Consider the following 60,948-nt stretch of genomic DNA (forward strand, 5'->3'; position numbering starts at 1 on the left):
CTGTCCAAGCACAGGATGGGCACTGCACAGCTGCGGGACTAAGCTTCTCCGGTGGAAAAGCAGATGCGATCACACCGGCCGGCATCCGTCACGGGGCCCTTAAAGACCTCCTGCATGAATCACAGAAAGGGTAACAACGGGAATTTCAGTGTTTAAAGGAGCAAAGCAGCGGTGCAGGGGCTGCTGGGGGTGAGGAGGGGAGCAGGACCCCACACTCCGGCACATGCCAAAGCATAAGCTGCTTCCTCCACCTCGTGGAGACTCGTGAAACTGATTTGAGAAAATACAGAAATTTTAAATCCAGAGAAATATCCCTTCCCCAGCCCAGAAAGCTCCAGGATTTTTGGAAATACAGCTGACCTATCATAAGTGGTTAAAAACTCTGCTTTTCTTTTATTAGTATACAACATCATCAAACTTACAAGAGATTCAGAGAAGCAATCTAGAGACTGCTGCTGAGAAGCGGTCAGATCCTAAAACACCTTGAAATTGTAACTCTTGCAAATCGTTTTCTCACTAAAAAGTGCAGTCTCCTCAACCAGGGTGGGTTTTTACATCTCACTGTGCTGTAATTTTGAAAGCCTTGTATCACTAAATTCCATTGCTGTTACACAAGGCAGTAATTACTATTCTGTTAGTACTCTGGAACAGTTCTATTCTTAATATAAGGTTTTTTACCTCACTTGATGCTTATCTTTGTTTCATTAGCTGTCCTGTTCTCCTGTATTTCAAGTTTACATGGAGGTATAAAATTCACCTTCTCTGCATCAGCCATTATTTTGTCAGGTTCCTTTTTACTTGATTTCCTACATTTTTTAATTTCCTCTCAACTCCCTGTCTTTTTACCCTGGCTTTTTGGGGGCATAACAGAAATTAACACTTTATTCAATTTAATTTTTATTGAATTACAATATGACCAGCTTTTCCTGGTTTATTCCTGCTTCCATAGCCTCTGTTTCTGTTTGCTTTTTGACTACTCATCGTAAACAAATATTTTCATTAACATGTCCATATTGACACCCACCCCAACACAAAGTGTGGTACCACATAGCTGAACTAACCAAATGTATTAACTGGGTGTTAATTGCATAGCAAGCAGCAGTGAAATTCCGTTCTAAAATCAACACTCCATTAAGACAGCTGGGAGAAATTCACACTTTGCAGTACTATTGTGTCTGTCCGCTTACAGAATCTGTACATGCTATTTCTTCCTGAAAAGCAGGCAAAAATACAAACAAAAATGGGTCTGCAAAATTTAGCTTTTCCCCAGATTCTAGTGTTTACTTGCCCCCAATTCCTTCTTCATTCTCTTGGGAAAATAAAAATTAATAAAAAACACTCCCAAATACTAATTATAGAATCATTTTGGTTGGAAGAGATTTTTAATATCATCGAGTCCAACCATTAACCTAACATTGACACTAAACCATGTCCCTAAGAACTTCATCTATATATCATTTAAACCCTTCCAGGGATGATGACTCAACCACCTCCCTGGGCAGCCTGTTCCAGTGCTTGAAAATCCTTTCCGTGAAGAAATTTTTCCTAATACCCAATCTAATCATCCAGAGGTACAAGTGATTTAAGCCTAAACCCCCCCACTCAGCTGAGGGTGGAGGAGGCCAGAGCACTGCAGTGGGGGCTCAGGGCAGCCGGGCCTGCTCAAGGGGAAAGAGGAGTGCACAGTCTTAATACCATTTTTTGCAAGAATCTGCACCAAAGCTACACGCAGCTGTAAATAGCTGTTAACACTTAGCAGGGCTCGCTAACGAGTTTTCAACCAGCTTTACAGGCAGCACTTCCCTGATTGGATTTACCCTTTTCCCTGCTGTGGCTGTGAAGTGCTCAGCCAGCTGGATGGCAGATTGCTCTTTGGCCAGAGTCATTACAGCACAAAGGCGCTAAATAAATAATAATCTTTTAATCAGAAAGACTGATTCCAAGGTGCAGAAAAAAAAGCAGAGGCTCAAACGCCTGAACAAGGATCTTCTACGTTTGCTCTCTGTGCTCAGAAAGAAGGTGCCAGCGCCGCTTTCACCATCAGCTGAAGGAAGAGATCAAGACAGCTCTGGAGGGGGAAGCTGGCAGCTACCGCAGGAGCAGATGGTACACCAGATAACTGGCAGAGACCATGGGTGAGGATGGACATCCAGTGCTTTTAACAGGAAAACAGGCAAGGCCTGTTAAAATGAAGAGCATTTACCCCATCTAGCGAGCACTTTATGACTGCCTGGAGTCAGGAGCCATAGCACACATCCTAGAGGTCGGTGCTGTCTTCCCAGTGGAGTCAATGGGAGGACAGAGCTTGATTCCTGGAGGAGGCCGAGGAAGCGGGAACGGATGCTCAGCATTCTGCTGGGGACAGACTCTCACCTAGGAACTGGAGATGCTGCTCGCATGGGGCTTTGGCCTCATTAGGCGTGGTGTAACTTTCACATAGCATGTAGACGAGCTTTTAGATAGACCCGACTACAGCAGAAGGTACCTGAGCTGTCCTGTGCAATGAGAAAGGCATCCTCAGAACAAGAGCATGCGTCACGTAATTAATAAGCTGTCTGACAGCCAAGGATAATTGCAGGTCCAAAAGGTTAGAATGTGGTGAGTGTGTGCAAGCACGTGAATGCACTGTACAACACTTGCACAGTGCTAATATGTTCCCAGCACTTATCTATGAGAACACAAAAATTAAAAATATGCTCCCTTGAAGCAGGATAAATAGTCTTACAGGCACCTATAATTCTGGTGTTTTTTTCTAAAATACTAAGCATTTGACCAGTAACAATCTTTTAACATGCTTCTGATTATGTATTCTCTGTCTAGGTCATGAAGAACTGAAAGCAATGTATTTTTCAATATCATCACCTGTGTGACCCCAAAAAGTTAAATTCAAAACCGCAGTCAGTGAAACTAAAGTTACATTTAGTACTGTACACTATTATACTTTCTTCAAAATTTTTGCTAAATATTATTGGTGCAGAATCACAGAATGGTTGAGGTTGCAAGGGACTATTGTAGGTCATCTTGTCAAACACCCCTGCCCAAGCAGGGTCACCTAGAGACAGTTGCCCAGAACAATGTCCAAATGACAGAACATTGCAAGATTTCTAAGGCCATGCTCAACACCTACTCAATCAATCACTGCATCAGACATTTCTTCAATTGCCTTGTTTTCTCATTACAGGCCTGTATTTTGTAGTTGATGCTTTTGGTGGAGGAAAGGCATGCAAACATTATTTCAATGCCCTCAGAGACATTAGGCTGTGTCACTACAGAGAGAGGAAAAAATAGCCTGCCTATAAAGATTAAAAAGAAAATTACAGGAATAGAAAAAATGTGCATGCAAAGGACCAACTGACCTGATCTTGCATAAGGGAAAATAATATCTGGACAAAAAATGTACTCAGAATGAGATATGGTTACAACTGTATAACTTTAAAACTTACTCAAAGCCCACCAGAACCATTCCATTATGCACAATTATTTAAGCCTCTCTACAACTGACCAAACCCTTTACAAACTTGCCAAACAGGCAAAGCCAATTCACAAATTGACACAAATTCACCTCCCCACTGAGGCCACGAATCACCACACATATAAAACTAAAGAGAGATACTGATATGACTGAGGATAAACACATTCTTTGCATTTTTTTTCCAGTTGGAAATGGACTCACGTTTGGTTTGAATTAAAGATTCATCACACTGAAACAAATAACTAAATGGAAAGATATGAGTCCCTTTGAAGCGTGTGCAAATCAAATTTGGGTGATAATTAGCAGCAGACAATTGAAACCTACTGCTTATTTGCACAGAACCTGATGTTACTGAACTACCCCTGGAATGGACACACACAGCTGAGTATTGTCCTTTCCACCCTATATTTTCTTTTTTTAAACCTTTTACAGAAGACTAAGGCAACTCACCAATGCCAAAGTTCCTGCAGCCTTGTTAAGTAAAGGAGGGGAAGCAAAATGTAAGCAAAAATCCTCATTTTTCTGCTGTTCTGAAAAGCAACTGACCTTTAACAATTTATGTCTGTTCCTTCTCCTCTTCCTCTCTACACACAAAACTAGATTTCAAGTCAGTTATTGCCTTTGGATTGCAGTACAGACAAACAGAACCATATCTGCCTATAACATTTTGAGGCTCCTTTAACTTGGTCTCACCATTAGTGGCATGGTTAACTCCAACCTTCAGTCTCACATTCTTTTCGTGCCTGGACCCTGGTACCAGAGTTGTAGTCATAAAGCTGCTATTAGCACCTTCTGCTCTGAAAGAGTGTGGCAGAATTTAAAAAAAATATAATAATAATTTAAAAAATCAAATTTCTAGTTTTCACTGTCACCAATAATCTTGTCCTGGTATCTGGATTAGTAGCTAGCTAGCAAGGTCAGAAAGAAAATCCCTTCACCCTGCTTGGGGCGGATGCTAAAAACACCTGCAGGCAAATGGCAAAGGGAGTCTCTCAGCTGTAGAGTTTACAAATTAAAGACATAAATTCCCCAGAAGTTATTACATCTCACTGAAGGAAAATGGGAGTATAGATAAAACAGTTACAATTATTTGTAGGATCCTGGCTGATCACAACAGCTATGAAATAAATCGGGCGGTCTCTGACATAACACTGCTGCAGAAACAGGTCAAAGTGACTTAAGGCTGGAAGTATCTGAGAATGCTGATTTGCTTCGGGGCTTCAGATTTGATTGACAAAGGATAAAACAACAAAAACCAGAGCTGGGTGGCACCTCTCTTCTGGCTTTGACAAACTCAGCTGTGGTGGAATTCAACTTACACAAAATGCAGGCCTGCAAATCCTTGGGAAACCTTAATGCTCACTCAGGCTGGTTGTCACAATTAAAACTGCCCTCCTTAATAGGCAAGACTAACATAATGTGTTCTCATAAATTGAATACTAATTATTACAGATGTCATAAGGTCATGTAAGTTTTCATTAAAAACTCAAGCTCTAAGTGGGGAAAATTTAACCCCAGAAAAAAAAGCAGCATAGTAGCAAATAGATTCCACATCTTCCTTAGCTCTTGGTAAGGATTACATTGCCAATGATGCTCATTCAGTATCATGAAAACACTTTCCCAATTCCATATTATTTTGGAGTTCACTCACCATTCTTAGTCATGTTCTTGCTCAATTTAAAACCAGACCTTGTGCATTATCCATGTTCTTTCACAATCAGCACTCAAACTGTGTTGAGCTCATCTTTGCACAAGATACACAAATCTACATCCTAGTAGAATATTCACTACATTGTTAATTCATTCTTCAACCACAGTCATCCAGACATTTTCAGAGATGCAAGGGGAGGGAAAAAAGACAACGTGTTTAATAATTTTTTAAAATGTTAATTACGTGATCTAATACAGAAATGGATGTATTCCAATCTCCTGTGTGTGGAATACATCCTGCGTTTCTAAAATCAAGGGTAGCCATTCAAATCTCAAAGGTCCCCACAAAATCCAACCCCACACACACACACTTACCTGCCTTCCTGCTCATCTTTTCCAGACTGTGAAGCCTCATCTTCTCCAGCTTCACCTGCATTTCCCTCCCTGCACACACAAGTTCCTGGGCACTGCGTATCCAGCCCTTGGCAGGCACTGCAGACTGGTCTGGTACTGGTCCCTGTTAATACGGGCCTCCCAAATCCCCTATTTCGCAATTAATTTTACCTTGAAAGCAAGGTGCAATTGAATTGTTCGACCCCTGTAATTTGAACCACATATATTTTTATTCCGTTTGCATTTTCCAGGCTCAGGTACACCTACCAACATCAGGCTGTGCAATGAAGGACAGGAGGTTTCCAATAGCGCCGCTCTCTGCTGCTGCTCACGCCAAGGATGCGCACCACACGTGCATCAAACACAGCACGGCTGGAAAAAACAAGAGCCTAAAACATCTATTACATCATTGAAATATAGTTTCAGTGTATGATTGTATTTTGGAGTAACATTTTGGAAGAAGTTCTAATCTGAGATGAAACCAGCTTCAAACTGGATTTTTAAAGTTATTCAAGTTCAATATTAGTGCAGAAATATTCTTGTTCACATCACTTAAAAATACTCTAAAGAGAACAAAAACAACATTTATATACGTATTTTCTCTTTGCTGGCCCAGTGGCTGAATGTGCAGTGTAAGAAAAGCATCTAAATTCCCATATTTATACCCTTGACTTCCAATAATAATCACTGAAGCCAAACTGGGCCAAACTGGCTTTTTCTGTACACAAACACATGCTGCACGCAGCTCTCCTGAAGCTGATAGCTGCCTGTTTGCAAACGGAATTCACCCACAAAAACAAGAGCATAATTTGTGATCACACAGCTTTAGAAATTACATGAAAAGTTTACAAAACAAAGACCTTTTCCCAGAGTCTTTATGTGCCACCTGAAAAAAAAAGTTGTCAATTTTTAATATCTCTGAAGTAATTCCCAGAGCTTGAAGTTGATGAGGATCCAGTTGTTGAGACACAGCTCGGGAACTACATGCATTAATGATTTCAATCTTGTACTTCTCCAATTAAACTTCACAATTTGCAATTTCTGAATTTAACGTCAGCTGCTGAACTTCTGTTTTGACCACAACAATACAGACACGATTTTGCCTCACTTTTGTAATTCCAGTCACTGTACCACTTACTTGCCGTTTACTATTTGCAGTAATTTCTCCCCATGGCTTGCGCACGGTTTCACATCTTAGTAGGAACATCTGGAGTCAAAGCTCACAGGAGAGAGCAAAGTCTTGTATTTTCAGAACTGTGCAGCAATTGTTAAGTGTTTAACATTTAGAGGAAAAAATTAGCAGCCTGCTTATTTGAAAACATTAATTCACCACCCTAAATGACACCATTAGTTATATAATGCTACCTACCCAAGTGCTGAGATGGGCATCGCTGTAGAATCTGAGAGTCCTTGCATTGCCTTCCACCCAAGGGTATTGTATCAATTAAATCTGATGCCTTTTTAATTTTTACTTTTTAAAAGAGAAGTACTACCACCACAATCCTCAATTGAAAATCATCTTTCCACTGAGTCGACACACTGTGGATCAGGCCCTACGTACCAGGTGTCTAGAGAAGAATGTCAGAGGTAGGTCTATGTTACCACCACCTCAGTGGTGTGCAGAGAGAGTGGAGCTCTATCAGAACTAGCCTGTCTTGGTAAAAAAACTAGAATGAAATATTATCTTCACAAGGTGTTAATAAAAATTTGAGAGTAAGGAGTTCGTATAGCCAAAACGTCAGGATGATTTCGAAAATGTGGCCTCTGGTATGACTACACCATGTAGTGAAAAGCTACATAGACATAAAAGCTAACTGAAACATTAAAAGCTGTTGAGATGTATCAGCATGGACTAAGCTTGCTTCCCCTTCAAAGCACTGAACTCTAAAGCTGCTGTCCTTTCATTAATATGGTTGAAACAATTTACTTCAAATGAGAACACTTCATTTGACTTGGCAGTGTCAACAATTGGACTCGATGATTTTAAGGGTTTCTTCAGATCTAAATGATTCTATTTCTTTTCTTTAAGAAATTCCTCCAAAACATCCCACGGTGCAAAAGCAGCAATGAAGACCGAGCATGACATTCCAGGCCAGTCATGGGCAGAAACAAGGGCACCCACCTAAACAGAAGCCAGAGTTAGAGGCCAAGCAAAGCGTATACTACAGCAGAGCATCAGGTTCAGATTTAACTTCTTCCTCCGCTTGTAAAATGTTTGTCCCCACAAAACTGCATGATATCAAACTCAGGAAAAAATAAAGCAGAGTTTTATGCTCAGAACACAACAGGACAACTTCAAAGGTTTTTGCTTTCACACCAAAAATATTGGTTCAGCAGGACACTGTGTCATTGTAATTCCCTAACAGAGCGAGCTTGCTCAAGATTGCTTCTTTACCTACTGCAACTAGTTACTATGAATACATTTTTTTCAATTTCCTATACAACAATTCGTTGCAAGACTAGTAGCAAAGACCAGTGTCAATCCATACATTATAAACAACTACTTCGAGTATACCCACCACTAGCACAGTGTGAAACCTGTGTATCGCATGTTGTATCTGCGCACCAGAGCTGCTGCTGTTCAGGTCTCCACCGATTTTCTGCAAGGACCTTTTCTAATCGAAGTGACCCCCAAGTCATGAAGACAATTTCTTAAAGATGTCTGACAAACACATTCTTGTGAAAACTCCAAGTGTGTAGAATTCTAAAGGGAAAATCCGAAGGCTTATAAAGAGAACACTTCCTGAAGAAGAAAGGACACACCCAAAATCTTCAGAAATTCTGCCTTGAACGTTGGAATAAACGTCATGAATCCCACCATAAAAAATGCTATCAAAAGGCAATTAAAAAAATACACCATGTTCTTGTAACAAAGATATTCTAAAGTGAAGACAGCTGCATGGTTAACGGGTACATCAAATGTTTCTCAACCCAGAAAGTTTGCCTGGTAATTCTACAGGGATATGATAAAGAGAAAAAAAAAATCCAAGATGCTTAGCTATCCTAATCCAGAGATAAAAATAATATATAACTGATTTTGCTCATGCTGTTGCTGCCTGAATCCATGTGAAAAGCATTCAAAATGCATGTTTACTTTGTCTCATTGACAAAATGATAAATACTAACCAGAAAGACTTCTACCTTTCAACACAGCAGGCCCTACTCCAAGTTGAGAGGCAGAGCGCCTCACCAATCCTTCACTTTCACAGCCTCCAAAAATAAAGTGTTGAAGTTCCAAATACAAGAGCTTTTACTAGATCAGAATCTCGGCACACCTTGTGAAAAATTCAACCACAGCAAAAAAAGTTCATCGCTCCTCTGGAAGTGGGAAGAAGCATTAACATCACCAGCAACTGTAGCATCTTCTCACAGCCAAAAGGCAGGAATGGGAAGTCTGCAAACACAGGCATCACAGTATCACAGTATCACAGTATGTTTGGGATTGGAAGGGACCTCAAAAGATCATCTAGTCCAATCCCCCTGCTGGAGCAGGAACACCTAAGTGAGATCGCACAGGAACATGTCCAGGCGGGTTTTGAATGTCTCCAGAGAAGGAGACTCCACAACCCCCCTGGGCAGCCTGTTCCAGTGTTCTGGCACCCTCACTGAGAAGAAGTTTCTTCTCATATAAGTGGAACCTCCTGTGTTCCAGTTTGTACCCATTGCCCCTTGTCCTATCATTGGTTGTCACCGAGAAGAGCCTGGCTCCATCCTCATGGCACTCACCCTTTATATATTTATAAACATTAATAAGGTCCCCCCTTAGTCTCCTCTTCTCCGAACTAAAGAGCCCCAGCTCCCTCAGCCTTTCCTCATAAGGGAGATGCTCCACTCCCTTAATCATCTTCGTTGCCCTACGCTGGACCCTCTCCAGCAGTTCCCTGTCCTTCTGGAACTGAGGGGCCCAGGTATCTATAACCAAATACAACTGGCACAACGCAGAAACCCGTGGCATGGGTGAGGCACCAGCTGAGCAACAAAATCCCTCACTTTTCTTCCACCTCCCCGATGTATCAGGAAGATGATGCCTCTATATTGTGGAAACATGCTGGAGAAGGAGAACACGTCTCATCAACCTCACAATGGCAAGATTCCTAATGGCAACAGACAAGAACCACTGGCAACCTTGTTATCTGGAGATCAACATTATATATGTAGTTATAACACCACATAAACTAAGTCCTAATAGCGTATGTTCAGAAAGATTTGTAAAGAGTGTGGAAAGTTGGTGTACTAAGCACTTTATAACAGGGCTGCATTATAAAAAGGAGTAAGAATATTTTGCAACCATATTACCTAAAACTGAGAACAATCCTCTTTTGGAAACGTAAATATTCAACTTGGTTAAATCAAGACAATCACAGATAGACATTTTTTCCCAAATCTTTGGCTGTATTGCAATGGTTGTTTCAATTTGTAATCTCCAACTAAACATTTCCTATCCATGGATTAACAATATATTTACTGACTTGTGTCTTTTAACAGTATTTATCCAACATAACAAAATAAACTGCAATTTGTTATACTTTTTTTTTACAAAACATTTTATAAATATTTTTACAAAATGTATACAAAGCAATTTCAAGTGAGACATACTTTACAAATGAAGGTATTTAAGCAAATAAAGTCCATACCACACTGACAATAAGTGACACATCCTCTTTAAGTGAAGTCAGTCTGTAAGGCCTCCCTAATCTAACAGATAAATTATACTAATATCTTCAAAACGAACATAGTTTTCTCAATTGCCAGTTTAAAATTTGTTTTAATATTAGGCAGTATTAAATAACATTGAAATCACAACGCCGATCCAGCAAAATAATGAAGACATGTTTCAAGTCATGCACATTCACAATACTTTGCTGGACTTGAGCCCATATGATTAATAAATTCAGACTTTGTTTAAGCACAACAAAAATACAATTCTTTCATTTACTGCTCCACCACGTACCAGAATTCCTTTAGAACTGAATTCAAAGGAGTGAACAACAGAACATTAATAGTCTAAGATTAATCTTGCTAAGATTGTTCCATGGGTTCCCCTCATAAGTATTTCAGAGAAATGTGTCTGACCAAATAGACCATGATTACTTTTTGTAATTTGCCTTTTTTTTTACGCCATTGTCCCCATCCCTAAATGAGATCCAATAGAAGACACATAGCCTGATACTTCAACTATGTATTTGTTGTAGAGAGGCTGGAAACCCCGTACCCATTTTGAGGTGGTACAAAAAGCAAATGGATCAATGAATGTGCAACTTCACTTTTTTCCCCCATAAGAGAAAAATTGAACTAGTTAATGTACAGCTGTGTAACTTGCTGTTTTCCTTCCAAGATAGTTTAGAATGGTTAAATTTCCAAAACGACAAAGTAAAATACGCATCACAATACACAGCCATAAGTATATTATTAAACCTAAGAAGGCAATAGGTGAAGACTATATTGTCAGTTTTGCCAATAAGAAAACAACTAACCACCTGAGAGTCTATTCTATAGACATCTAACTAAAAATTTAAAACTGGCAATACTTATTATTACCTTGAATATTTTATACAATACTTGGGAATGTTGGGTTTTTACAAACACGTACTTTGAAATTGGCACGATTTTTTTAAATGGCAATTAGTAACATACAAAACCAGTATTTCCATTCACGTTGAAGGGGAAATTAATTTTAAGTTCATCTTTCTCACATTGCTTCTAGATTTGGTTTCCTTTAGTGGTCAGACAGTGGACTGTAGCTCAACACACAGGTTCACTGTCATCTTCTACTGTCATAAGGACCTAATTCTGCTTTCTTTTGTGCTGTTCAGATGGACTGAATTACGTGACAGCAAAACCAACTGTTTTCTTTCCTGGCGATCTGACTGACAACCACAGCTTGTCACAAAGAGCCTCTCTATTATGGAAACTGCAACCAGCAAGTCCGGAAAATGGCTGCTGATTTGTCTGAGAAATTGTGGAGGTTTGGGGAGAACATGAGCATACCTCAGAAATCACCAAAGCGATACCCTCCTGAGCAGACATATGTACTACATGCACGTGACAAATCTCAGCGCACTTATGTGCACAAAAGCACTCATGACCAAAGTAAACTAGGAAAAAGCAGCATGGGCAGCAAAAAAAAATAAGTCATAGATTAAAATAAATAAATAAAATAATAAGATTCTATCTTAACATGAGAGCAAGCCAAATACAAACCATGCAATGGTTTCACTTGGCTCTACAATATGAATTAATAATTATACACTTTTTGATATGTTTAAACAATGGGATTGCTGATCGACTTTGGTCTGTACATATCTTGATAATAATGACTGCTACAGTGGATGATTTAACATTCTCTGACAGCAAAAACAAAAAAAAATAAACACTGGCCTTTAATCAGAGTAAGGCTAATGTCTTCTTAAAATATAAGCTACAAATATCATAAGAGTTTTCAAATAAAAGTGCTTTTGACACTTGGTCGAAAAAAAAAAATAAAAAAATAAAACAAAAAACACCACCATTTATACCACTTCAGAAAGACTCAAGGCTGACTACATCCAATTATAAAATGCAAAATCTTTTCCTCAAGAGTTAACATATATATGCATTATATATATAAATTCATGGCTCTATCTTGGCCTCAACCTGTACACTTTGCCATTTACCGGCTTCCATTCTACCTTCCTTAGTCAAGCATTTATTACTTCATATCATGCCACTGTGACTAAGATCATATAATATCATCCCACAGACTAAAGTTACCCACTACAAATATATCATCAAGTACTAGTTTCTGCTCAGAAAGCAATAGAAAAGCACTTTAAGTTTAAATTATGAAGCCTTGTAAACACACTGATTATATCCTTCCAACTTAAGAATCCTAGAACACATAATCATTAACAAAGCAAATAATCACTTCTGAATAGAGGTACAGTGGGTTTTCCAGAAAAACTAAATATCTGATGATTCATGTAAGAGAAGGGCAGGGGAGAATTGTTGCTTCCATCACTTTTTAAAAACATTTTCTTAATAAATATATCGTTTCAAATGACTGTGATTGTCAGTATATTACCGTATTACGTAGGGCCTAACAACCTGCAACCTTGTTAGGGTCGCAGTACTGCGCAATTATCAAAAGCACTATTGGAGTAATACTTGAAGTAGTAAGGCCCTAACAGACTGCATTCTAACAAGGATTAACTTTACTTGGATATCTCACTGTAACCACAATGAGTATTGCTCTCAAACACAGAACAGAATCTAGTTCAGAAAGGTTAACCTTAAATGCATGTCAGGCTGTACTTGTGGTGTCATTCACATTTGCTTCTGCTAAGAGAAACATAACTTGTCCATGGTACTGTAACTATTAACACTCTAAGATACTATTTACAGCTGCTTCTAAAATAGAGTCAGTTTCTACACCACCTTCACTGTGGTCTGGAATAAATTTTTCCAGGCAGTTTTCCTGTGAAGCGATAGGTGAAAAATTAGGAAATTCTAATTCAACTGAGCCGCTACTTGTTGTCTCGTTTTGCGACTGCCTCCCAGCTTTTTTAAGTTCCAAGATGTTTTTAAATGTAGTTTCTAAACTCTTACTGAGCAGTAAGTCTTGCTGGGGTTCGCCAGAGCTTTTCCTGTTATCAGGATGCAAAACCTCATTCTTTGGAGAGCTCCTCAGAGATTTGTCTTGGAGGGAATTATTACACGTTACCTTTGAGAAAGACTGAACTGTGTTCCTTGATATTTTGTTGTGTGTTCCATGACTGCCTCTTGACACAGTTTTTGCCAAGTCTTCAGGACTCGAAGAATTCTCAGTGGACTTGGCAAGATCTTTCCCAGCCATCTTTTCTTCAGAAAGAGCCGCATACTGGCTCTCAGAAGAACAATTAGCTTTGTCAAACTTTAAAGCTTTAGTGAGGCTCTCCGATTTTTTAGTGGAAGCTACTCCTTCTTGTGGTGTCAGAATGTTGTTAGGCACTAGAGGAAGTTTACTGTGATTTGTGGACTCTGCTGAGCTGGATTTTGGTCGGTCTCTGGCTTGGCTTTTGGTAGTCTGACTTCGAGAAGGTAATGTTTTGCTAGACTGATGGTCACTTTTGCTGGGCTGTGCTTCTTCCGTTGTTTTATCAAATTGTTTGGCAGAACAACAAAAATCAGCCTGATAACCATCTGAAAATTAAGTAACAACATTTTACTTAAATTACCTATACATCAAAATAAGACACTCCAACATAGTTTCTAAGTATTAAAATTCTAATAACATCCACAGCCAATGGATTCACATCTTTAAGAAATGTGCACGTGCTTAAGTGTAGGAGAGTATCATCAAATTAATCACCACACTACTCACATATGTGCACTGTAAAACCAGACTAAGGGCATTTACTAGCATTCTAAATATGCAATTACGGTATCTGGAAAACTAATACCTTCTTCAATACATCCTCTTAATATCTTTTAAAATATGGGCAACACTGAAACAAATAGTAAGTGTTATCTTACACAAATAATGTGTTTCTAGTTGCTAATGGTCAACAACAGTCTGGTTAAAAATGCTGCTGTTCAAGTGGCCATGACATTCTAAAAGGTACACTTTGTTAAGTCGAACAAGAATACTCGTGCTTCATACAGCAGTGTCCTTTCTGACTGCCAGCAAACTCACATATTCTTCCCTACTAGAACTGAGATCATGCAGGACTCGTGACTATTATCAAAAGAAACTTAGAAATGTTTCCCTGCCAAACAGGCCAAATACATTTTTTTCCCAAATAACTGCCTTCAACCTTGCAGCGTCTCTGGATTGTTTAATCTGGGAGCTATTAAAATCTAACTTGCAAGTGCTTATGCAGTATTTTGATTACTGGAATCCCTAGCAAACAGTGCCTCACTGCGGCCACAGCTATTTTCAAACACTCCATACTAATGTTGCTTTTGTAAGATTCAGAAGTTAATCATCACTTACCAGGATCCACTAGTGCAAGACGCTTATCCCGGGTGAGAGATGCCCTTTCTTCCTGGTTAAACATTCTATCAATCATAACCATTTCTGCAGAGGGATTTATCCGCTGCAGGAAAAGGAAAAAAAGAACAACCACCTATGTAGTCACTCATATGTTGGTACCAAATCAAAACATTTATAGACTAGTTACTCTTGAGAGAAAAAGAACGTCTTTGATTAGATATTTGTGCAGAACGTTCACAACTACACAGCATCTTCAACAGTCTTGACAGTTACCCCAACCACTACTAAAACTCAGCCAAAAAATATTATTCACATTTTATGGTACATTTGTTAAAGAATTTAAAACAAGGAACTACTGTACCTTTTTAGGACTGAGTATGTTTACCTCCGTACCCCGCAATTTTTTCTACCATACAGTATCTTCTGCTTTTAGAGAGAGAAACAGCAAAAATCTTGCAATGGGACCACCCTATCACCTTGTTTCTTCCCTGCATTTCTCTCCCATCTGTCTAACTAGTTGGTGCTGAGCTTCATTTTGCTGGCCATGCCTTCAAGCCAGGTGGATTCATCCATCACAGAAGAAAGATCACTGTCTACCAAGCCACAAAACAGGCAACTACTTCCAAACCTGAATACTATGTTAAATAACCTCTTCAAAATGAGTGAATGGGATTTACCATACAATGTATCAAAAGTTGAAAGAACAGATTATAACCTCCATTTCCCTTTTGCACCTGCAATCACTTGCAAACATTTCATGGTTATTTTCTTTTTTAATGAGACTGCTAGAGTCCAAAACCATATTAACTCTAAAACTTATAATACGTATTCCTGTCCCTAAAGCAGAGTTATTTAAGTGTCTATTACACTCAAATTCAAAACTTTTCCAAGGCTTGAAAGCCAGCATGTCTCAAGCCACAATGACACTTCCTGATCCTTGGTAATAGATTCTTAAAGTAACTTTGTTAATTTTCTTTTTACCTCACACGTGAGATTGTGAAAGCACTTAATTGCGAAGTATTTCTGATGGAAATGTGAGGCTACAACTAGCTTCTAAGGAGAAGTAATGATGTCGCGAATTGTAATATGAGTTTACTCCAATTATAATATAGCTGGAGGCCTCTGAATGGAGCTTTTCAACATTATTTCAGGCTCTATCACCCACAGAGATACAGAGAAATCACCTTCCTACCACAGCCTGTGCAACACAAGTGCAAAGTATAAGCAGCGATACGAAGTTCCTGTGTCTTGAACATCTATGGAACTTGTATATAACAGCACCCTTACTTAAGTGGCATGTGAAATACAAAAGCAGCCCATTTCACTGATTTTAAGATGGGTGCAAACACTTAAAAATGCAGGTTGGCCACCAAGATTGCTGGTGCAATAGCAAGTGCCCTGGCTATATGTAAGTATTTCTAAAACCTTAATGTATATATGTATTTATCACCTTTATAAGGTGGTAAATACTATCAACAAAATGAATTGTAATGCTAGCTGTCACCTTGCTGTAGATGTATTTTTTTAACAAACTGAATCACATCCTATGAATATAAAATGTACCTGGGTCATACACCTTACCATTGCATCTTCTATAAGCAAACATCTGTACTTGTTCAGCATAGCCTGTGTCCTCTTCAGAAGCTGGGTAGCTACAGATTCAAATTCACTGTCCACTAAAAAGACAAGAGTATACGGTCAAATTCTGTTGTTTAGTAACCAGAAAGTTCAATAACCTGCACAAATTTAAAAACGTTCTCTTTTTAATTGCTCCAACTTAATACAGAATTCTCTCAATACATTGATTACAAATATATTGCCAATTTTTGAAAAGAAAATTACCTTTTCTTAAGTCTTCCTCTGTTGGCAGTGCTCCCTGGCACACGTGGTATGAAAGGAGTCTCTGAACTGCATCATTTAATGATCTGAACTGACTTTTATCTGGTGTCACAGAGTGCACTTGATCCTTCTGTAATTGCTGCAGAATACTACAAGGAAAATAAATTATATATAATTAACACATACGCTAACCGAAGTTTATACATTGACCAAAAAAAGAAGAAAAAAGATAAAAGATCTGCAACAAAAATTACAAAAGAAGAATGACTTACAAAGCTCCTTTAGTTAACTGTTTAGCAGCAGGTCTTTTCTGCCCAACTAAATGACCATCCACCTAAATTCAAAGTAAAAGACAAATTACAATATAGCCCTTCCTTTGCAAAGCCTAAGTTTCAACATTTATTTCTGCCAATTAAGTATATCACCAATACATAAACACTTTCAACTATCTCCTGTTTTCACCCAGCACAGTATCAATGAGACAGGGAGCTCACTTGTCTTACATAAACCAAAGGTCTGAAATGTTATTCTTAGGAAAATGCCACTGTAGTGTATATACATGCTTCACTAGGAGCAAGGTTGGTTATCAAATTTACCAGGTGAAAAGAAGAAAAGATACAACTAAAAACTTTTCTAAACAAATCTGCTCTCAAGAACTGCCTCTGCACTTCTCGGCTGATGTTATCTTGCCTGCAGTGCACTGATGATAACTTCCTGATGCAAATGGTGGATGAGCCAACTAGAACAGGAGAGCTGCTGGATCTCATCCTGACAAGGAGGGTCTGGTTGAAGCAGTAAAAGTTGAGGGCTGCCTTGGCTGCAGCGACCGTGAGATGGTGGAGTGCAGGATCTCGTGTAGCAGGAACAGAATACCAAGCAGAATCACAACCCTGGACTTCAGTAGGGCGAACTCTGGCCTTTTCAAGCAATTGCTAAGGGAAATCCCATGGGAAAGGGTACTTGAAAGTAAAGGGGCCCAAGACAGTTGGTTAGCATTCAGGGACTGCTTCTACCAAGCTCAAGATCAGAGCATGCCGACATGTAGGAAGTCACAGAAGGCAGCCAGGAGACCTGCGTGGTTAAATAGGGAACTGCTGGGTAAGCTCCAGTGGAAGAGAAGAGCTTACAGATCATGAAAAGTGGGACTGGCCATGTGGGAAGAATATAAGGCTGTTGTCAGAGGATGTAGGGAGGCAATGAGGAAAGCTAAGGCCTCCTTAGAAATAAACCTTGCAAGAGGGGTCAAGGACAGCAAAAAGAGCTTCTTCAAATACATGGCAGATAAAACTAACACCAGAGGCAATGTAGGCCCGCTGATGAATGGGGTGGGTGCCCTGGTGACAGAAGATACAGAGAAGACAGAGTTACTGAATGCCTTCCTTGTCTCTGTCTACTCTGCCGGAAGCTGTCCTGAGGAGCCCTGTACTGCTGAGGCCCCAGAAGAAGTCAGGACAATGAAGGAGTTTGCCTTAGTTGATGAGGACTGGGTTAGGGAGCAATTAGGCAATCTGGACATCCATAAATCCATGGGTCTGGATGGGATGCACCCCAGGGGGCTGAGAAAGCTGGCTGAGGTCATTGCTAGGCCACTGTCCACCATCTTTGCTATGTCTTGGGAAAGGGGAGAGGTGCCTAAGGATTGGAGGAAAGCAAATGTCACTCCAGTCTTCAAAAAGGGTAAGAAGGAGGACCCAGGTAACTACAGACTGGTCAGCCTCACCTCCACCCCTGGGAAACAGAGGGAATGACTTATCCTTGGTGCCATCTCAAGGTATATCAGGGATAAGAGGGTCATTAGGCACAGTCAACATGGCTTCACCAAGGGGAAGTCGTGCTTGACCAACCTCATTGACTTTCATGAGGACATAACGAGGTGGATAGATGATGGCAGGGTGGTGGATGTGGTCTACCTTGACCTCAGTAAGGCATCTGACACAGTCTCCCACAGCATCCTCACTGCTAAACTGAGGGAATGCGGTCTGGACGATCAGGTAGTAAGGTGGGCTGTGAACTGGCTGAAGGGAAGAAGCCATAGAGTCATGGTCAATGGGGAAGAGTCTAGTTGGAGGCCTGTATCTAGTGGAGTGCCTCAAAGGTCAGTACTGGGGCCTATATTATTCAATATATTCATCAATGATTTGGACAAGGGAATAGAGTGTACTATCAGCAAGTCTGCTGATGACACCAAGCTGGGAGGAGTGGCTGGCACGCCAGAAGGCTGTGCTGCCATCCAGAGACATGGACAGGCTGGAGAGTTGGGCAGGGAAAAATTTAATGAAATATAACAAGGGCAAGTGTAGAGTCTTGCATCTGGGCAGGAACAACCCCAGGTTCCAGTACAGGTTGGGGAATGACCTATTATAGAGCAGTGTAGGGGAAATGGACCTGGGGTCCTGGTGGACAGCAGGATGACCATAAGCCAGCACTGTGCCCTTGTGGCCAGGTAGGCCAATGGCATCCTCGGGTGTATTAGAAGAGGGGTGGTTAGTAGGTCAAAAAAGGTTCTCCTCCCTACTCTGTCCTGGTGAGACCAAATCTGGAATATTGTGTCCAGTTTTGGGCCCCTCAGTTCCAGAAGGACAGGGAACTGCTGGAGAGAGTCCAGTGCAGGGCAACGAAGATGATGAAGGGAGTGGAGCATCTCCCTTATGAGGAAAGGCTGAGGAAGCTGGGGCTCTTTAGCCTGGAGGAGACTGAGGGGTGACCTTATTAATGTTTACAAATATATAAAGGGTGAGTGTCATGAGGATGGAGCCAGGCTCTTCTTAGTGACAAACAATGACAGGACAAGGGGCAATGGGTACAAACTGGAACACAGGAGGTTCCACTTAAATATGAGAAGAAACTTCTTCACAGTGAGAGTGACAGACACTGGAACAGGCTGCCCAGGGGTGTTGTGGAGTCTCCTACTCTGGAGACATTCAAAACCTGCCTGGACAAATTTCTGTGTAACCTCATCTGGGTGTTCCTGCGCCAGCCGGGGATTGGACAAGATGATCTTTCGAGGTCACTTCCAAACTCTAACATTCTGTGATTCTGTGATTTTGAGGGATTAGAGTATTTGTCAGGAAAGCAGGCTAAGACTGCATACTTATATTCCCAAAAGCCACAGTGACTTGATGGGGGCTGAAAGCAGTTCTAAGAATTCTGTTTCAGTGTCAATGCTATAGATATACCCATTAGGTAAACCTACATCATCATCTCCTTTCCTTAGACATTTATGAAGCCAAGGTTTTTCACGGGAACACTGCAGTAAGATCGGAAGTTCTCCGAGATGGTAAAAGCTCATGTTCCTACTGTGTGAGAGGCATTACTACAACCCAAGAATTCTCCCAAAGAAGCCACTGTGGATCACAGAAGCACAGAATCATAGAATAGTTTGGGTTGGAAGGGACCTTCAAAGCTCATCTAGTCCAACCCCCTGCAATGAGCAGGACCATCTCCAACTAGATCAGGTTGCTCAGAGCCCCATCCAGCCCAGCCTTGAACATTTCCAGGGATGGAGCACCCACCACCTCTATGGATCAAAGACTCTTTGTTTAATACCAAGTTGTTGGGTTTTTTTAGTCAACTAAGCTTACTAATTAGTCACAGAGCAAAAGTTACTGACAATTTTAAAAAACCTTGCATGAAAGGTCTTTTGAATTACAACATGGTTAGAAGTAACAAAAAAGCATGTAGTTCAGAGCATTCTTCTTAGCAAAGTACAAGCAGCACAAAGCCGGCACACTGTGAGGGTATTTGATGGCCAAAACACCTCTAGATTCAGAGCATGAAAGCATTCACCACCATGGGAGAACAAACATCTGACCAACAATCACAAAACCAGGCTGAACTGATAACAGCACTATTCTGAATGTCTTCTGCTCTACATGTATGTTGGTAAGACAGGAAAAAGAATTCCTGACAAAAGAAAACAAACAACAACAAAAACATTTCTTCCATGACTGTGTAATTTAATTCCATCCACAATGAGCCCACACTTGCAAACTTATGTCAAATCCTCACTTCTTGCCCTCAGCTACTCAGTACATGAATGTAACAACTGCTTCCTCTCTCCAGAAGTTATCGTATTCCCCCTCCAAAAAGCTGGCCTTCCCTTCCAGCTCCAAGCCCTAGACATAGTGCTATATTTTTGTATATAGTTGCTGTATCTAGGAGAACTTTTGGTGGTTTAAAAAAAAAAAAACAGACACTAGGGAAAGAAGATAATGCCGATGATGCAGTAAAGAATAAAACAGAAAAGACCAGATGGGTATTTTCTGCTACTTTTCACAAACCATCCCCTCCCAATCTGCTAGAGAACATCTGAGTTTCTAGGAAGTAATGCTAAGAGTTAGTCTAACTTACATCCAACTCTATGAAGAATTGCTATGTCATAAGCAATTATCTTCAGGGAAAAGTACAGACTCCACTTCCTGAACTAAATCTCAAAACAGCATTCAGAATATCAATTTGCAAAATACTCAATGTTTATCACATCAAGGTAGAATTTGACAAGCTTGAGTGACTTCATATACTCTAAAACAAACAAACAAAAAAAAACCCCACACACCAAACCAGCAAGGACTCCTAGGTTATCAATACAGAGTTGAAACATCCCTGACTTCACTAAAATTTTAAGGAAAAGGGAAACATAAATAAAAGTATTCTCTACCTGTATACTCTGTTGAACTGATGATGATCCTATTACTTTTTCTTGTGGCTGTGCTGTTCCTAGAGATTGCTGTATGATTTTTCCTCCAGAGTCCTGTCCTATAAAAAACATGTTAAAAAGACTCTGTCACCCTAAGCAAGACCAGAGTAACTTCATGTACCTATTCTGACCATTTTACTTGAGCTTTTAGCTTGGAGGAGAAAGATAAATATCTCACATGCTTAAAAGCATTAGTACAACTACCCTGTGGAGAAACTGGTTGATAAAAATTAAAACAGGACTTTTATTTTATGCTGCAAACTACAAAAATCCTCAGATATAAATCATCTCCTACCATAGCACTGCAATGCAAGAAATTCAAGTACCATAAGTACTGTAACCCAACAATTTACTGAAAATTATACAGTCCGTTTTATGAAGCTTTTCAATACTAACCCTTCCGGAAGCACATAAACCTGGTTTTATCTAGAGCTCCTGAAAGTATTTAGATAGCAGGCATCATATTTTTTTCTGGATTTTCCAGATGTGCAGACTTCCTTCAACTGCCTTGCTCAGGAATTCAAACAGCATCTTATCAGCCATGCTACAGTAAAACCAACACAAGTAAGAATTCCCTCCCCCCCCAAAAAACTATACTGTGCTGATTGTACGAGGATTGCCTGGACAGGTTGTACATAACAGCACACACGGGAAAACAAAAAAAAATGGCAGGTAGATTATGGGACCTTATTCAAAACAGTTACTTATATACAAAGAGAACATGAAGGTTACTGCATTTTTCTGCTTGCTTTGAATATACTGGGTTTGTTCTTTTAGTAGCATGGTGCTGCTTGAAAAGCCCAATATTCTGCCATGAATAACGCATTAACTATTCCAACTGAAAGTAACACATTCAAAAATAAATCAAGTGATGACACCCTGCACAAAAGCTTGTAATTACTATTCTTCTTTCCTCTGTATCTAAAGCAGCCATCACAAGACAGGGTCTAGAAGTTTCAAAGAATTTCAGCAGATATCCATATTTTGAAAATCACTTATTTCTATTTTCCTAAACTAAAAAAAAAATAAGAAAAATGAAAGGTGGCACTATTTTGCATTTATAGAGGGGAGAAATAATTGCTTATTGTGGAGATTCAACTTTTCCCTCTACCAAATGAAGTGCCATCACTGGGAAAAATAAAAGCATACATTCAATACTGAAAAATTTAATTTGCATTTTTGTAAAATTCTGATAACCTCTAGGACCCTATCAGCATAATCCATCAATGCAAGTATGATACATCGAAGAACCACCAATTTCTGTTGCTGGAGAAAATTAAGAAAATGAGTTTAAAAAGACCTTAGTTGACCTGATAGTGTGTTGCTCAGAAGACTTGTCAGCTGAGGCTGTCTCAAATTATCCTGTGTCTTCAATGCAGAAACGGGTGATGTCTGGTTCATACCTTTTTTCTGTGCCACGTACATTAAAAAACAAACAAATAAACAAAACACTACAGTCAAATATTTAGGGAAAGCTTTTAACAGAGGAAAAAAGCAAAGCTGGTAACAAAAATTCAGCTCTACACGTCCCTTTTTCAAACTCAAACTCATAAATGGGGAAATTTCAGACATATCAAGTACTTCTGAGTTCAAGAATTTTATAAAGTAAATCAGAGAGGAATAGAAATTACATTAACAGTACAAATATACACCACTAACATTCTAGAAGACCCCTGACTTATCACTAGAAGTGGCCCTCAGAAAGCTCAGTATTTGAGAGTCTCAAAACTGCAAGATTACTAAATAAGCTGTCTCCACAACAAAAATAATACACAGTGGAACAAACTGTCCAGTGTTTAGCGACTAAATGATACATGGTTTATGATAGAGTACAACATCTAAAATGCAAGTGCAAACAAACTGAAAAGATTCTGGTAAACAGCAGAATTTGTTCTCTGTAGTTCCCATTTTCAGCTCTGAAATTTCAGCACAAAAACAAAGTGATCTTTTACAGTAATAATATTATACTTTGGTAACTGCTGAAATTCACTGACCCAGCACACATCCTATAAATAGAGGGATGTAAACACACGAAGCAGAAGTCAAGCAGGCCTCAAATTACTCACCTGCAAAAAAAAAACGTTACAACCTGTGCTAGCAGTTTTGGCAAAGATTAAAAATGTGTTTCTACAACATGTTCACCCTCGTTTTCTAAATACACATTATGTTCCAAGACGCATTATTTCACTTCCATTCTGGTCTTGGTTAAAAAAAATCCATTTAACCTCTGGAAAAAGAGAAAGGTCTCAGATAATTAGTGCAAATGCATTCTGAGACAGTGATTTTATAATGTCCAATGGAGAAAAAAAAAAAAAGGAGAAAAGTGGAATAATATTTAGTTGCTAATCGTGTGACAAGTCACTGAGTTAAATACTGGCAGAGACTGGAAATTCACTCAGGTAAACAGACAAACCTGAGTTGAATATATACTGCAGCTGCATCAACTGGATTAAAAAGACCAGTTCTCACCTTAAAAGTAAATTCAGAAATTTGTTTCTAATTATTACTAAGTAGACTAAGAGAAAATATGTTTAAATGTTATACTTTTACAAACTGCTTTAAAAGGTATTTCCTCTTAAGGATTCTAAGAAACCTCTCTTGCCTTGTCTTTGCTTCAAGTTTGAAAGCTTCTAACTGCTCTAAACACACAGAACTACAGGCAGCAAAATGCCGAAAAAGGTTAAATTTCAACAGATTAATCCCGTATGGTAAATAACAAAGAGAAACCCACAAAACCTTTTCATCTCTAATTTGAATAGGTCAGATCTTGAAAACACATGCATAGTTTTCAGTGAGGTCAAAAAACTTTTGAGTGCTAGGAGCACTTCACATGGTAAGATTTCCAGGAGAGCTCAAGGTTGTTTAATGTTACAATGTCCATTCCTTTACATCAGAGCAAAAATACATCAGTGCTAAGCAGTTCTGAAAATATTACTGTAAATCCTGAATAAAACCATCTAAATTAATGAAAGTGATAAGACTCATTCACTCGGTGATAGACTTTAGAAAATACAGAGTGAAATCCTGTCTCTGGGTTACAGTTATTTTCAGCAGTTCCACAGTATTCATAACACCATAAACTAGCAAAATTAATATTCTTTGTATTAACACCAACTTTAATACTTTGATAAGCAGATTTTAGCACAGCTTAGCAGCACTTCTTTGGCTACATTCTCAGTTTTCATACCTGACCAAAGGAGAACTGTTGTTGCGTTACTCCAACTGATGTGTGACTAAAGGTGCTGACAGATTTGGAAGAGGATGCTGGAAGACGATGCGATGCACTGACGGGAACTTGAGTTCTGTTCTGCGTGAGCTGATCTCCAGTGAAGTTTCCTCCTGATGCGACAGACTGAACTGATGGTCCCAAGCCAGGATGTACTGAACCAGAAGAACTTGCAACAGCGAATCGATTAGAAGCTGACATATTTGAGACTGCAGACTGACCAGGTGACATCGAAGTAAAACTCGATCTACCTTGAGAAACATTAGCTTGACTGGGTGACAAATGCAACACCGTTGGTGATGCCTGCTGCAGTGGCACCTGTCCACCAACAATTTGTGAAGTTCCGTGATTTACTATAACTTGGTTTCCAGGAGCTGTGAACGTCTGGCCGGAAACAAGCTGAACAGCTGTGTTCTGATTATTCAACATCTGTCCTGAATACGACTGGTTGGCTCTTAGCATGTTTGTAGAGTTCCTGTTGAGCATTACATGATCAGCAGACACTTGGCTAGAAACCAGCTGGGAAGGCTGAGTCTGAAGAATCTGTCCATTTATGGCCTGGACATGATGAACTGAATTAGAATTAACAGACAAACTTGTAGGTATGAGAAACTGGTTTTGAGGTGCGTGAGTCTGTCCCATAGGTGAATGGATAACAATACTACCTCCAGCGTTGCTAACTGTCTGAGGTGTAACTGATTTTCTTGTATTTTGTTGATTAACAATATTAACAGACATATGAGGACCAACTACTGAACTCTGAGGTGAGTTTGAAGAAGCAAACGGAATCCCTTGCTGTACGTGATGTTGCTGTATTCCCAAGTTATTCACATTATAAGCAGTCTGCTGACCCATCTGGACAGGCTTTGGTTGGATATTAACGGGAACTTTGTTTGAGTTTGGTGCCAAACCCCTTTGAATGATGATATTATGGACAGGCAACGATGTCTGAAAATTTGTGCTGTTAAATGGAACGGTTACAGGTTGTGCTACTGGGCTTGAATTTGAGTTACCAAATAGTGAGTTACCATTTGGAGTCTGCCTATGAACCAAGAGGCCACTGCTCATGTTCGCAGGTGTTTGCTGACCATTGCCTTTCAGTATAATCTGAGATCCATCAAGGTTATTAATGGTCATCATGGAAGGCTGATTACTAAACGAACCAATTAGCTGTATCTGCCCAGAACCACTAATCTGGCTGCTATTAGACAAATGCTGGCTGGGAACACTAATTCCGACATGTTGCATAAAGCCATGTTGCACACCGACTGTATTGCTTGCAAAAGATGCTCCAACAGGTTGCTGTACCACTTGAGTAACTCCTATAGGTTGCAACGTCTGACCTGAGTAATTAGAAACATTAGAAGCCTGAGTAAAGGATGCTGATGAAGAAGGATGAAGCTGAGCTTGTGCAAACTGTTGGCTGGAACCTACACTGGCATCCAAATATGCCTCTTCTGCCAAAGTCTGTTCAGTAATATTTGCCTCCTGCAAGGACTTCTGAAGAATATCAAAAGGCTGATCCTCAGTAAGATCAGGTAAAGGAGAAGATACAAGTTCATCTTCAAGAAACTGAAGGCTACTGGACAGCTGCAGTCCATCACTAGGCCCCTCTCCAAGCTGACCGCTTACACCTTTGACAGACGACTTAGGATCAGTGTTCTGAAATGCAAAATGAGAAATAAATCCTTTTCAGAAATTCCAGGCTCTGCCTCATTTCTCCATCAAGCTTTATTTCATGCAAACTTTCTTCACAAAACTATATTCTTTGCGTAGTATCCATGTAAGGTGACACTCATCCCTTATAGTGGGCCCGCATAAACGTGCATCACTTACACCCCACTTGCCCCCATAACAGGCTGCTGGAGACACTACTCTCCTTTCCCTGCTCCAGTCTCCCAAATCCACAGCACTCAGCTCCACAGCTGCACTGTTTCAAGAGGATGTGACACGCTCTTTAAGTACCATTTTCCCTTCATCAAGCTGAGCACTGTGTGGACAAAATGAAAAGAGAAAGGAGGGGTGAAAAGACCTCCACTGAGACTCAATTTGGAGCGAAGTTGCAGTAGCAACAGTAGTACCACGGAAAAGGCAGGAGAAAGCTGCTTTCACTGACTTCTTCTATCAAATGAGATCCATCTCCAAAATCTTACCAATATTTCTGTAATCACACAGTGTATACTAGTGATCATTTCGTAGTTAAGGAATTACAGTAATTCTTTGTTTAGAAAAATTTTAGAAACAAAGCATTAAGAGAATTTATGTTACAGACTTTGTGGTTTATGCTAGTAAAAAGATTACAGGAAACTATAAACATTGAAACTACAGCAAACATTAACTGGCATCTTAAACGAAAAAAAATCATCAAATCTACATCCATAAATACTGTGATAAGGAAAATCAGAACCTGCTTTACTCTGGCCTGCTGTCAATAAAATTTTCCTAACATAAAACTATGTCTAGAAACTCTAGACAATACAAGTATCAGGTTTCTACACGTGGAATGACAATTTTAAATGCATAATAATACCTGCAATAGCTTTATGTTGAACAGAGTACACCTTCCTAAATCACAAAATCACATCTCAACTACTAAAAAACAACATCCTGTTTCTTTCTAGGACAGGATAAATGCAAAATGTGGGTGTGAAATTGTCAGTCACCTTCATACTCTGAGCGTTCACCCCCTGAAGGTCACAGATGCTTGTTTTCACCTCATATAAACAGCGTGAACATGCTGCAAGCCATCATTATCACGTGCAGTAAATAATGCCCCCACCCTAACTTCAGTTCCCCAAGCATATTTATTCAGAATTTTACTCCAATCTATTTTTAAATCAGCCTGTGCAGTTTATGAAACTTTTGTCAGGTTTTACATATTAAGAGATTGTTCTTAAAAATCAGTAAAATATTTCTAAATACAACTGCAACATTACAATAAACTTTCTTTGCATTTAATGTTAACAGAAGGAACTAAAATAGTACTTCAATGTTTTGATTTCTTCATCTCATTAACACCCAAAACTACAAATCAGGTCCTCAACTGTACCAAGCTACCATCAGGCAGCACAAAAATGAGCCACTAACTAGGGCATTATTACGACTCACAACTGTCAGGTTCTTGTGGAGAATTCCCTATTATATCTGTGAGTTGTCTCCACCAACAATGACCAATCTGAAATCTTCCACAACTGTGTAACTTAGAGGGCTCCAGCTAATGCTATTCCAGTTAGTACTAACAACTATTACTACCAATGATAACAGCAATAGTAATAATAAATAGTACTACATGCAATCGAGATCAATAGCTTGAAATTCTCCCACTGGAATGAACAATCCTAAGTTTCGTTCCCTGCTCCCAGGACTCATTAACATCAAAAACAATTTAATGTGCATAAACTGGAACCTGGGACCTGTCAAGTTAACACATGAATCCCTGCTGCCCAGATGCAGAACAGCCACACAGACCACCACACTAATTTCAACAGGAAATCAGTGCCCCTGCAGCTCTGGGAATCTGCTCACCGACAAGAGCCTTATTCTTGCTGGCTCCATGAATATTCTGCTCCCTTAAGCTGTTCTGCTATACTGTAATAGGAATGTGGAAGCAGTTGCTAAGAACAACCCAGGTAACAGGGCAACAGCTCAGGAACTCTCTTATGAGGGTTATAACAGAGACTGCTGACCACGCAAGGAAACCAACCTGCAATCAGCAGAGGTGGTATGCAATCATTCAGTTTGGGGAAGGGGGGGCTGGGAGGGAAAGAACAGACACTGCCACTGCTTTCTTGTCCGTCTGTCAGCAGGGACTTAATCTTGTTTGTGTTAGGTGTTGGCTGAGCATGCTTACCAGCTGAGGCACTGAACCCGTGCCACTGAATTTGTAAACTCTGCCACTGAAAGGCATGAGACGGGCATCAAGACAGTCAGTCCTACTTCATGGTAGCAATTCTGAATACATACAAAGACAGAACTTGCAGTATCTGCGAAAATTTCAATGACAAAAAACTCAGAAGCCTTTAACTTTTTAGGTATCTTACATTATAAGCAGGGACTGTGAAATCATCTATTAATATTTTAGATACCACTTGTTCCTTCACAACGCACTGTAAGAATCTATCTTTGCAGTCAAGTCATTCTTCACTCAGGTCAGCACAGGGTTCTCACACAAGGGAGGGAGAGAACATGGCACTGGCACTCATTATGAAGACACAAAAGGATGAGAACAGAGCATGAGAGGAACAAGTGCTGGCGAACAAAAATAGAGTAAGCCACCACAGGAACACACATGAAATCCCTGCTCCTCTGATCACCTGTCTTCTAAATTACCTACCCCCCCAATCTCATATACCAGAAAGCTCTTTTGTCTTCCATCAAATATTTTTGTTTCTCCCAACTGCTATTCCCTGTGCAACAATCCCACCAGAAATACACCCCTGACTACTGCCCACCTACTCATTCTTATCAAAAGAATTTCTACAAACAACAGCTAGGCAGTCTAGGCTATAACAACTGCCTGTCATATATCAGCCTTTTTTCCCTATGAACTCATTTTTCTTCGTATGAGTCCTCAAAACCCACCTCTGCCCTGCTGCATATGGACAGCTGCTGTCTGATAACGACCAGCCTGGTACCAAGCCGGTTTCACTGTTCCTCATTAGCTGAAAATGAGGCACACCCCATTACTGCTGTACCCCGCTCCCCCACATTATCTCAACCAGCTTATCTAGAGAAAGAACTGTCACTCAACATATGCTTCTTCTACAATACTTAATAATGAAATTGAAAAGGGAAGGACAGGGGAAACACTTCACATCGCACTACTGTGGCTACAGAAAAGTCACTAGTTCTCTAGGCACAGACAAACAGTTTTCATTATTTATTTATTTATGCCAATTATTTAAGGTCCCTACACACCTACAAGCACACATAGATATCTCTTAGAAACATGGGACAAAACAGATACAGTCAAGACCACAGCGCAACAGCAATAGGAACTGCCAAGGAGACCCTACTCTATGCATTCAAACAATTGAACTGTGGGATGAACAATTATGTTTCAAAACACACCAATGAAATCAAAGAAACATGGGTCAGAAGGGACCTCTAGAAGTCATCTAGTCCAACCTTATACTGAAAGCAGGACTATAGCCAGCACTAGAGCAGATCAGCCTTGGCTTTATCTCCAAGGATGGGGATTCCACAACCTCACTGGGTAAACCTTGGTCCAAGGCTGCAATACACTCCTGGCAAAGAAAGAATACTGAAGACTACTTGCAACACTTAATGATTTTTTCTGGGTTCCTTAACACTGAAGTCACAGAAAGGGAACATCCCAAGGTAGCTATTGGGTCTAAAGAACAAAAATTCCCATTCATTAATTGAAAAAAAAAAAAAAAATGCTAGCTCAGATGCTACTTAGAAATAAGAAAGAAAACCATCCTAACATACACAGGAAACGTATGAATAATTAACTTCTGAGGTCTACATTTGAGCACTACTGTACCTACTGTCACTAAAACTACAAGTCTAGTTTACCGGAGAGAGTTACACCAGAGAATATTTTCACTGCTCAGCACGTTGTTTCACATATTTATGAAACACAGCCCAATAGTGCAGTATCTTTCAACTAATTCCCCAATGAAAACTCAATTCAATACTTAAAACATTAACAGCACAGAGTGGTTCTATGCTAGCATTCAGAATTTCATATTTTTCACACCTACTTCATTCAGTTTTATAAAAGCCAACTGAAGCCACAATAGAAGCATGCAATCTCAATACAAATATGATTTATCTCCCGACTACTTACATTGGAGTTGGCAAAAATTGAATTTGAGTTGGCTACAGAATATTCTGCATTAGTCAAGTCTTCATTGCTCTGGGAAAAGACAAAAATCATGTTTAGAAATAATACACTCAATGAAGCTTATGTATGTCTAATACACAGGAATGCCACTTACAGATTTACTACTAGGTCCATGTAGAAAATAATTCAGCGCCTGTGGGTCCCTTAAGGGGAGAAAAAAAAAAGTTACCAATTTTAGGAAGCTGTTTCTCCTAATGAGGCTAATTTACCTAAGCCAGATACTGTATCCATATAAATCAAGGTTATAACAAAAACACATTTCTTTCACAATGCAGAGCTCAAAGTTTATACAATCTGAGTATCTGTGTTTCTGTATCAGCACAATTTTCAGATGTTGGCCAGATAGTTGCTGGCCTTGTACCAAGGCATTTCAAGCAAGAAATTATGTTAATCACAAAATTTCAGTGGCACTCTACTTTAAGTCTCTCTACGAGGGTACTAGTCATATTCTCTTAAAGCACACAGTTTTTTATGACAGCAGATAGTACAAAACCTAAGGAAAATACTAGCACTAAATAACAAGAGAACCACAACAGGCATCATCTCTCATACAGAAATGAAGTCTAATGTCAGGTTAGCTAGTGTCCAGGTCAACAGGGTATTTACAAACCTGAATCTATAACATGTTTTCTGCCACCCTTAACGTAAATTAACACAAACTTATGCTTGTCATGTAACACCCCTTCACTTGGAGAAAAAGCAGCACCTTTTCCAAGTGAAAACAACCACAGAAATAACTGACTAAAATATTACAAAATACAATTTCAGTATCTTTCATTAACTTTGAATTATCACTAAATAAAACTCAGATTAAAAACGTGGTCTGATAGAACAAGTGGCGGAAATTCAAGCAAAACAAATATACATCAATATAAGTGCACGCATGATGTAAAAAAAAATTAAAGGTTGTGTTACATTGGATTATTTTAATACAACAATTATACAGCACTTCCCAATATGTCTATCAGCACGAGGAAAAAATGACAGAGTTTTTTTATTTTAAACATCTTTATTGATTAACAAGTAATTAAAAAAAAAAACCACCACATTTTTGAGACACAGGAGGTTTTCATGTAAAAAAATATTAATTCAAAAATCCTTCTCTCTTGATCATCCTAGAAAATAAAGAGGAAAGAAGTTAAAGATCTTTCAGGTTTACAAACAGTCTTCTAAAAGCACTAATACACCTCTATTCTTATTTTTTTCATTTAAAATCCAAACTGCATTCATGTGCTTACAAAAGACATGTTAAAGAGACAGTACTCAGCAGGGACCTTAAGGTACAACTATGTGTACAACACAGAAGTGGTTACATGTACTTTCAAACAAAAACGTCATTTCATAGTGGATTACACTAAATTTCAATAATTAAGGGTAACAGAACTCATGACCTGATACAGGGCTCTACCATGATTATGAGTTTTACTGATAAATAACCAGGTCATTTAAGACGGATTATACCTACTGGCTTTACATCATGAAAAATGCAATTAAAAATCAAGAACATTTCATCACCTTGAATACTGTCTTTAGTAAGGAAGGAATTTTAGAAGGCACTTACCAAAATCAAAGGTCAGATGGAAAAAAAAATGCTGGTTTCCATTCTTGTAGATGCTTGAGACAGTAATTGCTGCCAGCAGCAGGAAGTACACTGTAATTTTTCACACAAACACTCAACTGTATAGAGAGCACTTTATTTTCTGGACCACCTGTGAACTTGGACCATGATGCTCATGATTCATGCTCATGACAGAGCACTTAATTGTCCCATGCAGTCAATTATCATCTTTATGTTCCAAGCAGGATGTGTTTTCATACGGCTACAATCAGTAATCTTGCAAAGTATACCTCACAGAATATAACTGTGAGCATCCACAGAGTAATCCCCACATTACAGCAGCCACTGTAGTGATATTTTGATTTTTTCTGAAGTTAAAGCTCTCACTGGTTTCACTGCAAGTTTTGAGTGCATGAGAAAGGAAAAGGCCTATTCATTTACTACATTTAAGATAGTAAAAAAAATATTGTAGGAAGTGGAGACGATATTTTAGTAGCTGCTATGAAACTGATGTCATACTTATTTCTGGCGCAGTTTGAACAAAGTATCGTATATGAAATGTCCAGTTTTCTTCTTATGTTTTAAATGCATTCTGGCATATTATCTGTTCTTGAATACTGACATGAATGTTAGCCAAGGAAAGGTCACTTGTCACAGATACAATCCACAAATATCTTGCTGATGTTTATGGAATTATAAACCTCCAAATAAATCCGTTATGGAAATAATGAAAAAAAGAGACCACTTTAAATCCCCAATTTTATTAAAGTCAAGTATCTTTGAGCAAAATGCTGATAAATTATTTTTTGTTGTGAAAACAGTACTAGGCAGCAATTCTGTTTTTCTAACATTTTTATGCAAGCACATTATTAGTAGAAATTAAGTATTTATAATTAAGAAAATAAATCTTTACTTTTCCCTTTAAAACACAAGCATAGTGTTCACAAATTATCTGGTACCACTATTCAAAATACTGAGGTATTTATTTTTTTAAACCAAAAAACCTGTTCTTTTCAATGAAATTTGTAACAACATCCCTAGTAATGCGCTCCACCACTGACCTTACGCTACCACTAGCTGAGAAGAGACTCCAACCTCCATGCACACTCATTCATTCCTCAGCCCCTCCTGAGGAGAACAGCAGCACGGGGACTGGGAGCCAGCATACGCTGGGGTGGAAGGCTCTGTGACACACACATCTCCACGTGCAGGAAGCACAGCGACTCACTTCATTTGCAGGTCACCCCGTCTTGAGACAAGACTGAGACACAATCACCTTCTAGAAGATGACTTTGCAAAATTATTTTTCCCAACTTTTCTGAAGAATTGCTTAAGGAAAACTTACCCAATCAGATCAAGGAGACAGGATTCATCGTCGTCATCATCCATGACAACTAGAACAAAAAGGGAGAGAATGGATATTTGATACATATCAGACAAAATATTTTCTTTCAACAATAATACCAATTTAGAATATCTCAATATTTTCATTAAACAATTTATGAAGTTGACAGATGTCTACTATTGGCAAATTTCTTAAACCCGTACTTTCTACAGAGGTCCATTGATTTATCTCAAAACCAGATTCAGTTACGTGTAATGATGCACAAAATCCCATGCAACGTTTCACCATTTAGGGTGGATTTTAGAACTTTAAACTGGAGAAACACAAATGATTAACCAAACTGATGAAACAGAACTGCTAAGACTTAAAAAAAAAAAAATAAATCAACACTGAATGCAATCTCAAGACTCCAATTAAAACACTTCTGTAGGAATTTACTCCCAGCTGATCTCATTAAGGGAATAACTAAACACTACAGAACCTACGAAGACTATAACAAATTTGTGGCTATAACACTGACCAGCCAAAAAGGTAAACAGATTTAGGTCAGTATCATGAGGGTGCTGTTACAGACTAGAACCAAAACTACAGCCACGACACTACAAGGTATTGAAAAGAACACCATTTTCTAGCACGCCTTTCTTAGCTATTGCTGGGGACAACATGGCCACTTCCAGCTTCTCCTCAACAATACTCAAAGTGTACTTAAAAGAAACCAAGATTAACAGTACAGAATTCTGACAGTTCTTTTCACAGTGGGTGCAGAATTCATTTGCATTACCCAAACTGAACATAAGCATCCATGCACTGGGTGCTGAGCATTTTTAGCCTCACAATATCATGACCACCAACTCTCTTATGCCCTGCCTACTCGGTTGAGTGCTGCCTGTACCAAACACATTCTGGCACTCTCCTCTCATCGCTGCTCCTTCGAAGCTTCTGTTTGCATATCCTCATTCTCCTGCTCATTGTAGCTCTCAGAATGTCACCTGAGACTGTACCTTCTGCCTTTTCCCTCTCTCAGGACTATTTTACCCTCCCTTATTCTCTCTGTAATGATCCCATCTAATCCACCAGTTCAATTATCAACTGATCCTAGCATTTCCTAAACCTCTTGGTACCCTGGCTTCCATTTAGTTATTTAAACTCATCTTCATAGTATCTTCTAATTACAGTAAATTTATCACTGTGCATTCCATGCCTGCTTTTTTCTCAATTTCCCTTAGAAAATCTGCTATCATACTTATCACTCAAATTTATTACTGTAGTTTTGGATTTAATTCATTTTGCGCTCTCTCTCTCTTCTCACCAAATCAAAACTTATTCTCCCTGACCAGATCCACGTGAGTCATTCTTCAGGCTTTCTCTCATACAGATCTCCATGATGAGTAAAGCAATGAAGGTAAAGGAGCACCACAGAATGGTTGGGGTTGGAAGGGACCTCAGGAGATAATTTAGTCCAACCCACCTACTAAAGCAGGTTCACCCAGAGCAGATCACACAGGAATGGGTCCAGGTGGGTCTTGAATGGCTCCACAGAAGACTCTAGGACGTCTCTGGGCAGCCTGTGCCAGTGCTGTCACCCTCAAAAGTAACTAAGTTTCTCCTCATATTCAAATGGATCCTCCTGTGTTCCAGCCTGTGCCCATTGCCCCTCACCCTATCACTGGGCATCACTGAAAAGAGTCTGGTCCATTCTCTGACACCCACCTTGGAGATATTTATAAGCACTGATGAGATTCCCCCTGAGCCTTCTCTTCTCCAGGCTGAACAGACCCAGCTCTCTCAGTCTCTCTTCATAAGAAAGGTGCTCTAGGCCCCTCATCATCTTCGTAGCCCACCACTGGACTCCCTCCAGTAATTCCTTGTCCTTCTTAAACTGGGAAGCCCAGAACTGGATGCGGTACTCCAGATGCAGCCTCATCAGGGCAGAGTAGAAGGGGGCAGAGTAGATGGGGAGGAGAACTTCCCTCAACCTGCTGGTCACTCTTTTCCTAATGCACCCTAGGATACCATTGGCCTTCTTGGCCACAAGGGCACACTGTTGACTCATGGTCAACCTGTTGTCAACCAAAATTCCCAAGTCCTTCTCTGCAATGCTGCTTTCCAGCAAATCCGCTCCTAACCTGTACTCGTGCCTGGGGTTATTCCTTCACAGGTGCAGGACCCTACACTTGCCATTGTTAAACTTCATTAGAACTCCACCCAGTTCTCCAGCTTGTCCAGGTCTCGTTGCATGGCAGCACAGCCTTCTTGTGTGCCAGCCCTTCCACCCAGTTTGGTATCATCAGCAAACTGGCTGAGGGTGTACTCTGTCATACAAGAGGCTGAGAACACCAGGACTGTTGGCTCAGGGAGCAGAAAGCTTTGGGGGAACCTTATCCCTGTGTACAAACACCTGGTGGGAGGCTGTAAAGAAGACCAAGCCAAACTCTTCTCAGTGGTATTCAGTGAATGAACAAGAGGCAAGGGGCACAAATTGAAACAAAGGAAAACAAAACAAAACAAAACACACCTTTGAAGGTAATCAAAATCAAATACCAGCACAGGTTTTTCAGCAAGGTTATGGAGTCTCCATCCTTGGAGCCAGCCCAAACCCAGCTTGACACAGCCCTGAGCTGCCTGCTCTGGCTGAGCCTCTTGAGAGAAGGACAGTGGATAAACTGATCTCCTGACCTCCCTTCCCACCTCAGCTGTCCTGTCATGCTGTACGCTCTTTACTGACATTTTTCTATACTCCACTGATTCTAAAACTGGTTTATACTGTAGACCAGGGCACCCTGTCCCCTATACTGCATAGCCTCATTCAGATTTTTTCTTCCATCTCCAATGCTTTAGCTTACAGAGAAGGCAGAAGCAAAACCAAAGGATACATCATTGTAAGTATACCCCAGTACCACCTCCCTGGGAGAACAGGAAAACAAATCATGGCTACACAGAACTACCTCAAATGTCAACAAAATCAGTATTTGTGAAGGATTATGTATCTTAAATAATTTCTCCCATGATTCAGTAGCACATGTGCCTACTGCTGCACACGGCCACCAGCATGAGCACCGACCACGCAATTTAATGGTAAACAAATAACATGACATTTTATGATGTCATGAAATTTAAACGTGCATTAGTAAGAACAAATTAATAAGCGATTAAATGATTAGCATTCTGCTTGACCACACAGTTAGTACTTACAGAAAGCTGCTACTTTTCTAACAGCTAAACAGCAAATCTACCTCTAAAAAGCAAGGTTTCAAAGACTCCCAGCTAACCAAAAGTAAAGGGGAGGAAGGGGGAATAAGGGGCAAGAAGAGTGGGGAAAGGAAAGAAATGTCTTCGCTTAACCAAACCAAATATTGTCTGTGATTATACTTCCATGAGGGTTCAACATTATGGAAAGTGACCACAAAGAATTTTGTTCAATCATTACTCCTGTGGGTATTAAAACTACTAACACAAATTAGACACACTTTGTAAATTCACTAAACTCCTGAGAATCTATATATAATGATTAGGAGGAAAATAAATTGAATGAAAACACCAATGATATACAATCTTAATGGTAATATATATTCTTCACTATATAGTCCTTTAGCTGAACATGCTGTTGGTTTTACTGTAATAGGAAAAATAATTTGTTTTTTTTCCTCATTTCACAAATACGACACAGGAAAAATCTACCCAACATACTGTAAACTCCTACCAGTTTACAACAGGCAATAAAACCCAAACAAAACAGCTGCATTTTTTATAAACACCAAGAATCCCAAACAGCCCCCTCCAGAAGTACATCTTCCTAACAAGCCTTAATAACATTCTTTCCATCACTAGCAGAATCATATGCGCACACACAAAAAAACAAATGCTATGTCATCTTAAAAACAAACAAACAAACACAATCCCACACACATGGTTTACCAAAGAGCTAATCTGTATAAAACCGTTACCAAGTTTTTATACGGCTGATCAATGTACCATCACAGAGACAAAACCACTCCCATCATACACAGCTCTTGCTACATTCAGAAGTTGTTTTGATCAGCATTCGCAGACTAAGGGGCTACATGCTCCTGCGCCTTTAGAACTATGAATGAAGCACAGCCAGACTGCTCCCATCCCTGCAAATGACAGGTAGGTAACACTACACTAACATGACGCTCCGCGGTGGTGCTTTTGTGAAACACCACAGGACCACCACGCCATCTAAACAGCACACATAAGGGCATGTGGTCTGCAAAAGGACAATCAAGATCACAGCCAAGCCACAAACCTATTTAGAGTAAATTCTGCTCCTGTTTTACCACAGAGACCCAAGATCTACATAACCACGTAACTGCAGGTCTAAATCTTTTTAACTGATGCAGATTTTCAGTGAGGATTAGTGTCCTCTTAACTTCAGGACAGCAACAGAGAAGGTGCACAATCAGACCAAGTCCTTGCACACCCAAAAGCAACTACTTGTTCAGTCTATTTAGAAAAGAGGGCAACTTCAGCAACACATGACCTTGACACAGATGATCATTTTAAAGTGTGTTAATAAACACAAGCCTGTCCTGTGAAATTTTCCTAGTATGTTTTCTACAGTACAAATGGTAGAAAAGTTTGCTGCTTTACTTGCCAACTATCTTTTCAGTTTTACTATACAGAAGCTACACAAATTCTGTCCTTCTTGCTGTTTTTTAACATATAGTGGGCCAAATCAATGACCAATCTATGAAATGGGTATAAACTATATTAAACAAAGACGGTTTGAAAATAAAGCTTGACACAATGAGTGGAATTAAGGGCATGAGAGTTAACGTAACCTAGATCAGTTGTCTCCAAAGTGGAATCTGTGCACAGGACACTCCACTGGGATGCAGGAAGAAAATATTAAAACCTCAGTAGTACATCCATTTACTTTGTAAATAAATATACATATATTGGGGGTGCATGCTCAAAACATTTTTACCAGCAGGGATGTGCGATCAAAAACATCTGGAGATCACTGGCCTAGGCTCTCAAAGACTGACTCCCTTCTATGTTTCCATCAGCAGACAGAGGCTTCAGCCCCAGAGCAAGGGGGCAGCTGGGGGCTCCGGCCAGGTGAGGCTTGGCAGGGCCATCAGGGTCCATCCATGTGCCCTGTGCCTGGCAACAGCCCCAGACAGAGACACTCACAGAAAAATACACACTGGGAGAATTCATATAACCTGCTAGACAGCTGGTACAATGTAGCCTAACGAATACCTGGTTATCATCACTATTGTTCTACAGTGTTCCAGGTTTCCTTTTTAAAGTAAATACATAAATAGGTTTCTTTTAAGTAGGCTAAACTCAGCCCTGCTGGTGCACCCAACTAATTTACAAAGGGCAAACCTTACTAATTAGTCACAACCCAGTACAAATATTCCCTGTAACTTATTATTAGCAAAGCCTCTACTGCTTTGTTTCACACCACTGCCACTGCACTGATGAACCCAGCACGTACTTCCCTGTGTGTTACGTGTACCTGCGGAAGTGGCGCTGCCCTTCCCTTTCGGGAAATAACCAGAGTGCCCAACAGAAAGGTGAAAGTAATAAAACTGACAAGAAGTCCAAGTTATGCAGGCCAGCCCTCTGGGGACTGCTGGAACTGAAAACCTGTACCCTCCTAATGCTCTCACCTTACTACAGAGCAACAGGAGAGCAGCCCTGTGCCCCTCTCATCCAGCTTTCCCCAGTCAGCTCAAGGGTTGGAACAGTCACCTGGTACAGAAAAATGATTGGACAAAACACACTGATCCATTTCAAGTTGGATTAGGTTCCTGATTTGGTTCCAGCTTGCCATGAGGCTCTGTGGGTAGCGGTGCCAGCACAGGAGGAAGCAGGAATGAGGGAGCTGGACAGCTGGGTGCCAGGACAGCAGCAGTGCTTCAGCCAGCTCAAAGCCACGGCCGGGCTGCAGCCACACACATGCAGCTAACGCAGCTACCGCTCTCATGTTCGTGCTGCCTGCACTATAGGCAGCAAGTTGACGGGAATGATTATTCCTCTACTCACCGCTTGTGAGCTCCCATCTGAAATCCTGTGTCCAATTTCGTCCTCTCCCCCTGACCGCTGCTTCTTTAGAAGAAATACAGAAAAACCTGCAGGAGTCCATCAGAGTGCCAACGAAATCCTGCAGGCACACAACACTAAACCTGAGGAAACTACATTTCTTCAGCCTGGACAACAGAAGGCTACCTGAGGTGCTACCTGCTGCCTGCCACCAGCTATAAAGGGTACGAAGACAGGCAGAGCCAGTCTCTTCTCATCAATGCACAGCAAGACACAAGGCAACGGCCAAAATGTGCAACACAGAAAATCCAACCAGACAGAAAAGAAGTACACAAACAAGAATGCTCAAGCAAGAGAGTGGAATTGCTCTCTTTGGAAATATTCAAAACTCAAATGGCCCTGACCAACCTGTCCTAACGTTGAAGTTAGTTCCGCTTACAGCAGTGTGCAGGGCCAGTTAACAGCCAGTGGTCCTTTATCAGCCTAAGTTTCTCGTCACTTTGCTACACAATCCACAATATCATGCAACGCATGCAGAGTCATTAAAACTGGATTCGTCCAGAAACAGTCCAACTATTCATACATGCTTCATATACTGTGCATGAGTTTTATAACTTAAAAAAATGGGAGTACTCAAAACCATCATAAATACTGGATTTTAAATTCAGTCAAACTATATTCAAGCTTGTCACAAAATAATTATTTTCCTTTCTCATTTACAATTTCATACAACCTTAATACATAACTTCTGATATAAAACAATAAATACTATTTTCACATTTTGTAAAAAGCCTAGGAAAGTGGGTAGTTTAAGAAAACCAACATTTAGAGCAAAATTCCCAAAAGTATGAGGCAATCAACATTAAAACTTGCTAAGTCACACATAAATAAATTTATCTGCAAAACTGTTGTAAAAATCTACTGACTCATAACTTCCATGCAACTATGTAGCATCAATTCCTGACTGGCAGCATGCTGGCCCATGACTTCTGAGAGCGGACACTGACCTTTGGAAACCAATGCTTTAAAGCCGGGGTGTTGAACTCATTTTCACAGAAGGCCACATCAGACTCATGGTTGCCTTCAAAGGGCGGAATGTAATTTTACGACCGTATAGATGTAGGAGCAGTTACACATATATGGTACTGAAATTATTTTTGGCCTTTCGAAGGCAACCGCGAGGCTGATGTGGCTCCTGGTGAAAAATGAGTTTAACACCCCTGCTTTAAAGTGAGGCAATAACTGCTGTAGGTACAGATTTATAGTGGGAGACAGTCAAGCTTGCATACAGTAACATATGTAGTACCTGAAGCAAGTACTGTTTGAGTTCTGAGATATGCCCACTAATCCTCACAAACTTCATAAGGCTTTGTACACATCCAGTCAGCAGGAACTCTGACGACACCTCCGTCATGCTTTGTAACAGATCAGAGCCACCAAATCTTCTGTACCGTTCTGTTGCCCTACACAATTCTCCAGAATTTAAATCTACAATCTCAACAATAACAGTAACTTCACTATGGAATACCTGGAGAAATAAGTTATCACTGTAACAATAATTAATCAGAAAAACAAAAATAGAAGCAATCAAAGTTACTGTAATAGTCACTGCAGAGAATGATCTTGTAGTGAATAGAGTGTGCTACATCACATTTATAACATTTTTATCCTTCATATCCTTTTTGAATTCAGATGTAAGATAACTCTATCAATCCAATACTAGCATCCATCCCTTGTCAAACTACATCAGAGGATCACAGCGGCACTAAGTGATTCCGCACAACTGCAGAGGCAAAACACCCAGAGTTTAAGTCCTTCCCTCACATCAATTTCCATCACAACTTCCATTAATTTTCACAGTGCCGACTCATATTTTGCTTGGTGTGCTTCCGAAATACGGAGTGGGGGGGAAGGTGCTATTTTATGACACACGAATTAACATATATCACTTAAGCAGAATGCACTTCACGTTGCCAAGGTGCTGTAACTACTGCCTTATGCACACTGTCAGTTATCTCTCAAGTTCCAAACAAGCCCTGGACTCGCTGAAGGAAAACTTACCTGCGTAGGAACAAAACCCCATTTGCATTCTCTGCAACACAGGAGTGTAAGAAAGGAGTATAAACTCAAAGCCTTATTACCATATATTTTATTCTTAAATTTCAAGTCCATGCTACATTTGAACAATCTAACATCTTGTAAACTGGACAATTTCAGGTTCTTGTAACTAATCGTGCATGTGTTTTATCAACAACTTAAGAGCTGCTCACCACACTGAGCCCTTTATTTCAATAAGCTGTTTTTTACACATATGGAATACAAAACCATATTTCTATTAAGTATTTCTACTTCCCCCTTCTCATTACTGTAATACATGATGTGCAGCAGAATAGTGATACAGTATTCAATGCAAAAGAGGCACATACTGAAAATCTTCATTGCAAATTGAAGTCTCACTCTCAGTTTTACTCAGGCAAAAATACAGAAGGCATAATTGTCAAAAAGTTGTCACTTCAGGACAACAGGAGAAAGGAAGCAAAATTAACTTTTAAAATCTACTTTATAAAACACAAAGATTAACTACTCAGTTGTAAACCATGCTATGCTTATATTTTACAGCATGTCATTATTCCTCACAAATATTTTCTCTCCCAGACTCATCAACAAAAAGCAACTACTACACTGTTGTGAAATCTATCAGGAACTGTGCTCTAAAAAAAGCTAACAAAGTAAGAAATTTGGGAGTATCAGTATTTCAAGACATATGTATGCAACAGATCATGAGAAGAAATTTGTAATTTTAAATATTCAGAAGAACAATGCAAAACCTCTACATTAAAAACTACCCCTGCAAAAAAAAGAAAAGAGGACTATTCGGGAGTCAGATCAATAGTAACGATCACATAACACTGAAGTGCTACCTCTCATGAACCGCCAAGCACAACAGCACATGGTTTCTAAGATCTGGCAGGAAATGAATACCTAAGAGGACAAGCAGAGTTCTTACACAATTTTGAAGTACCAGCTCCACATACAGAAAGGCAAATTAAAAACACGCACTACAGCACAGACAACCTACAAGAGGTTGTTCATCCAACTCTTAAATTCAATTTCCCTTTAGTATATCATAAAAGATTAGTGATTTGAGTTTGGCAAATGTGGTAATTTTTCAAGATTCCAAAAACTACAGTGATATTTTAATATATTAAGAAGGAGGAGGAAAAAAAAAAAGGAAATGTGCATTTCGATTGTTAGCAGCATGTATGATAGTAAAGGTTAATCCAGCTAGAGTCAAGCATTCTGAGTACACCTCTGAACCCCCAGTTCAGCTGTCTAAAATGTGGTTTCACCCAGACACACATTCAGAACTTCATTTCTGATTTATTCAATACAATTTTTTCCTATTGCATCCAGAGCTCTTCTTGGCAACCTCAAAATCTTGACTAGACTTTCATCTGAGAGAGATTTTTTAGAACACATAGAGAAATCCCAGAGTAACTCACGGCCTGCAGGTCAGGATGGTTCCCTGCCTCCTGGGATTCCCCAGGCGCAACGCTCAGCTCAGCCCAATCCCCCGGCAGTGACAAGCCTCATTGCTACACTATGGCCTATTTTGGCCTCTGTCACCCGAGATGCTCCACCACATACAAAATTCTTCAGGAATCTCAATATTCATAAAAAATCTTGAAAGGTCCTGGTTTAATCCCAACAGAGAAAAAGGAGGAGGTGTCACCTCAACATTTCCTTCAGAAAGGAATGTTTGCCTGCCCAAAGGAAGTTAGATGCTCCTAAGTATTTCCAGGAACTACTGTATGCAATGACAAAGGCTATTTGCATACATTATTTGTGCAACACAATAGACACAATACTTGAAGAAATGTCTTGAATCAGTTCTTTGGATGTTTTTACCTTATTTCTACTAGAGGATATCTGTGTTGCTCTGGAACATTTCAACACTAGTGCAAGAAAACAAACAAAAGCAATAAAACTGATTGTCTCTTTGTGACAGTTAATTGTGGTAATTTTTATTTTGCCTAAAACCTCGGCGATTCTCAATTAAATCAAAAATAATACAGACACAATAGTTGTTTTTTTCCACAATGAAAGCAGAGGCAAGTGAACATTTGAAAATGAAGATATACATACTCATTTAACTACATGGTGATCTTGAAAAACGCATCAGTTCAGGTCAGCGTTTATGCATTTACACTGGTGCAACAAGGGCTTTCCTGATACTACTTATTCCAACTTTCAAACTAGTACAGTTGTAGATCACAAAAGCTAGTACAGTTTATTAATCTTGCTGCTTTTCCACTATTGTAAGAAAGCAAAACATGCTTGGTTTTGCAGGCAGTCCCTATGTCTATGCTGGACTGGTGTTTGTCACCATAAAAAGCCTTTAAAGCACAGACACGGCTTATTCCAGCAGAACTATTAGGAGAAATTATGCCAACTCCCTGAACAGAACAAACTACATTATCAAAGACGCTCTTATGCCTGGACTGTATCTATTACTTAGATGGGATGACACTTTCAGGCTCTCATTGCTATATTAAAAAGCGCCAGCCATTAGACTTACCACAAGCCTAATGGAGTGTGAAAAGGCACAATCACTGACCATTAGAGCCACATTATAAAACATAACTGCACTTATGCAGATACAAGTTTTCTGGAATCAATGTGGAAGTACACCAGTAAAACTGAAAATATAACTGGAGTACTGTGAATGTGTAAGTAGCACACCAATGCATCCAGACCTCCAAAGCTCTTCAAATAGAGACTATGGACCTACTTCTGGTGCCAACCTTCATGGATATAGAAAGTGTCCTTGGAGGAAACTGGAAATGACCGGACTTTTTTTTTTTCCTCTCAGTACAATTAAACTAAATATATAAACCCCTTGAAAACAACACATGGAGGAGTGGGAGGGGGGGCAGGAAAACTGTGCATCTATAAGGTGATGTAAATATTTAGCTATGGGAGAACTCTCTCAAGTGCACAACTATGTAGCACTCACCTAAGGCGACACAAAAGACTATTATCAAGTTGACAGGTGTTAATACACAAGGCAAGTATTCAAAGTATGAACAAAACAAGAACACATCTAAAATACATTCCTATCACACTGGCAAACAGGCCAAGGTCTACCAATGAAAGCACAATCGGGTTTGTGTATAAAGACCATGAGCTTCTGCACTCCTTAGTCAACACAAACCAGCTACAAGAAATGCAAAGTACTACTTGAAACAACAACAAAAATAAAAAACTTCTAAGTCCAGACACAACCAACCAAACAGATCTAAAAAGAAAAGATGTAGTATATTTAAATACTCTCTGCCAAAGATTCCAAGATGAGAATACATTTTGCTCTAAAGCGAGCAGGTCAGATTAGAGAATATATACATAGTCATTTGGCAAGTACTAGGCCCTGAGAGAATATAAACTGGTCACTTTTGTCATTTCTTCATAATTTTCACAAATTAATGAAAGAACCCACACACAATGAACCAGACATGAGTGTATAGAGAAATTTTATTGTATAAAAATACACCACTAAAAAAATCACTACCTTGATCTCGAGACTACTGTTAGCATAAATGGAAAATAATCTCTTTGAATGCATTTAATGTAATTACATTTCTGAAATATGTGAACAAATACTGTATTCCACACTCAACAGATTTTTAAAAAATGAAAGTTTCAGCAGATGTGTTGTTTAAAAAGCTGGAATGTTAACAAAGTTGTCCCCCACCAAAGTCTTTAGAAACAAGAGTTTCTATCCAGACAATCTTCTTAGTATATGCCAAGCAATAAATGTGTATTGCATTAGAAATGTTGTTTAAAAGCTTTCAATATCAGCAAATGATTGAAACAGGCTTAAAATTACTCCCGAATTTAAAAAGTCTCCCACTTCCTTCAGGGAAGCATGGGGAAATCTTCTTATGATCTGTGAAAAAGCATGAAAGGGAGAACTAAACAAGCATTCCGCCCTCCTTGGTGGGCACAGCACGACTTGGTCTGGCAGCATTGCTGTTTCTCAATACATATGTTGTCGGTATTAAACTAAAGTCTCATGAGCACTGATCAGATTGCACAGAAATGTTAAAAAAAAAAAAAATCTCTGATCAAAAAAACAGGAGACCATTTTCAACACTCTCACCACAAAACAGCACCAAAAGAAAACTTTGAAAGCCCGCTAAAGTGGAGCTGCCATATTTGAATAATTTGGAAGAGGCACTGCTTCCTGTGAAACATACAAGTGACAAAAGATTGAATGGATGCTAGTCCCTCCCCTCCAAAAAATTACCAAGAGCAACAGCAACACAATGAGTTACCTACCCACCCACCTAAAAGTTACTTGCCCTTGTATTTTTGCAAGCACTTCCAGAGGTGTTAAAGTGAGGACTGCTTTGCCTTATGTGCTGCACAACAGCATTTTTCAAAGATGGATTTTTAACGACATGCTGTATTTTTCTGGACATCATTCAACAGGATGTTCTTTCAAACCTTTTGTTTCCCTACACTGTGAAGTCATATCAAGAAATGTGTACTTCAAGAGGTATGAAATGTGATGTTTACAGGCTTTAATTTGGGAGCAGCGTCACCTCGGAACCAAACCCGTTTAACGCCTCACTGGACCTGGGGAGATGGGGGAGGCCTGAGAAGGCCTAACAACCCCGATGGCGCCCTTCCCAAAACAGACATGCCGGGGGAAAATAAATAAATAAATAAGTAAATAAATAAAGGAGAGCAGCTTCTGGGATTTCGGGGAGAGGATTTCTCGGCTCCCGAGACAGAAGGAGAAACAGCCCGAACGGGGCGCGGCGGCAGTAGAAAGAGCCTTAAAATGGCGCCCGTGGGGGAGGAGAGTCAGAGCGAAACTGCGCAACAAACGCTGGCACAGAGCCAGACAGCGCCATCTTCCCCGCTCTCCCGCCGCCACCGACAGCGGCACCGCCAGCATCGAACACCGGCAGCCCGGAGCTGCTCCGGGGCACTTTACCCTTGTTGGAATCTCTTTTCGCTCCGTGCTGCCGAGCCCCGGGGCGACCAGCGGGCTGCCTGGAGCTGAGAACCGGGCAAAACCAAAGGCCTCCGCATCGCCTTCCTTCCCCCACTGATTATTTACGAACAGTTTTAAGGAAATACAAACGTGCCCGCTACAGGTCCTTCAGTTTTCCCCGGTTTTTAACATTACTAGCTCTGCTTTCTGCCGTAATCCATAAGTTATTTTTGCAATTAATAGCAGAAACATTATAAATCAAGTACTGAAGCCCCCCCCGCTCCCAACCCAACAAAATAAATACGAACTCTGAGAATTTCAGAAAATCCCCTCCACAACCCAACCGCTTTTAGGCACAAATAAAAACTATTGAACATTGTTTCTTTTACGGAAAATAATCGCAGCAGCACAAAAGATCAGATTCACGTCCTCGAGCGAATCAAAGCAAAACGAGTTACTCCAGAAGAGACGATTTATTGTTTTTAAAAGAGGCGTTACAGTTAAATATTCTCTCTCCAAAAGGAAAAAAAAAAATCACAGTGAAAAATTTGGTGCTGAAAAGGAGGAAAAAAAAAGCGCTATTAGCCCAAACCTACCGCCCGAGCATTTCGCGCACACACAAAAAGCGGCACCGTTTCCATTCCGTGGTTAAAAGCAGGAGGCACGGAGCAATTCCGAGGAAATGGCAAATAAAGAACCAAAGAAATCAAATCACATCTAGTAGCGACACCGAAAACCAGAAAACGAGTGAAAAATAAATCCCCAGAAGGCACAAATCTGAGACATAAGCTCAAAGAAATGACAAGATTAGGGTGGTGGCGAGTGGACGGGGGGAAGGAGAAAAATAAGCCAGGAGTGAAAAAGGAAAAAAGAAAAGAAAAATCCTTCCCAGCTCCACAGCCAGGAGAGAGACGAAGTGTCTCCATTTTCCCGACGAGAAGGAAGAAAGAGTGTTTCACAGACCACAGAGCTTTAGAGAAAAGCAAAGAAACGAGGGGGGAAAAAAAAGAGGGAGGAGATTTGAAAAGATTATTTTTCTTTCTCCCTCACACACTCTCTCTATCCCCCTCTCTCCCTCTCACTCTCTCTCTCACACTCACACATAACACACACACTCCCTCCTCTCCTCTTTCCATCCCTCTCTTGATGGCCATCAAGGGGGCGGAAAATAATAAAAAAAAAAAAAGACAACAACAACAACTAATTTTAAACCGGCTCAATCAATGAGTCATTAAAAGAGATTTTTCTTCCCTCCTCTCCTGAATTTGCATGGCATCAGCAAGAAGAAAAAAAAACCAAACCTCTCCCCTCTCTGCAGCTATCAGCCTGGACCTGAAACCTTATCTCTCCCTTCTACCCCCCCGCCTTTATTTTAAGAAACAACTTTTTTTTTTTAAGTGCCCTCAGCAGTCACCACCACCAGGCTCGCCGAAAACAGAAATATATGGTTCATTTCCATGTGAATCCACATCTGCCCAAACAACAGCCACCCACAAAATATCCCTCTTCTTCCTCCTCGTCTCCCCTCTCTCTCGCTCGCTCTCTAGATATATATTTATATACATAGCCCCAGAGCCAATAGCTCTCTGGGCTGAAACCTAATATCCTGGTTTTGGCAACTCCTGGCTGTTAATTTGCTCCTCTTTCTTTTCTGTCTGTCTGGAGATAGATTTCCCCCCTCTCTTTTCCCTCCCCGAAGGAAGGGAGGAAGGAGGTTGTGTGTTTTTTTTTTTTTCCTTGAAATTTTTATCACAAAATTATAATACACTCAAAGGGAAACTCACCGTCATGAAAAAGCAGTGCCTTGTCAACGGGGTTTCTTCGCCATCACATCAGGGGCTGGCAGTGTAAGAGAGAGAGAGGGAGAGCGAGAGAGCGAGGGAGGGAGGGAGGGGGAGAGAGAGCGAGCGAGAGAGGGGGACAGAGGGAAGCGAGCGGGAGGAGAGCGCGGCACGGCGCGGCACAGCACCGCGCCACGGCACCGCCGCACCGCGCCGCACCGCGCCGCACCGCGCCGGCGGGCCCGGCACCGCGCCGCACCGCACCCGCGGGGCCCCGCCGCGCTGCTCCGCCGGCACACGCACCGCCGCCCTGGCATGATGAGTCCCCAGCCCCAGCGCTCGCCTCTTGGACCGGTAGTCCCTTTAAAAACTTTACCTCCTTTTATATATACATATTTTTTTTTTTTTTCTTTTTTAGAAAGTCGTACATCTGACTACGACCTACACTGTTTACTTTCGGTTAAAAGTTGACACTTGGGTTCCGGAAACGTACCAAAAAAAAAGTCCCGCTAAAAAGAACATTAATTTCAACAACTTGATTGGCCTCCTTGATACTCAAGTTGTAAACACACTTGGGGCAGCCCCCAGAAAAGTAAATGCAAGGTCACCTTGAGAAAGATAAGATGTGATCCTCTTACAAGTCGCAATATTTTGAGTATTTTTAGATAACGTTCTCGTCACCTTCAATTTCAGCTGCTTGAAAAAAGGTCTGGCTAACCTAAAAATGCTAATTTGGAGTCAAAGCTTATATAGAGTTCACTGATACAATTCTACAACTTTTTTCAGCTAAAAGCATTAATACAGTAATTTTGTTGAAAGCTTTTGGATTATGCAAAAGTAATGTAACTCAAAATATACACTTCATTCATTAAAAATATGTATTTTTTATTCAGATGATTCAGAGTAGCCTAGTTTATTTAAAACAAAAACATTTCGATTGAAAACACATTTAGATTCTTAGCACGTAGAGATACGTACGGTAATGCTTTTAAAATAAGAAATCTCTTTAAGACTTTTTTTCTTCTAGTAAGCGTCATTCCCAAGGATGTGCTCACAACAACCTTTTCTCTTGTTTTTCCTAAGAAAACATAACTTTGTTTAAACTTCTATGAGCACTGTATTTAGTAGCACATTCTTCTTTCTTAGTTTTACAGTGAAAAAAACCAAGTGTTTATTTCTTAAGTACAATTACATGGAACTTCCCCAGGAAGTGGGCCAGATTTTTTATGTTTTAAAAAAGCACCTCAGTATTGTTTTCAATTAGAACCTGGTTATATTATTTAAGTAATCAACGAATTCCTGTTATAATACGGGAAACAAAGGTGAAGTCTGATCTCAAACCTTTGCCAAAGCCACGACTCACCTGCAATTCTTGTTTACATGTATGCCTGCAGTAGAAAATTTAGGTGGAGTTTCAAATCACTCCCTAAATGGAAAGGTTGGGCTTTAGAGCAGGAGTCTAACAGCTCCTTCATGCAGTCCAGACGTATTAAACACAGACACGGCACTGCCTCGACCATCAGTCAATACAGTAACTGCACTTTTATAAATTCAGGATGGGCCTGAATAGCCAACAGTATGGATGTAAACACCACACGTCAGTGGGCTCAGCATCCTTGTTGCTCTTACAGCAGACCTGACACTAGCATTAGAAAATCGAAAAGGCCAAACTTCAAGGTTCCTTACTTCAGCAAATGCTTCAAGGGGCCAAACTCTGCCCTGAATTAAAGCCCACTCAGCATCACTGGCTTTAGAGAGCGTTGCTCAAGTAGGAACTTGTGAGCTGGAGAGACAACACAAGTGGTGTTCTTTGGTTAACAGGAAGGAACTTGGCTTTGGAGGTTACAAAGCACAGCATCTGATCAGTATAATATTATTGTCATTATTATCCAAGTCCTATAGAAACCACAAATAGGAAGTAGGCAATACAAAGAAGAAATAGGAAGGAGGACAAATTACTTTGAATAGATTCCTTTATCATAAGAAATGCAAGAAAGCCTATGTAAATTGTCCACAGTTGTACCATAATTTACACACACTTTCCCTGAAGGATGTTTCAAAACAGCATTGCTAATAACCTTGCTAAGTGGAGACAGTACAAAAATGGAAGGAGAGCTAACATCTATACAAACACCCTGAAGCAACTATATTTCTCCAGACAAACACAAGACAGAGTTTTAAGATTGAAAACCCTTTACATTGCCACTAAGTGGACAAAACCAAACCACAAGACACTGTACTCTCTGCAGAAGTAAACTGGCATATATTTCTATATTTCCTATATCTGTTCAGAAACAAAATTGGTTCAGGTAGAAATGGTTACTAAAAAAAAAAAAAAAGTTGGATACGACTTTATAGGTCAGATTGAAGTACACATTTAAGGCAAAAATCATGTTACTTTTAATACTAAGACGTTTCAATGTAGGCTTCAGCTGTAGTGTTATCACGTCCTGATGTACTACAGAGTTTTCCAGACCATGTTTGTAAAAAAACACTGCTTTTTGCCATGAGGTACTCATGCTTTTTTAAGAGGATTACATGGCGTTTCTGAACTGAGTACCATTGCCCCAGGAGGCTGCCCCTCTTCTCACTGCCTTACTGCATTAACACAAAAGAGCCTAATATGTCAAAATTCTTCTGCCCCAAGGTGACCTGCCCAGAGCTGTCATCCTCAACCAAAGTCCTATTACCCAAATCACATACAACACACATTAACTTTCTGTCTCTCCTTAGCTTCCTCAATCACATTAATTCACTTTCTCATTCATTTTCCTGCAGCAGATTCAGAAAGAGTAAGAGGAAATAAGCATGAGAAGAAAGGCAAGATCGGCATCAAAAAGGAGCAGGAGAAATCTTTAACAGACGCTGGCGTAATAATTCTTAAGTACAGCTATGAGGAACACCATGTGCACCCATCACACAACATGCTACTTGGTATATTTTGACATCAGCTGTCAAACTGCGACCATGCTATTTAACAACTACCACTCTCATAGGTGTGCAAAGACACCAGATGACATTTGGAGTGAGCCAAGATACATAGCCCTGAAGTGACAGATTGTGCAGAAGTGAAAATTAAGTTTAGATATTGATAGGGAGAAAATACGGGGGTACAAAACACCCTCCCCATTCATTCTGTCTCTAGGTTTCTCTTAGATCAAGTCACTTCATTATTATTCAGCCAATTTTTCCATGGTATCACAAGCACTGCAATCCTTGTGCAGTCATGAATTCATACCCCAAAAGAAGATCAAGCAGCAGCAGCAGCAGATTCATAAGAAATAATTTAAGGACTAAGCTGTTTGCATTAAAGGAATTAATTCCACAGTCACCCCAAGATTCTTGCATGAATAGTTGTTTTGTAACCTCAACTCACTGCATCCTCTCTGAGGTTTAATGGATGGAAAAGAATGTCATTTCTTCCATCGCAGCCTTGCTTCCCCAGCTCTATTGATGGCACGTCTTCTTCCGATGCTGCTTTACCTCTTCATCCCTTAACACGTTTTTTGTGTCAGCTCATCACCAGACACACCATTTATCCAACTACATACTGCTTTGTTAATTACTAATTTGGATAAGAATAAATAACTCTAAGCTTGAAGGCATAGAAACAGAGGTCATCGTTAAAAGGTGCAAGCAATAGAAAGGTAGAGTTCACAACACTTGAAAAGTAGGACACTCAAATACAGTGGCAGGAACTTTAACTTGGAATGTAAATGCAACATCACACAGGAAAAATTCAGTTCAATACCCATATCAACTGTCAAATTTTGAAAAGTTGCCACCAATACTTAGATGACCCGCCAGTAAAAATTTCCTAAACATTACAAATTTCAGCTTGATACCACACCTCACACAAAACAGTGCTTACAAAACCAGGATCATAATTGCATAGTGTAACTTATAAAGCTGTATGACTCCAGTATGAATCATCACACCAAACACAGGACTACCTAACTAGTACGTATCTTAAAGGGTGACTGGTCGGGACGTAACTAAGAGTGAACTTCAGAGCAAGAGATTTATACCATTACCAGCAGAGAGACAGTTTTCCATGACTACAGATTATGTGAGGGCCAACAGGGCTGCTTTGTGACGAATCCAAAGAACAAGTGTTGAAGAACTACACTCCTCTGAGATGTGGATCTGAGGTATAGAAGACAATCAAGGAAAACGTGGTGACTGGACCTCCCATTGAAACAAATGACAATGCAAAATTATTACTGGAACAGATCAAGAACAACTATATCATGCTCCAGGTTATTTAAAGAGTCTCCTATTCTTCAGCCTAGAGTAACTTAAAAAGGAGAATTAAGTTTGAAAGATTAATAGCTCTCACTTCCAATTTAGAATCATCTGAAGATACTCAGCTACTGAAATGCATTGGAAAAAAAAACACCTCCGGAGACAGAATTTCACTGCAGTATCTGGAGAAAGAGAGAAGCTTGTAAAATATTCGTAGTTCATTTGGTTAGCATAGATAAATGAGAAAAAAATTAGGTAAGTAAAGATACAGAAATACATAAGAGTATGTTACTGAGTAGATGGACACAAGGTTTTGAAGAGAAAAAAAAAAGTACTAGTAGTAATTAAAAACAGTAGCGAGGCAATGAAGCTAACCAAAGGACCATTCCTAATACAACTGAGGTGCCGTGGACGATTAAAAATAAAATATCAAATAAATATTAATAGAAGGAAACTAAGCAAAAAATTGAGACCTAAAACATGAAACCAAGCATTATAGGGATAACAGACACAGTGGAATAGTAAGTAACACCAAAAGCATTCATTTTCAGGAGAGAGACACAAACATGCTGAGCTATACTTGTATAAGGACAAGACAAAATAGGGGAACAAAGGGCACGCTACAAATAAAGCATCATCAATGTCAAATATTTTGAGAAAGGATGGTTTTACTTGGGTGTTTCTGGGACCCTACTAGAAACCAAATGGATAAGATTTGCATATGAAGACTGCTATAAGATAAGCTTATCAATATGAATGGAATTTATTCTCTCTGATTTAGACTGAAGAACAAATGCTAATAATAGGAGGTGGTCCTCCTTCAAAACGATAGCTGACAGATTTTTTCATAAGATGTATAAGGCAAAAAGTACAAGTTCAGTTTTGTTAGCTAATGAATATACTACAGAAAAGCTAACAGAAAACAGTAAACTTGGATACGATTACTTCAAGTTAATTCTGTTTAAAGTATTCAGAAAAATAAATGGAATATGTTTGCAATTAAGATTCACAATTCCAAAAATGGAAAACTTTTACAGACTATTGAATTGAGGTGATCCATTGAACTGGCTAGTCCAATAACCAAACATCGTTTTCTGGAACGTTTTAAAATAAACAAAAATGTAAAAGCATCTGAAGTATAAACACTGAAAAAAATCTCTTAGGAACTCCAGAACTAATAGAATAACTACATCAAAGGGAGAGTCCACAAGGCATCTGTAGTTTACATACTCTGTCTTTGGAATTTAACTGATGTCAATTAGCAAGTCAAGATTCTAAATACAAGTCAGTAGCTAGGCCTGGACTAAACCTAAGCGCTCTTCTGCAGTGTATTTGGGGCTGCCTTTATTCATCTTGAAGTGCCTCTTGTCATAAAATGATGTGCTTTGAAGTCTGTCCCTGGTTTTGGAGAATAACTCATTTTCGTAGAAATGAATTTGTTTCCCCGCCTTTGGCACTGGGAACACCAGGTTCTCAGAAGGGACCAGCTCAGACTCGTTTCAAAACAAGTGCACCTTGACTGGTCAGAATATAATTAGCATTTTAAGCATTCCCAAGGATTACATTTCAAAGCTTTTGCATTACTCATAGCAATTAAGATGTACCAAGTGAGTTTTATAGTTTTAGCTCTAACTCTCTAATTAGTGATTTTAAAACACACATATTTTACATTGTCTTGCCTTCCCATATGGCCAGATAGATAAAGCACAACATTTTAGTCCAAACAAAAGCTTTTCTGAAAAACAATCAGTATGCCAAACATAACATTAAAGGAAGTTGTTGTTTTTTCCCAAGAGAGGAACACAGAGATACAGTGACTCAACAATCACTTTTGCCGAAGCCTCATTCCACCATGAAAACTGTACAGTCTACAGTATCTTAAGTGAATCATGATTTAGCTTACATCTTTAATGCCTGATTACGGTGCCAGAGGAGTTCAAAGAGCCTTTATTAAAACCAGCAGCAGGATAGGATGGTTGCACAAGCCACTGCAGCACCTACTTTGTAGCCAGAAGTAATTAGGTTCATCTGCTAATCTCTCCTGAAGAAACTCAGTCTAACTGGCAGAGATCACATCTATCAGATGAGAGCTCCATGCAAGACATAGGGGCCACTAGTGCTTTTCTTGAAAACACAGCTCTAAAACAAAATAGCATTTTGTGTATGTGACAGCGCAATATAGATGCATCACACCCTTTGGAATAAAAAAGGTCAGTGTTGGGAATAAATACCAATTATAAGGAATAACTCTATTTAATTCCTTCCTTTGCCTGCGAGTGCGCAAATCTACATCTCGAGATAACACCACAACTATCAGGTTCTTAACTTTCACAGACTCAAAAACCTCAGGTTTAAGAAACTATTATTCTGAGGCCAGACACGCAGTTGCCTCTGTGGACCTCACGTTTACTCCCCTCTCTTCCTAAAATAACAATGGAATGAGATCTCAAACCTTCACCTGACATATGCAATACATCGCACTTCAAAAGGCTGTGGATTTAACACTGCTGAACTAGTTTAAACCAGTACAAAATATTTCAGGTAGAGAGCGTTCAAGAGCTATAACCATGTGGTACAGATTTAAACCTGGAAGCATGCATAATGGAGCGTACGTACACAGTGCTAGATTCAAACAAGCATGTGCCACCTACAACTTCATGTAAAACAGTAACACTGTACAGTCCAAGCAACAGCAGAAGGTCTGACTGAAGTGACTACTGGCTGCTTTAGAACTACAGAGGATGTAAAGCATGTCTGTGGGAAGGGGGAGGGAAAAAAATAGTAAAAAATTATAACGTAGTCAGATAGGCAGAACTATGCACCTTACTCATATCTAATATCCTCACAGAGCTAAATTGCTTACAAAAATGAGTCCAAGCCTGAGCTAGAAGGCTTATATTTTATTCAGGTGGTTACTGTTTGGGAAATTGTAAATCCTCTGTTCTCTAATGGGCATGCTAAGCAGCCATAAAACATAGAAGTTGCTGCCAGCAAAGTCAGGATGAAAATTGACAGTCTTTGTATTACCACAAAAAAAAATATGTATATATATGTATAAATATGTGTGTATATATATATATATACACACAGCAATATCAGTTATACCAAATCCTCAAATTATAAGTGTAAAAAGTCAATGTGGAACATAAAGATTATATGGTTAGAAGAATTTTACTGCTCCATTTTTATTTTTTCATTATCATCATACACTTCAACTTCTTGTATCTGGGGTTATTTTACTCCTAACCCAAAAATCATTTGTGTGCATTAGCACGGTGAAAAGATTCCAGTCTCTCCCAGAAGCTCCAATTCACAAGTGTATTTGGTCCTCATTAATTTAAACCTCCAATCACTTCTAGAAAAAAACCCAAATATTTCAAATACCTAGCTTTCTAAGCACCCAAATGTAATAAAAAGTAATAATTATACTCCAGCATAACATACTTATAATTTCTTTTGAACTGTGTGCACCACTGTTTTCTTGTAATCATTTAATATATAAAGTTGTTTTATCCGTGTAACAATACAGCTATGCTCCAGTAACATGTGTGCAAAAGCCAATATTCTCATGTACGGCATAAGCACTTACATCACTATTACCACGTGTATTACCTACACTCATGGGAGCATAAGGCAAAAAAGCCTGCTATGTAAAATGAAATGTACACATCTTTCTTATGAAACGAGATACAGATAAGGATTTGTTTGTTACAGTGAAATTAATGTAACATTACTGAAATTACTGCAGGAGTAGATTTGACTATTAGAAAAATGCCTAAGATTTGCTAAATGCATCATCTAAACACATTGTGGTAGGGTGGAAAAAAAAAAAAATCAAGAGAATATTTCAAGATATCTTTTTTCATAATTTAGCATTCTACCTTTCTAAAAGTAAGAGGTTCTAATTTTTAAGACTCAAAATCTATTTTTTTTTTTTAACAAAATTGTGGACACATTAATATTGCAGTGTTGTTACAGTTAAGAGCTGTAATGCATTAACCACTACATGACCCATCCTGCTGCCCCCATCCAACCTGCTCCAAAGTACTGTTATACAAAAATCCCTTGAAATCTCCTGATTTTATATTGTAACAATGATAAGGCAAGAATATTCTCTATTTTAGTGCAAGTCCTTTGTGGATTACAAGGATTAAAGGCATTTCACTGCCTTCTGTCATCCTAACTGGGCTGAAGTCATTACATATCAGGTTCAGGTGCTCCCTACCCTCTAACAATGTTATGTCCAACACAGAAATTAAACTCTGTTTCTCAGGAAACAGCAAACAATGGCTTTGTTTTTTAATCCAAGACTACTTTCAAAGGCTCACTGTAAGTAACAGAAAAATCTATACTTCCCAATAGGAATATTAAACACTAATGCTTTCACCAAATAAAGGACAGTAAATTCAGAATATCTACTCTGTGTTTACATTTGTGTCTCAATCGATAGTTTTAGGTCCTGTGTTACTTTATTATAGCTAACTTCAAATTGCCAAAGCAAGAGAGATGATACTTGCAGAACTGGAGTTAAATTTATATGTTTATAAGATGTTTTTTGTGTTAAATATGTTTGCGAAAATTAACATCCCATGAAATAGAGGTGCGGTTCTCAAAAGAATGTATCAGAACAATGGTTACTTTTCTACTTTGTCTGTACTTCATTTTAGGTTCCTGCTGCAAATTTAGTTAAAACACATCTCCTAATTATAGAACTTCAACACATAAAGTGAATCTTCCTTGCCATGTTTCCATATAGGCCTCCGTGAATTTCTCACCCAGACCTCCTCTAGGCACAACAATCCACAGCCATTGCATTCCCCCTCAAGAACTGAACTCTCTTCTGGAACAAAGTAGTCAAGAAATCAAACAGGCGGCTAAGGAGAAAAACAACCAGTCCATTTGGCAGCACCTCTCCGGCTACCTACAAGTATTAACAGCCTTAACCATCGCTGCAGAAGAGGACAGGGCAGGGAAGGTTCGTCAGAACCCACGTTCCAAGCGCCTCTCGCAGCAACCGGCGCTGCGAGGCCGCCGGCCGGCCCAGGCCCGCGGCTCCGCGCCACCGCCGGGCACCGCACCCGGGCGAGCCCCGAGCGGCCAGCGCGGCCTGGCTGTGTTTAACGGCGGGCAGAGCGCCGCTCCCGCCGCCTGCGGCACTCAGCGCGTCCGAGGCCCTCGGCCGGCCTCCCCGCCGCGACGGGGCCACCGAGCCCCCCGGCGGAGCTGCCCCCGGCCCCGCTCCGCCTCTGCCGCCCCCTGGAAGGGCCGCGGGCAGGGAGCGCCGGCAGCCGCCCCGCACCAAGGGCCGCCGCCCCGCACCAAGGGCCGCCGCCCCGCACCAAGGGCCGCCGCCCCGCACCAAGGGCCGCCGCCCCGCACCAAGGGCCGCCGCCCCGCACCAAGGGCCGCCGCCCCGCACCAAGGGCCGCCGCCCCGCACCAAGGGCCGCCGCCCCGCACCAAGGGCCGCCGCCCCGCACCAAGGGCCGCCGCCCCGCCCGGCTCGGGCGCGGCTGCGACGGGAAGTGAGGGAAAGGGAAGAGGTGGGGGGAGACGGGAGCGAGAAGGAAACGGGCACTTCCGCGCGCGCGCGCAGCGGGGGGAGGGCGGGGAGGGCAGGGGGTTATTTATAGCCCGGCTGCTAATTTGGGAAGCGGGATAACGCGCCCCGCGGAGCGGCACCTGCCGCCCGCACTCACCCCATCCCGCAGAGAGGCGCCGGCTCCTTTAAAACCACCGCAGACCCCACCCTCTGGCCCTCCTCTCCTCCCGCCGCGAGCCCCGCGGCCCGCCAATCGGCGGCGGCGACGCAACGGGGCTGCCGGCAGCCAATCGGCGGGCAGCTTAGTGGCCGGAGGAGAGGTGAGGAGGCAAGATGGAGGCGGCGGGTGAGGCGGCGGCTGTCCCCGCCGAGGAGCTGCGGGCGGCGGCCGCCTTCGTGTCTCCCCTGCGGCCTGAGCCGGCGGCCGCCGCCGCCGTGGTGCTGCCGGAGCGGCTGCAGCGGCGGGAAGCGGAGCGGCAGCAGGGCGTGGAGCGGCAGCGGCAGAAGAAGGAGGCGCAGGTGGTGAAGGAGGAGCAGAGCGAGTTCTTCGTCGCCGCCTTCTCCCGGGAGCGAGAGGCCGTGGAGGCGCTGCTGGCGGCGGGGCCGCTGGAGGAGGCGGCCGCCCGCCTGCAGGGGCTGCAGAAGCTGCTGACCGAGAGCGTGCGGTTCCTGGCGCCCTACGAGCTGCGGCAGGGCCAGGAGGCCGTGGCGCGGCTGCAGGGGGACCTGGCGGCCCGGCGCCAGCAGCTGCAGCCCAAGAAGAAATTCGCCTTCCGGGCCCTCAAGAAAGAAGCGGCGCCGGGCAGCGAGCCGCGCCCCGCCGAGCCCGCCCGGCCCGCGGCCGCCGAGCCGGCCCCCTGCCCCGGCACTGCCGAGGGGGAGCCGGGCGGGCCGCCGCTGTGCGGGTTCAGCGGCGCCGAGAACCAGGAGCTGGAGCTCGGCCCCGCGGAGCTGCTGCAGCGCGACGTGCTGCTCTCCCAGCTGCGCGGCTGCCGGGTGCGGCTCCGCGGCAACGCCAACACCGTGCGGGTGCGGGACTGCCGGGGCTGCACCGTGCTCTGCGGGCCCGTTTCCACCTCCGTGATGGTGGATGGCTGCAGTGACTGTGTCCTGGTGCTGGCTTGCCAGCAGCTGCGCACCCATCGCACCCGCGACAGCCGCTTCTATATACAGGTGACCAGCCGGGCCGTGATCGAGGACTGCACTAAGGTCTCCTTTGCCCCCTACGCCTGGAGCTACCCGGGTATCGAGAGGGATTTTGAGTCTTCTGGGCTGGACAGAAGCAGAAACAACTGGAACGTGGTGGATGACTTTGACTGGCTGGCAACTGACAGGCCTTCACCCAACTGGAGCCTGATCCCTGAGCAGGAAAGAATCAGCTGCTGGGACTGACTGCAGAGGCAGCTCAGTACTGAGCAAGAAATCCTCCTGTAAAAGCACTAATTCATAAACAGTGGGACTTCATCGCCAATATGCCATTAAATAATTCCAGTCGGTATTTAAATTGTGAATTACAATGTATGACTTTTTTTTTCTTTAATTCAAGAATAACCAGTCAAATATAGTTTACTGTTCTTACACAAGTTGCTGCTATAATCTTTATGTATCACTGTGGAACTTTACTGTAGTACCTCATTGCTAAGTTTTTCTAATTAAGGTGGGGCAAGGAGCACCAACAAACAGGAGCCTCTGTTAGAACTGTTGTGCTGCTTTCACTCACACTGGCAGAATCTGAATTAGCTGCAAGTAGTACAAGCTGTACTGACATGGAAAAATCAGATTTTTTGCATTTTTGTGGTTCTTAGGTTGCAGATGACAGTACACTATCTTACGCGGTATACAGGAGGGGAGTTTGGTGGTGTAATGGGGACAGTGAAATCTGTAAGTTTGCTTTATTTAGGCTTTGATTTCAAGTGACATAAGTCTAAAGGAAAAAAAGTCACCTAATAAACATTTAATGCTCTCCTAGTACATTAATGATCGTTTGAAATTAGCAAACTTGTAGAGGGTATATAAATACTAAATCTTCACAGCCTGAAAATACTATGTCAAAAGATGTTCCTGCTGTAAACAATTTTAACTTGAGAAGAATAAAATGAGTGCTTTGAGTGTTCTTCTGGGGGCAAACAGTAAGTTCTGATTAATGTTACAGAAGCTCGGTAACCTGCTCTACTGTAGTCTGAAACTTCAGGGGAGAGATATTAAGGGTTGTCCTACTATTTGTTTTGTTTGCCAACCAGAAACTAGGCTTTGTGGTGCTGTGATCTTAATTTACAGGCCCCTGCTGCTGCATAAGTGAAGCATTGACAGCGGCAGTCAGTAAAATGGGAAGATGAAGTGCTATGTTCCAGTTCCAAAACTGCACAGTATCTTGCATAAAGTACACAGTAACTTACGTCCTATTTCTTCACTCCTGGTAAATAAATTTAAAAGGTAGCGGCATTGTGGATTGCAATGTTTTTACAAGGCACTGTTAGTAGTGAAGTGACCACTATTCATACATAGTAAGTTTAGGTTTCCAAAACCACTCCTGTGACATTTTACAATAAATAATTGTTTATCTTGCCTAAGAATCAGCTTAGAGTTGTATTTTAAAACTGCAAAATATTTATGCTGCCCTACCATCATGTATGTGCCTCTAACAGAAGATGAATACTAGCCAAACCAACAAAAACTCATCATTGCTATGAGAAATATTTGAAAGTTCTCTTGAGTGCTTGACTTGTTTTGAGCAGATAAACTTTTTATCTAAGTTGTTTTTAGCATATTTAATTCAAAAATGGAATTTTTATATATTTTTAAACTTTCAGTTTTGTTTACTTCTGTTAATGTGTACTTTTTTTACTGAATTGGATTTTGCATTTCAAATGTATTTGGTTTTGTTTCAGTTGTCCCTTCACAAATGATTCTCCTTTGCATTGACAGCATAATAAAATTATTTAAAGGAAACAACTTTAGTCTTGCTTTAATGTACATAATTTTTAATATCTTTTGTTGAAGGGATGGGATCAGATGAGACTCATGTATCTTAACACATCCATAATAGTAAATTAAGTCTTTCTTCCCCACGTCCCGGTAGTGACAAATCAATCCCCTTAGCATCTTCTAGTCCTGGGATCGTTATGCCTGTAAGAACTACAGTAATGCCTTTGTTCTGCCAGCTAAAAGCTATAAATATTTTAAGTTTTCTTAGTGTGTTGATGGACTATGGCGAATCTGGAAATGGAGATACCTCCACTGGGCTGCAGCAGGCGTTGGAGATGTGCACTTGTCAACACTTGGAACTGGCCTTGGCCTGTCAGTGTGTTCCTGCACTAGCTGTTGGTCTGTAGTGTGCGGTATTGCCTGGTTAAACAGAACATGAG

The 60,948-nt window shown here is 40.6% G+C and overlaps 2 protein-coding genes across 5 annotated transcripts; one reads left to right on the forward strand and one right to left on the reverse strand.

Annotated features, from left to right (window-relative positions):
* Nucleotides 1-9,892: 9,892 nt before the first annotated feature.
* BICRAL (BICRA like chromatin remodeling complex associated protein) lies at nt 9,893-57,761 on the reverse strand. 4 transcript variants are annotated; one of them, XM_080341524.1, is made up of 12 exons: nt 57,741-57,761; nt 32,999-33,047; nt 30,190-30,238; nt 30,039-30,107; nt 24,188-25,888; nt 22,311-22,410; nt 20,962-21,059; nt 16,577-16,638; nt 16,308-16,453; nt 16,047-16,141; nt 14,466-14,568; nt 9,893-13,672 (listed from the first exon to the last, which is right to left on the reverse strand). In XM_080341524.1, exons 2-12 carry the CDS (start codon nt 33,040-33,042, stop codon nt 12,870-12,872), a joined length of 3,270 nt encoding a protein of 1,089 aa, XP_080197650.1. In that variant the 5' UTR covers nt 33,043-33,047; nt 57,741-57,761; the 3' UTR covers nt 9,893-12,869. The 4 variants fall into 4 exon arrangements, with proteins under 4 accessions (XP_080197650.1, XP_080197649.1, XP_080197651.1 ...); XM_080341523.1 differs by lacking the exon at nt 57,741-57,761 and adding an exon at nt 47,801-48,569; XM_080341525.1 differs by lacking the exons at nt 32,999-33,047; nt 57,741-57,761 and adding an exon at nt 28,077-28,209 and having other exon boundaries at nt 30,190-30,204.
* A 21-nt stretch (nt 57,762-57,782) lies between these two features.
* TBCC (tubulin folding cofactor C) lies at nt 57,783-59,100 on the forward strand. Its single transcript, XM_080341527.1, has one exon. It carries the CDS (start codon nt 57,917-57,919, stop codon nt 58,973-58,975), a length of 1,059 nt encoding a protein of 352 aa, XP_080197653.1. The 5' UTR covers nt 57,783-57,916; the 3' UTR covers nt 58,976-59,100.
* Nucleotides 59,101-60,948: the final 1,848 nt, after the last annotated feature.

The sequence above is a fragment of the Nesoenas mayeri genome (assembly GCF_963082525.1).
Source record: "Nesoenas mayeri genome assembly, chromosome: 3".
Taxonomy (NCBI): domain Eukaryota; kingdom Metazoa; phylum Chordata; class Aves; order Columbiformes; family Columbidae; genus Nesoenas; species Nesoenas mayeri.

Bases quoted from the DNA above. Each gene is read 5' to 3' on its own strand.
- BICRAL (XM_080341524.1), bottom strand. From the start codon at position 33,042: ATGGATGATGACGACGATGAATCCTGTCTCCTTGATCTGATTGG. The intron at 30,239-32,998 runs GTAAGTTTTCCT...TCTCCCCTTAAG, and splicing joins TGTCTCCTTGATCTGATTGG to GGACCCACAGGCGCTGAATT. The intron at 13,673-14,465 runs GTAAGTGATGAT...CTTAATTTTCAG, and splicing joins TCTTGCACTAGTGGATCCTG to ATGGTTATCAGGCTGATTTT.
- TBCC (XM_080341527.1), top strand. From the start codon at position 57,917: ATGGAGGCGGCGGGTGAGGCGGCGGCTGTCCCCGCCGAGGAGCTGCGG.